The 71,916-nt window shown below is 38.3% G+C and overlaps 5 protein-coding genes and 2 long non-coding RNA genes across 7 annotated transcripts in view; 3 read left to right on the forward strand and 4 right to left on the reverse strand.

The window, feature by feature from the left end:
* LOC307013517 (cell adhesion molecule CEACAM5-like) overlaps positions 1-21,419 on the reverse strand; it is a gene marked incomplete at its 3' end in the record, with an annotated part of 122,430 nt that extends 101,011 nt beyond the window's left edge. Inside the window, exons 1-4 of the mRNA XM_079640918.1 lie at positions 21,290-21,419; positions 20,617-20,931; positions 20,050-20,328; positions 19,463-19,726 (exon numbers count right to left, since the gene is read on the reverse strand). Of these exons, the coding sequence (XP_079497044.1) occupies positions 19,463-19,726; positions 20,050-20,328; positions 20,617-20,931; positions 21,290-21,353 (922 nt within the window). The 5' untranslated portion in view covers positions 21,354-21,419. The remainder of the gene's footprint in view (positions 1-19,462; positions 19,727-20,049; positions 20,329-20,616; positions 20,932-21,289) is intronic.
* Positions 1,566-18,764, reverse strand: LOC307047147 (cell adhesion molecule CEACAM5-like). Its single transcript, XM_079693892.1, has 5 exons — positions 18,509-18,764; positions 18,136-18,408; positions 3,315-3,590; positions 2,725-2,991; positions 1,566-2,034 (listed from the first exon to the last, which is right to left on the reverse strand). The coding sequence occupies exons 1-5, from the start codon at positions 18,636-18,638 to the stop codon at positions 1,820-1,822; spliced, it is 1,161 nt and encodes a 386-aa protein (XP_079550018.1). The 5' UTR covers positions 18,639-18,764; the 3' UTR covers positions 1,566-1,819.
* LOC307047153 lies at positions 15,964-17,911 on the reverse strand. Its single transcript, XR_013810363.1, has 4 exons — positions 17,712-17,911; positions 17,545-17,612; positions 17,393-17,471; positions 15,964-17,224 (listed from the first exon to the last, which is right to left on the reverse strand). It is a non-coding gene; the product is annotated as an uncharacterized lncRNA (long non-coding RNA).
* Positions 21,420-27,964: 6,545 nt separating the features above from the next.
* On the reverse strand, positions 27,965-32,040 carry LOC307047146 (cell adhesion molecule CEACAM5-like). Its single transcript, XM_079693891.1, has 8 exons — positions 31,765-32,040; positions 31,178-31,441; positions 30,217-30,489; positions 29,852-30,124; positions 29,425-29,515; positions 29,258-29,325; positions 29,106-29,184; positions 27,965-28,929 (listed from the first exon to the last, which is right to left on the reverse strand). The coding sequence occupies exons 1-7, from the start codon at positions 32,024-32,026 to the stop codon at positions 29,135-29,137; spliced, it is 1,281 nt and encodes a 426-aa protein (XP_079550017.1). The 5' UTR covers positions 32,027-32,040; the 3' UTR covers positions 27,965-28,929; positions 29,106-29,134.
* A 3,106-nt stretch (positions 32,041-35,146) lies between these two features.
* Positions 35,147-46,103, forward strand: LOC307047143 (cell adhesion molecule CEACAM5-like). Its single transcript, XM_079693886.1, has 10 exons — positions 35,147-35,291; positions 35,863-36,177; positions 36,465-36,743; positions 37,065-37,328; positions 39,416-39,688; positions 39,784-40,062; positions 40,800-40,905; positions 41,603-41,643; positions 41,740-41,780; positions 44,161-46,103. Exons 1-10 carry the CDS (start codon positions 35,246-35,248, stop codon positions 44,383-44,385), a joined length of 1,869 nt encoding a protein of 622 aa, XP_079550012.1. The 5' UTR covers positions 35,147-35,245; the 3' UTR covers positions 44,386-46,103.
* Positions 46,104-53,134: 7,031 nt separating this feature from the next.
* On the forward strand, positions 53,135-57,619 carry LOC307047154. Its single transcript, XR_013810364.1, has 4 exons — positions 53,135-53,269; positions 54,293-54,574; positions 55,876-56,958; positions 57,469-57,619. It is a non-coding gene; the product is annotated as an uncharacterized lncRNA (long non-coding RNA).
* An 8,717-nt stretch (positions 57,620-66,336) lies between these two features.
* Positions 66,337-71,916, forward strand: part of LOC307013518 (cell adhesion molecule CEACAM6-like) — a gene marked incomplete at both ends in the record, with an annotated part of 7,390 nt that continues 1,810 nt past the window's right edge. The window contains 4 exons of the mRNA XM_079640919.1: positions 66,337-66,421; positions 67,254-67,562; positions 70,275-70,556; positions 71,239-71,505. Coding sequence (XP_079497045.1) covers positions 66,337-66,421; positions 67,254-67,562; positions 70,275-70,556; positions 71,239-71,505 — 943 coding nt within the window. The remainder of the gene's footprint in view (positions 66,422-67,253; positions 67,563-70,274; positions 70,557-71,238; positions 71,506-71,916) is intronic.

Genomic DNA, 71,916 nt, shown 5'->3' on the forward strand with positions numbered 1-71,916 from the left:
CCACAGTTTAAAGGGAAAAATGGGAGAAACCTCAGGGAGAGCAACAGAGGAGGGATCCCTCTCCCAGGACGGACAGACTTGCAATAGATGCCGTGTGTAAATTGAAAAGATAATACATTTGCAACATAGGAGGAGATACATTACATTTGCAACTCTAGGAGGAGATTCGGGTGATAATGTGGGGGGGGGGGGGGGGGGGGGTTACGTTAGTTGCTGATTGGCTAATGGTGACACAAGCCAACAAATCGTTATGACATCATAAAGTGGCCAAAATCTGATCAGCTCATTTTCAGACAGGTTTTTATAGAAATGGATCAGGACAAAAAGAGAGAGAATCTTTGTTCCTGAAACTTTCAGAGTCTCTTTCCACAGAGGGGACACATGGTGATGTCATGAACAAGTGGATTTTGCACAATAGGTGACCTTTAAAATGTGAAATCCATTGTATTACTGCACTGTAAATGAGAAGTGTTTTCTGACACATTAGAAAAAGCCTTTTAAATAATAATCTGATAACATTTCAGAGCCGCTTTGTCTTTATGTTGTGAAGCTCTTCTTCCTCTGAACGGACTGTTGGACGAGAAGTGAAAAGAGGGAAGTGTCAAAGAGCTTTGATCAAGTGTATGTTAGAATGAGTGGTCTGATAATGTGGTTCTATAGTGGTTCCTTCAGATAAACTAAGTATTTCTACAGAAACCTTTGAACATACACACATCTTAAAACGTACCTTTAGCACAAAGAGTTTATACATTCTCGTATATCGCTGAAGTGTTCTCATACACAGCCTCTTCTAGTTCTAGGAGGAAAGAAAAGTGTTGATACATCTTATTTTTAATACATATGTACAATTTGATCACATGAATACTAACCTCTAATATCAGATTGTGGTTCAGCTTTGTTGTTGCTTCTGATTGTGTTACTGCTTTGTTCTTGTTTTCTAAAAAGCAATGATAAAATACAGACATGCAAACAGATCAACTCAATTCAAACTGTTACTTTTTATTACACAGACTGCAGTTTAGATGTTTCAACTTACTTTGTGTTATAAACGTAGTACCCTCCACCAACAGCTCCAATAACGACTAACACAAACGAGTCATAACTAAAGGGCTTAGGAACATATGGAGAATATATAATAAGAGCAGGCCCTTTGTTGAACATCAACCTTTTGTAGTTTGAGTAAACAAGGTTGTTACACACAATGTCTACACCAGGGATCACCAACTACATTTGTCCAAGGGCCAAAAACACCATTCTAGCTCCACATGTTCTGTCTGATATCTTCCAATGTGCTGATCCTGAATCTTCCTCCTGCCTGGTTTTTGAGTCAAGCTTTTGGGTCTAAACTTGGAGATACTGAGCCATCACCTTTCCCATACTTGTAATTGTAAAGTGTCACTATGAAAGTAGATTTATGTTATATATTTATGATCTTTTCCACTTACTTTTTGTCATGAAAGAAGTACCACACGATAGCAGCTACCACACCGAGGACGACTAAAACACCGATTACTATTCCAGTGATGCAACCAGCCGAACAGCCTGATGGTACTAAAATAAAATAGGAGATAAAACATGACTTTTAAATCATTCTGTAAACGGGAACTGCCTCTTCATCTCATCATCCCTGTGGATAAAAGGCACAAATAAACACATACTGTAAGTGCAAACAAAAGCTCTCAGGCACAGATAATTGAAAAAGATGAAATCATAAGAACTTCTACAGATTAGAAGAGTGTTTGATTTGAGTTTTACATTTTGAGAGATGTCACGTTCCTTAATTCCTATTATAGAGGTGCCGGTTTTATAATAATGATAATCATTTGTTGTCTGTGTCGTCTTTATTCAGACTGCTAAAAGACAGCTCTCTGTTGTTGTTGGTGAGGGTCATGTTTACAGTCAGAGTCAGATCCAAGCCTCCCTTTCTCCACTTTCTGGTAAAGACAGAGCCAGCAGCGTCACAGATTAATCTGAAAGAGTTCCCCTCAATCGGCAGGTTTGATGGAGATGTGACAGAAGCGCCTGATACTTTCTCTGTGGGGCAAAAGATCAGGTGAAAGATATAAAAGCAGGAACAAAAGAAGCTGATTTAATGCCTGAGTTATAAATATAAAGGAACAGTTCCTTTTTATAAAATGCAAACATTTTTCTACTTCCCCCTGAATGTATAACATGCTGAGTGTCTGACTGCCAACAGTTTTTTTTTAAATGCACTGTTTTTGACAACCTATCGCTCATAAATATCCTCTATACTATATACATATATATATAGATCTATATTCTTAGGAATATATTTTGTCAGTTTCCACACTGACTAACAGAAGCAGAAAGCGGCTTCATTAATTGTAGGATCTATTTTTACAACTGAATCAAAACAGTGGGAGTTAAAGGAATCAAACTTTTTCAGGTACTTATCTTTCCATTTGTTCGAATGTAATTGTTTCAAAGATTAAAGAAATAAAAAATATTTAAATGTATTCAACTATTATTATTAAAAATGTAGGAAACACATCCAGAACATATCAAGCATATGATCTTGCAAAAGTATGATTTATTGTACTTGTATTCTCTATATTAGTCTCAAAATATTCACAATAGTAGGAGTTTATTGTTTTAAGTTAAACAAAGGTTCCTTTTTTTAACTGATATGTCATAAGGAAAAGAGATTTGAGTTCACCTTTCTTATCACGTCTATATGCATTAAACCTCTCAATGCAAACTTACCTAGTACAGAGATGAATTCAGGCGGAGTCATTTCATATCTCAGAGTCTTGTCGTTGAAGGCCTGACAGCTGTAGCTTCCACTTTGACTGATCTGAATGTTCATCAGTTGGAGCTCTGGTCCAGTATCAGACAACGCACTACCATCCAGAAACCACGTAAACTGAGCAGGAGGTCTGGAGTCAGCTGAGCAGGACAGGCTGATGTCTGATCCTTCCTGATGGTGCTCTTTTGGCGGAGATATTGTCAAAATAGTATTTTCTGGGCCATCTGAATTCAGGGTAAATACAACAGCAAAACGTTAGTATTCAAAACTGCATTATTATACAAATACAATGAACTTCTATTACATAGCAAGCATGCAATGAACTGTTTCTAAATATAAGTATCCAGTTTACAATGATTTAGTTCAGACTGTGCCGTAGTGTGCAGGGAGGATGTGATGGATTCAAATAGGAGTGGAACATATCTTTTAATATTTTATAAACCCATGCGTGAACAAAAAGACAACAGAAGAAACTGACAATTATCCAAAGTCTTTGCAACTAGATCTTGTTTGGTAAATAAACTGAGCATGCAGGTTAGTAACTCACAGTAGATGGTGAGGGTTAGTTGAGCACTGGTGACCAGACTGACAGGATTAGATACACGACACCTGAATGGTCCCTGGTCGTACCGGGTCACATTAATTATAGTAATATTGGATCCTCCATCAGTGATCTGAACTCTGTCACTTCCTGTAACCTCAGAGCTGCTGTTCAGCCAGAGGAAAGAGAGAGAGGATCCAGAGGAGGAGCAGGACAGACTGACGGAGCTGAACTCCACCAGCTCTGTGCTGCTGGAGGTTACCATTACATTGGAGACTGGCTCTGTGGGTGAAACACAACAAAATATCTCATAAAGCTGCAGTAGAAAATAAATACTGAAGTGGCTGGGAGTGAGTCTCATGTTTAAGATGAGATATTGATTATTAATGGCTCCACATCGAAAGTTTATACAGTATACGTTCATTCCACCACATTTTTATTTGAGGATGATAGTGCAAAGAATTAAAAGCCTTGTATCATTGTTTACTTGACCAATCGCTACGCCAAACCTTTATTGAGCATAGAAAGAGATGCAATATGTGAAACTTCTCTCACCGTATACTTCCAGTCTTGTGGTCCCTAACATTGTTGGTTCTCCAAGTATTGAAATGATAAATCTGTAATCTCCACTGTCAGCTTCAGCCAGGTTCCTGAGCTCCAGAGATCCAGTAGACATGAAGAAGGTGATCCTGCCTTCATACTCTGGTTCAGTGAAGTTTTTAACATTCCAAGTAAATATATTGTTAGAACCAAAATTCCAGCTCACTGATTGAAAAGTTGTTCCTGGAGTCAGTGTTGTGGTGAACATCACTTTCCCTCCCACAGCTGCATTCAGACCGTCTGGCAACACACCAGCTCCTTCAGTTAAACCTGGAGAGAGACAGACATGGATCTAATGTAGAAACTATTCAAAACACCAAACTGCAGATAAGATAATATCTGTTCTCTCTGAAAAATGTAAATCCAGTTCCTCTGGGTACAATAAGCCCAACGACTCTTTTCAACATCTGTTAGAGCTTTGCATTTTTTTTTAAACTGCAAACATACATACATTACTAACCAGGTTTCACAGCAGGTTTGGGTTCTAAACCTCTTATAGACATTAGATTTGAACAACAGGGAAACTTCTGTCAACTGAGAGAAACTGACTGACCAATATTTAATGGTTAAACTTTGATGACCAAATACTTTTAGCTGCTGAAGAGTATCAAACGGTAAGAGCTCACCTGAGAGGACTCCCAGGACGATGAAGTGTATCACAGCTATTTCCATTTCTTTCTGTAATATAATCAAATCATAGAAAAGAGATCACACTCCTTCATCTTGCCTTTCGGATTAAAGAATGCTGATTTCAATATATGAAGGTAAAATAAGGAAGTACTGTGTAGGCGGGGTTTTCCCATTGTAATGCCTCTGTAAGATTATTTACCGATACTGTTGATCATTCACAGAGTATGCAACAAGCATCTTTTCAAAGGTCCATTATAATTAATTAATATGATGTCCAAATAACACCATGGTGCTGTTGAATCATGACCAAATGTGTCAAACATCTAAACTGTTAGCATGTTGCCATGAAAAGGGTCAGATTGGACCATTTCTTCACTGATCTTCACCTGCAGGTCTATCTTTTCATTTATCCTGTCTAATGTTTTATGATCTACAAGAATATTTGACACAAAATTAAATTGAAATGTATTGTTTAGATTATTCTGAATTTGTTGCCACTTTTTTACTTTATAATTTCACAGACTCGATATCTTCTCCAATACAGAATTGTTAAATGCAAATAAACATAAAAAGCAAGCAGACAAATCTAACATATGTATGTATTTATTTGCGCAGATGTGTGCTTAACATCCTTTTTTTCTTTCTTTAATTTAATCAGATTTTTTTTTTATCTGGAAAAAGGGATTTATTTATTTATTTGAGTTCCGAAAAATAAAAAGTAGCTTTTTAAAATCTTACAATTCTAGAGAAAAAAAAGTTTGAAGGTAAAGCTTTTTGTGTTTTTACAGCATGAATGTTTAAAACCAAGGCTCTTATTTTGTATGGCTGGACTACTACATCAAATGGAAATACTATACATCCCTGTTGTGACTCGACAGATATGTTAGGTTTAGTTTGTTTTTACTCTAGTTTTGTGTTTTGATCTTGTCACTTCCTGTTTTTATTTTGAAAGTAATCTTTCCTCTCATTCCAGATCCCACATTTCCGGCCTCTGTGTGTTTCCCGCCCTTGAGATTGCTTGGCCCTGCCCTGATAGTTTTCACCTGTGCCCATCCCCCTCACCTATATATAGCCCTGGTGTTTCTTTGTTCCTTTGTCACTTCGTTATGTTTCATGTCGTGAGAACCTGGGCCTTTTTTGACTCCTGATACCTACCTTGAGATTTAGACCTTTTGTCAAGTGAGTTTTTGTGTTGCTGTACAACTTAGCTTTGGCTATTTAACTGCTTTCTATTTTTTGAAAGTACGATTTAGTTTATGTTATTAAAGAACATTCTATTTTTGGAAAACTGTCTTCGAGTCCTGCGTTTGGGTCCTGCGTCCTGTGTCTCGGTTCACAACAATCCCCTGTGAATTTATTATAATGATCTGTAAATGGGATCAATATTCACTGTAGTTTGCCATGACTGTCATGTGGAATTGCTGTTATATAATTTCAAGTTTTCTTTGGTCTAACAGCAAAATTGATCTATACCTATACCTATAACTAATTATTTTCTTTCATGCATATTATTATTGATAACAATTATGCCTTAAGTGGTTGTGTACAAAGTTTTGCATATATAATAGGCAAATAGGCTAATATAGGCATAGTGAAGAAAGTATGTAAATTAGCTGTTGTCTGATTATTAATGCCACAGTAGTATTCACGTCTCTTTATCAACCATCAGTATGTCATGCAAACATATTTACACCACTAGAGGGCGATGTCTTGCAGCTTTAGAGCCTGAAGCTTCAGTGGGTTGAACTCATTATGCAGAAACTTTGTACCTCAACACAAAGGTAGTTCTGCATTTACTCACTGATATATTTTCAGAACTGCCGGAGGCTCATATTTATCAGGACAGTCAGAGTTTGATGGCTGACATTTCCTCTGCATTTGATATCTCAGAGTTCCAACAATGGATATGTTCGCTTTACTATGGATAGTCTCTCTGGCTTTCACAGGTTAAATACTTACAGTAGGCCTACTGCTCTTCCTATACCTACACTTCCTATACTTATAACAATTGCTGAATTGGTAAACAAGTTGTTAGAAAGGAGTTCACTCCAGATTAATAGGTGCCTCCAAAGCATCATAGTTACAGGGCTCTCAAGTTTTGAACTGAGTTCAGAGTGAGATTTTGGCAGCGGTGTTTGGTACTCCAACTTCTGGCTCCCCTCAAAGTTCCCATGAAGCCCTCTGTACCGCGAATGTCAACGGGGGGGGAGGGTGCTAGTGGAGTATGAAGCCCTCTGTATCGCAAATGTCAACCGGGAGGGTGGGGTGCTAGTGGAGTGCACGCGTCTCACGCAATTGGGGGGTTGAAATATTGCGCTCTGATGAAGAAGAGTTTGAGTCAATCGACACGCGGAGACGAGGTTGGTTTTCAACATCCTCAAAATCTCCAACAAGTGGTGACCCCGACGTGTCTGAGTGGGGTGTTTTCGGGGAAGAGACCACCAGCGGCAAGCGGACGAATGGTCCGGAGAAGGCCTAGAATAATCTCTGACAACTAAAACGGGGATCCTACAATTGAAAGGTGAGCAGACAAGCCTGTTTCTATCGAAGGTCTGTAATTGGCTAAACTAAATTTTAGAGTTGTCAGAGACATATTCCGGTGTCATAGTTGTTGCGGTGGAATATACAAATACATATTTTAGATAGGTAGGAAAGTTATATAACATAAAAGTGAATCAACGAGGTATGTAAGACGAAGGTGAAAGGCCCCGTACTTTTTTCAGAAAGGAGACGGCTGAAGACTCGTTGGGGGACGTCCAGTGACCGTTTTCAGACGGCATCCAGGAGACGAATCTGAATAACAATTCTTAGGTTCATAGGAATCGAAGTTGAGTTATAAGTAAAATCCAAAGGAGAGTAACGCAACCTTCAAAAAGCAATTTTGAAGTGACCGGACCTCATTAATCCTTTGTTCTGTGGGGGTTGAGTCTGTGAATATTTACTGGTAACAAGGACAGTAAGTCAGATCAATAGATATGAAGTCTGTGAATATTTACTGGTAACAAGGACAGTAAGTCAGATCAATAGATATGAAGTCTGTGAATATTTACTGGTAACAGAAACAGCCTAAGTCAGATGAATGGATACGAAGTCATAATGAAAGGAACATTTTAACGAGAGGAGCGTGAGTTAAGAGCTTACGAGGACAGTGGGTTCAAGCAAAAAAAAAAATTGAATAAAAGGATAGCAGAAGTGTTAATTGTTGAAAGAAGCCCCCCCTTTTCCAAAGGAGAGGCTGAGAGCTACAGCGGGGGAGAGAGAAGGGGGTGTCAGTATTTGTCTGTGAGAGTTCCCCCCACCCTTTTTCCTCTCGAGAGCAGCAGCGGCCCGGAGGGTGTCTGCTTGCTTTTGTCTCTAGTGATCTGAAGTTGGACTGAAATACATAGAAAATTAACAGATCAAGGTGTGATTTGAAGTGGTAGATATATTGAAATTAATAAACAATGATTTGCTGTTATTTAAATATAGTCTTTGACAACTGATTGATACCGTTGCATTGCGTTGTGAATTTCATAGTATTTGTCATTAACTAAGGATTGTACTTAATTATACTTCAAGGAAAATTATGTTACATACAGTAACCTTAGGGGAAAGTAAAAAGAGATTTACTGAGAATATGAAGTACATTAAAGTTAAGGTTTTATTCAAATTAAATATGATAGGTGGATTTCTCCATCTAGAATACGACATGGAAAGAGGAACATTTGTTAGACATGAAATAACGAACTCATTGGAAGAAATATATATATTGAGAGGTTATATAGAGTTACTGCTATTCTGGAAAATGTCATATTGTTTTGTGAGTAACATGAAATAAGAATATATTTACTAGATATAAGAACAACAGGCTTATCTAGGTTAACAGAACATTGCTATTAACCAGTTTCAGCTGCAACTATCCTATCTTTGTTCTAAAGAGAACATACGTTGCATTTACAATTAATATTAAGAAATGTTCACAATTGATACCATTAAAGACCGTTTGGGATTAATAGGACGAGTTTGTCATAAACATTCGTGCTTAGATGGAATAAAAGTGTTGAGAGATGTTCTCAAAAATGGGAGTTTTCACAATGCTTTTTAGTTTTTATTGAAACAATTAAGTAATAAGGACAGAAAAATGTCCCGTGATGATTTATTTAGGTTTCAGCTTTAGTAATAATGAAGATTACATTTTGTAATAATTCCTTTAAGTGTTCCAAAATATATTCATTAACTGTAGTCAGATTACTTGTTTTAAATATATAGCGCTGGATACAGTTAGTTTTGTATTCTGTTACAAATCTAACCATGCTTGTAACACACAACTTAGATAACCAATTTGAAAAGAATAGAATAAGCAAGAAGATTAAAGATGAATCTATAGTGGTTAAGAAAAGTTTTTTGTTTTGCCTATTAACTGAGAACTGAAGTAATGAAGAATAGGAAGACTGTTACCATTAATGGGTTTAGCATTCACATGTTTCAGCATTCCTGACCATATAGACACTCAGCTGTTTTATTTTGTAACCCGCTGGGGGAGAGATCTACATTGAGTTTTTCTCAGTAGCTGATTTGCTGTGATTACAGCAGCATTGGATAGTTGTGCGCCACCTTTGGGTTGTACTCTGAATCAGGGTGTTGGTGAAAAGTTGCTCATTGCAAACAGAAGAACTGTGCAAAGAACACATCTCAGAGGAGGGTTTCAAAGTTTGCTTGTGCCTCGTTGTCAAGGCAACAGTGGTGTGAAGAGGTACTGCAGTTTTGGGGGATTTCTGCGGCACAGAGGACAACGTGTGTCTGCTGATTGTATCACATTGATCCAGAGGTCCCTTCCCCCTCAGGACATCCCAATGCCAGAGAGAGTTTCCTTGGAGCCCACTGACCAGGGCCGGTTCTAGCTTTTTGGGGGCCCTGCCACTGACTACAGCTGAAGAGGACAATGAATCATTGACTGTTCTCAATATGACAAGATCTTGAGACAGGCTGGTCTCAGTCTGTTCAGACTCTGAAGAAATCATGCAATGATTTTACAGCATAACTGTGCAAGAGTTTATCAGAAGGTGGTGTAGAACGATATGCTTAGTGTTTAGGAAGGGAGGCTGATTGTTTAATGATGGTCTGGAATGCTGAAAGGATTAAGGTTTAATATCCTTGTTTGGCAAACAAGACATCTGATTATTATGTCACACATGATAATCTTGACATAGTGACTAGCTATGGGTAAACGTGTGGACGTTATACCATTATTATCATGAACTAAAAATAAATAGGGAAATAGTATCTGGTTAAAGATGAATGGATTTCATATCCTAGAGAGGATTAGTTATATTGTGAATACTTCACAAGGTATTTACTAATGTATTTTGAAGAACACACAAGAACACAGGTCCAGTTTTGTTTTTTTCTAGATTACATTTTCCATTACCAAAACTGTTCAGCTTAGGTCTAGCTTTAGACTTTGATAGTAAAAGAGTATTTAGGCTTATTTTTGTATATCTGACATTTTTTAAATATGTTGGCTATTCACTAGATAGAAAGATGGCATTACTCTCTATTTGTTAAGAACATTTCTGAAGATTAAATATTTGTTTCATTCCTAATATTCCTATTTAGGATGTAATTTGAGAGTAACAAGGCTGATGCTGAAATTGGAAAATAAGTTAGTGGTTTACATGATGTAAACAAAACAAAAAAAAAAAGATTTTGTTTGTTCAACCTCCAGTTAGATCTGAAACAGTAATAATGATTGATTTGGCCAAAGCTTAGTTTAACATCCTGATGTAACATTATGAGGTATGTTCACTTCTAAGGGTAAACAAATTGATAAAATGGATTATTATTATTATTGATTAATTTGGAATATTAATTCAAAAGGCCGTTTTCTGCAGGTTCACTTAAGAATGCCTTGCATGAACATTTGTCAGAACATTTGTTATTGTGTTTCCTAGGGGCGGTATATTAATAAAGTGTATTGATCATTTGTTTGTTAAACATCTGAAGAAAATGGTGCTGCGAACACGAGAAAAACTGTTGCATTGGTTGACATCAACACAATGATGTCACTAGTACAACTCCAGCTAGTAGAATATTAAAGTCTCTGCAGAGCACGACACATGGCCAATGAAACTGAGACCAAATGACCTTTGACCCTGACTGACAGTGTGACTTGAGAACAGCACTATCAATGACAGACTCTGGGGCTGACCGAACTTGACTTTACAACCTGACAGTGTGGGTGTGAATGAATTTCTGCATGTGATCAGTGTAACTGCATGATTCTAAAACAATAACTAACCGAGCATGTCTTTGGACTAATACATTATTTTGGAGCTCCATGGGAAACACAGGTTTCCTACAATTTCACACATTTGGAAAAACGCACATGTGACCCGTTTCTAATTCCCACAGGAGTTGGCGGTTTGCAAATGTAAAACTCAAACTAAAATCTAAAGATTCTGTTTCTTTTAGGACTGCCAGCTGGAAATGAACACTTATTTTCCCTGGAGTGTTTACTGTGAAAGATGATGGATATACTTTTGTGAATGATGTTTGGTATTTTCTTATAACCACTGGTTACCTGAAGGTTTTCTTCCCATACAGGATTTTATTACACATGTTTACATGTGTAAAAAGGGGGAGTGTGGGATATTTTCATTTAGGGACTGGAAGAAACCTGCCGCCCCAACTCAGATGTTCAATCTGACCATTGATTGACAGTTTTAGGTTTAACCTGCTCCATATCTGGGGATAAGATACTGTTTGATGAATGTTGACATGTTTCTAATATTGATTGAGTTATAACAGGTAACACAGATGCAGAATCAGTGGCCAAGGGGCTACTGAGAGAGGTAATTCCAGAATGAGAATGAGAAGGTGAACTGTGATAATGAAAACAATTTGGTAATATTTCAACAGGTATTAAAGTAACTGAGGTTTGAAGTGTAGAAAGAACATATTACAGCTAAGTTAAAACATAGTAATGTAATGAGATAGAATTTAATTTAGACAACATCTTGTAACTAGCCTGGTAAAGAAGTAAAAGCCATAGACTGTTTAGATCATTATGGGGATGTACATTTAATTTAAAGTCATAATAGAAAGACATTTGATGACAGTATGTTGGATTTCTGTATTCATTTTTCAGCTTGATAATATCCAAGCAGTGACAGGTAGAAGCAGTCTCGCCTGGAAATTATTCACTTTGTCAGTATCATGATTTTAGTTGTTTTTAATCCATAACATTAGTTTGTTCCGTTACCAGAAACATTAGCAGTTCATATTATATTTATATTTTAAATGGGATCTCAAGGATTTCATTTATAATAACACAGATGCTTGTCAGGAATTCAGAGCTATTGAGATATGTTATTTAGTTCACCTGAAGATGTTGGGGTTTAGTTTGTTGACACAGGCCAAGTATTAGAATTCTGAAGCGGCCTACCAGTGGTGGGTCAAACACCTGAGGGCCCAGAAGCACTGAGCGTAGACTTGAGGGGTGGGTATCAGATTTCTCCACACAGGTTGCTGACGCCAAAAGGGGGACCCGAGGAGCAGGAGGCCGACACAGCGGAGTTCGTCTGGCTGAAGGTCGTCAGGCCTACGTGACTCAACCCCAGGTTCTCCGGCCTCTACAGAGTGACCCAGAGGACATCTCATGCCGTCCGCCGAGGAGCAAAGGGGGACATCTGGTACTACTGGAGCCAGTGTGCGGCGAGGAACACTCCGGCTAGGACCTTGGAGGACATCAGGATGGACCTGGCTATCGTCAACGCGGACATCCCTACAGCAGACGACTTGGAAGCAGGCATCAGCGGACTGGAGGAGAAGGACCTCGCGGACATCCCGACAGCAGACGACTTGGAAGGAGGCGTCAGCGGGCTGGGGGACTTCTCGAGGCAGCAGAGGAGTCTACTTCTCTCTGATCAGATTCATCAGTTCCACCTTTGAAGGAAAGGCCGCATCTCCCCCTCCCTATCAGCTGCCCTTGTTGGCGTATTCCGCTGAGGGGGGGGCCCTGATGATTCAACAACACGCAAGGATGCTGCCGTCTGGCACTCAGGCTCTCACTCTGATAGTTTCTTCACTGTCATTGGAGGTTGTTTTCTGTTCTCAAGGGTTTAATGAAGGGGGACAGACACAGTATCAAAGAATGACAGTAGTTTTGTTTCAAATGTCTTATGTGTGTTGGTCTCGTTAATGCGAGACCAAAAAGGGGGAATTGAAGGATTATTTGAATTATTTGAAGTATTAAAGTAACGGGGTATGACAGGAAAGTAAAATCTGGTATATTCATTTTGGTGTCACCTTATATATGTTCATGTGTGTTAAATTTGAAGGGACAAAGTATCCTTTCCTCCCCCAATATATTGAGGTGAAAGGCCAAGGCTCTGGAATGTTTCCCTCGTAAAAAAAGGGTGTGCGTGACACAATCTTGTAGCAGATGTGTATGTGTTTTCATTGAAGTAAATATAAATGCTACATGATTACTGGTCAACTATACCTCTGTTCTTATTCTTTCATGTGTGGGTACTAAATGGCTACAAACATTGTGGAGAAATTAGCTTAAACATCTTTTATTACTCTATATGAAATGGAAGCAGTTTTTATGACAGGGACGAGAGAGGTGGGGGAGGGACACATTCCGAAGAGGTTCAGCAGGTCAATTGTCAGGGGAATCGACTTGTTTTCAATAGAGGTGTGTGGTTAGTTACTTTGTGTTAATAATAGCAGTATGTGTAAAGGAAGCTGGAAATATACAATGTGAAACCTTTTATTTGAAGTAAAGATGTGAACAATAGCTCAAACAAATGGAGGGGCTATAGGTAAGCCTGTGAGAAGTTTGACTATTTGAAAAGCATCTCTAATACTGCTTAAGAGCATAGGTAATGTGTTCCTCGTTGTTATTGATATGAAAGTAATTAACATGTATTACGTATATTTAGCCAACTATAACAACTATATCTTAAAACATACTTTTAACTTGTGTGTGGTAACCTGAGGGGGGGAGATGGACTCAGGGACCAAGGGCCATAAAGGGGATGTGTGTGTGCTGGCTGCAAGATGTGAAATAAGATAAGGAAACTTGTTGTTGAGAGCAAGTTCGTACCAGACACCAAAAGGTGTCTGGTCTTCGTCAAACTGAATGAGACTTTTTGTTTCCGGGTTTCTTCTTCTGTGTCGCACTGATTGGGTACGACAGGCCATGTGTTGGTCTCTGCCAATAAGATGACCTCTGGGGGAAAGCACGTACACCTCCTCCTCCTGTGTTTTAGTATGAAAGACTGTGTTTTCCTTTGGTTCGCGCTCTTGTTTTTCACCGGCCGTTCCTGAGACCTGTCTCACACTGGGGGTAGAACCTGAGCCCGGAGTACTCTGCAGAGTGCTTCGTGATTTCTTTGTATTTGTATTTTGTATCGTTACTGTATATCATTAAAAGCAGGATTATTGTTTCACTTGCATTCTGGTGTTTCTTAATCCCTTTATTTTCCCGAATTCACCCAGCTTATAAAACGACACGCGGAGACGAGGTTGGTTTTCAACATCCTCAAAATCTCCAACACCCCTCAGTGCTAATCTACAGTATCAGGAATGGATGCCTTTACACACAGACACTCAGGCCCATTCCCAAACCGCCCCCTACACCCTACCCCTAAACCCTACCCCTCCTTTTGCGCGTTCACGCGGAGGGTCCGCCATATTGAGGGCTGTTCCAAACCAACGAGTGTGGAGCGGTGTGGGCTTTCAAACCCTCAAACAGCGAGTCTGCAGCGGTGCTGACTTCGCTGTGTGTGTCCGTCAGGAAACAAGCTGTTTACAAGTAGTTCCAGCAAACATCCACTGATAAACTGCAATGTTAACAACCTCATGATAACCTCATATGTTTTTAACTTAGGATCATACCTGTGTTTAGTCTAGAAAAAGGTAAATGTGTGCATTTTATTATAAAGTTGTATATTTACAGACTGTTGCAAAAACTAAGAAGCTTATAAACATCAGGTTGACACAATGAAAGATGTTTGGAGTTTTATTTGAGTTATTAATTTATATCTTTTGTCTAAGAGATGCTGATTTGAAACCGTTGTTACATACAGTTACGGCATTTCCTGTTTCTGCCGGAGAGAGGGGAGGCCGTCCCAAAGCTTGCTCCTGTATTTACTCCCTCCATCTGACAGGAGGGAGCCTCGTTGAGCTGCGAGTGTGGCTCCAGACGGAGTTCACTCCGTCACGGAGGGGTAGGGTCGAGGGAGTGGTTTGGGATTGGGCCTCAGTGTCAAAGGGAGGAGGAGTACGAGTCAGGAAGACTGACAGACATGTTCTTCCAGCTCTCGTACAAAGATGAACTTTGAATGTAATGACCAGATGTTTACAGATGTACAATTAATGATTGTTTTTATATTTCCAATGACCAGACATGTGTTAAATAGTGGTGATTAATATATTTTTGTCAGGTACTTCCGGTCTGAGCGGAGCCATGTGAGATCACATTTCTTGAGCTCCTTGCGGGAATCTACCACTACCAGTATCGTTGTCGGGGATGGGAACATCACAGTTTGATGCGACTAAACATTTACGGGTTTATTCATGAATGTATATACTGGAACATCAGGTAAAAATAACGAGCCATGCTTTGTGAAAAATATCCTAAATCTTTAATTGTTGCACATAGACACCTTGAGAAATTCGAAAATGTATCATGTTGTATTTTTAAATAGATTACAAGAATAATTTCAAAAGGTTTCCAATATAGATGAATTTAAGTAGTTGTGGCTGCTGTAGAGGGTCTATGGCAATGTCCGACTTTGATTGGGACTGAGATATTTAAAAAACTGTTTGATTGGTTGCTATAAACCTAAAATGTGACAATCTTCTGATTAATCTTCTGGCCCTACTGTGCGGTTGAATGGTCAAATATCTAAACGTAAATGTGACGAATGATACAATGACATCACCGATCTATTGACTTTGTCTCTAGTGCTATCAGCTACCAGTTAAAGATTGAAAAGAAAAATTGCCACAAACTTAGGTTGAAATGTTATTTTTACATATTTTCTGTTCCCACTGTTCTTTTACTGAATTCATGGACTCAAATTCCCTCTCAATACCTTTTCAAGACAACATTCTTATTACAAATAAACATAAAAAAACACAGAAGACAAAAACAAAAAAGGCCATTAGATAAGAGCTGAATCTTAAACAAGAAATTAAAGATTTGTCGAACCTTAGCTGAAACATTCATGCATTTATTTATTCATTCATACTGGTCCTTACATCCTTTAAAAACTTTAAATTAGGTTTTATACCAGCCTGTCTGACATATTTAAAATTCAGAAAAAATGGAAATGTTTCTCTGTTGTAGTCGACTGATCCACCACTCGATGTCACTGTTGTTATGTCGCATTAGTTGTAAGGTTGCATAGTTCTCAACATCAACTTACCATAATGCTTTAAGATAAGGTTAGTTTATTTATATAGCACATTTCAGACACAAAGGCAATTCAAAGTGCTTTACAAAAACTGAAATCAATTATAAAACTAAATATATTGATCAAAAAGACAATTCATAAAAGAGATAGAAATTAGTTAAACAGAGAAATTGTAAATACACATAATGCTGTAAGGAGTGCTGAAGTGATTTTAATGAACCCAGGTTTGGGGCGGACCTCAGATTCTCAGGACACTTGTCGTAGTTTACAGAAATTGTGTTGTCTGTTTTTACAATGGCGTTAGCTATTTTAGCAGTTAGCCTCTCCACTCAACTTCATCAACAAACAATGCTTATCACTGATGAGGTAAAAAAGTTAAAACGTCATTTTCTGCAACAATGTTTTTGTTAGTGTGGACTTAACGCCAGATATTAAACTAAACATAAACACACTTATCTATCTAACTAGTTTCACCGCGTCGTTTAGTTTACATTAAAGGTCCCGTATTTGACTGTTTTTCATCAATATATTACAGGTCTCAGATATATACAGAACATGTCAATCAATCAATCAATGTTTATTTATATAGCCCAATATCACAAATGTTACATTTGTCTCAGTGGACTTCACAGTTTGTACAGAATATCAGTATGACAATACGACACCCTCTGTCCTTAGACCCTCACATCGTACAAGGAAAAACTTCCAGAGAAAACCCCACAGTTTAAAGGGAAAAATGGGAGAAACCTCAGGGAGAGCAACAGAGGAGGGATCCCTCTCCCAGGACGGACAGACGTGCAATAGATGCCGTGTGTAAATTGAAAAGATAATACATTTGCAACATAGGAGGAGATACATTACATTTGCAACTCTAGGAGGAGATTCGGGTGATAATGTGGGGGGGGGGGGGGGGGTTACGTTGGTTGCTGATTGGCTAATGGTGACACAAGCCAACAAATCGTTATGACATCATAAAGTGGCCAAAATCTGATCAGCTCATTTTCAGACAGGTTTTTATAGAAATGGATCAGGACAAAAAGAGAGAGAATCTTTGTTCCTGAAACTTTCAGAGTCTCTTTACACAGAGGAGACACATGTTGATGTCATGAACAAGTGGATTTTGCACAATAGGTGACCTTTAAAATGTGAAATTCATGGTATTACTGCACTGTAAATGTAGTGTTTGCTGACACATTAGAAAAAGCATTTAAAATAATAATCTGATAACATTTCAGAGCCGCTTTGTCTTTATGTTGTGAAGCTCTTCTTCCTCTGAACGGCCTGTTGGACGAGAAGTGAAAAGAGGGAAGTGTCAAAGAGCTTTGATCAAGTGTAGGCCTATGTTAGAATGAGTGGTCTGATAATGTGGTTCTATAGTGGTTCCTTCAGATTAACTAAGTTAAATATTTCTACAGAAACCTTTGAACAAACATACATCTTAAAACGTACCTTTAGCACAAAGAAGGTGGCTGAGTCTATTAATTCTCGTATATCGCTGAAGTGTTCTCATACACAGCCTCTTCTAGTTCTAGGAGGAAAGAAAAGTGTTGATACATCTTATTTTTAATACATATGTACAATTTGATCACATGATTACTAACCTTTAATATCAGATTGTGGTTCAGCTTTGTTGTTGCTTCTGATTGTGTTACTGCTTGGTTGTTGTTTTCTAAAAAGCAATGATAAAATACAGACATGCAAACAGATCAACTCAATTCAAACTTTTACTTTTCATTACACAGACTGCAGTTTAGATGTTTCAACTTACTTTGTGTTATAAACGTAGTACCCTCCACCAACAGCTCCAATGACGACTAAAACAGCGATTACTATTCCAGCGATGCAACCACCCGAACAGCCTGGTGGTACTAAAATAAAACAGGAGATAAAACATGACTTTTAAATCATTCTGTAAACGGGAACTGCCTCTTCATCTCATCATCCCTGTGGATACAAGGCACAAATAAACACATACTGTAAGTGCAAACAAAAGCTCTCAGGCACAGATAATTTAAAAAGATAAAATCAAAAGCACTTCTACAGATTAGGACAGTATGTTTGATTTGAGTTTAAGATTTTGAGAGATGTCACGTTCCTTAATTCTGATTATAGAGGTGCCGGTTTTATAATAATGAAAATAATTATTTGGAGCTAACATAATTATGTTCTTCCTGACTTTAATGTGCTCCTACCTGGCTCTGGCTCTGGCTCTTGTGTTACGGTCAGTTCATGGACCGCTGGTGATTTTCTCCCGGTTATATCATTAATCGCTTCACAGGAGTAGTTGCCATTGTTGGATAATTCAGCGTTGTTTTTATAAATCACAGCAGAAGTGTGTATCTCTGTCCCATTCAGCATCCAGGTGTATTTGGCAGTTGGCACAGATGCAGCCGAGCAGGTTAATTTAAATGTGTCTCCAACATGTATCTGACTTGGACCTGTGATTTGAACTGTTTCTGGTCCGTCTGGAAAACAGATATTTGGAAGAATATAAAACTTGTTCAATTGTTCCTCAATAATCCGAACGTATCATTGTGAACAGTAGAGTTATAGTTTGTTACCTACAGATAACAATCATGGAGTACTTTGCTTCCTCGCTGCTGAGGGGGTTGCTGATAATACAGGAATAATCTCCGGTGTCGTCTTTATTCAGACTGCTAAAAGACAGCTCTCTGTTGTTGTTGGTGAGGGTCATGTTTACAGTCAGAGTCAGATCCAAGCCTCCCTTTCTCCACTCTCTGGTAAAGACAGAGCCAGCAGCGTCACAGATTAATCTGAAAGAGTTCCCCTCAATCGGCAGGTTTGAGCTTGGTGTGACAGAAGCGCCCTCTGTGGGGCAAAAGATCAGGTGAAAGATATAAAAGCAGGAACAAAAGAAGCTGATTTAATGCCTGAGTTATAAATATAAAGGAACAGTTCCTTTTTATAAAATGCAAACATTTTTCTACTTCCCCCTGAATGGATAACATGCTGAGTGTCTGACTGCCAACAGTTTTTTTTAAATGCACTGTTTTGGACAACCTATCGCTCATAAATATCCTCTATACTATATACATATATATATAGATCTATATTCTTAGGAATATATTTTGTCAGTTTCCACACTGACTAACAGAAGCAGAAAGCGGCTTCATTAATTGTAGGATCTATTTTTACAACTGAATCAAAACAGTGGGAGTTAAAGGAATCAAACTTTTTCAGGTACTTATCTTTCCATTTGTTCGAATGTAATTGTTTCAAAGATTAAAGAAATAAAAAATATTTAAAATGTATTCAACTATTATTATTAAAAATGTAGGAAACACATCCAGAACATATCAAGCATATGATCTTGCAAAAGTATGATTTATTGTACTTGTATTCTCTATATTAGTCTCAAAATACTCACAATAGTAGGAGTTTATTGTTTTAAGTTAAACAAAGGTTCCTTTTTTTAACTGATATGTTATAAGGAAAAGAGATTTGAGTACACCTTTCTTATCACGTCTATATGCATTAAACCTCTCAATGCAAACTTACCCAGTACAGAGATGGATGCAGGCGGAGACGTTTCATATCTCAGAGTCTTGTTATTGAAGGCCTGACAGCTGTAGCTTCCACTTTGACTGATCTGAACGTTCATCAGTTGGAGCTCTGGTCCATCAGACAGCGCACTACCATTCAGAAACCACGTGAACTGGGCAGGAGGTCTGGAGTCAGCTGAGCAGGACAGGCTGATGTCTGATCCTTCCTGATGGTGCTCTTTTGGCGGAGATATTGTCAAAATACTCTTTTCTGGGCCATCTGAATTTAGGGTTAATACAACAGCAATAAGTCAGTATTCAAAACTGCATTATTATACAAATACAATGAACTTCTATTACATAGCAAGCATGCAATGAACTGTTTCTAAATATAAGTGTCCAGTTTACAATGATTTAGTTCAGACTGTGCCGTAGTGTGCAGGGAGGATGTGATGGATTCAAATAGGAGTGGAACAAATCTTTTAATATTTTATAAACCCATGCGTGAACAAAAATACAACAGAAGAAACTGACAATTATCCAAAGTCTTTGCAACTAGATCTTGTTTGGTAAATAAACTGAGCATGCAGGTTAGTAACTCACAGTAGATGGTGAGGGCTACTGGAGCACTGGTTCCCTCACTGACAGGATTAGATACACGACACTCAAATGGTCCCTGGTCGTAGCGCGTCACATTAACTATAGTTAAAGTGGATCCTCCATCAGTGATCTGAACTCTGTCACTTCCTGTAACCTCAGAGCTGCTGTTCAGCCAGAGGAAAGAGAGAGAGGATCCAGAGGAGGAGCAGGACAGACTGACGGAGCTGTTGAACTCCACCAGCTCTGTGCTGCTGGAGGTTAACGTTACATTGGAGACTGGCTCTGTGGGTGAAACACAACAAAATATCTCATAAAGCTGCAGTAGAAAATAAATACTGAAGTGGCTGGGAGTGAGTCTCATGTTTAAGATGAGATATTTTGATTATTAATGGCTCCACATTGAAAGTTTATACATGTTCATTCCACATAAAAAGAAAATGTGTCTACATTTTTATTTGATAATGGGTGTGCAAAGAATTAAAAGCCTTGTATCATTGTTTACTTGATCAATCGCTACGCCAAACCTTTATTGAGCATAGAAAGATATGCAACATGTGAAACTTCTCTCACCGTATACTTTCAGTCTTGTTGTCCCTGACATTGCTTGTCCTTCAGGTGGGACAATGATAACTGAGTAATCTCCACTGTCAGCAATAGCCAGGTTCCTGAGCTCCAGAGATCCAGTAGACATGAAGAAGGTGATCCTGCCTTCATACTCTGATGCAGTGAAGTTTTTAGCATTCCAAGTAAATATATTGTTAGAACCAAAATTCCAGGTCACTAATTGAAAAGTTGTTCCTGGAGTCAGTGTTGTGGTGAACATCACTTTCCCTCCCACAGCTGCATTCAGACCGTCTGGCAGCAAACCAGCTCCTTCAGTTAAACCTGGAGAGAGACAGACATGGATCTAATGTAGAAACTATTCAAAACACCAAACTGCAGATAAGATAATATCTGTTCTCTCTGAAAAATTAAAATCCAGTTCCTCTGGGTACAATAAGCCCAACGACTGTTTTCAATTTCTGTTAGAGCTTTGACATTTTTTTTAAACTGCAAACATACATACATTACTAACCAGGTTTCACAGCAGGTTTGGGTTCTAAACCTCTTATTGACATTAGATTTGAACAACAGGGAAACTTCTGTCAACTGAGAGAGAAACTGACTGACCAATATTTAATGGTTAAACTTTGATGACCAAACACTTTTAGCTGCTGAAGAGTATCAAACGGTAAGAGCTCACCTGAGAGGACTCCCAGGACGATGAAATGTATCACAGCTACTTCCATTTCTTTCTGTAAGATCATCAAATCATAGAAAAGAGATCACACTCCTTCATCTTGCCTTTCGGATTAAAGAATGCTGATTTCAATACATGAAGGTAAAATAAGGAAGTACTGTGTAGGCGGGGTTTTCCCATGCCTCTGTAAGATTATCTACCGATACTGTTGATCATTCACAGGGTATGCAACAAGCATCTTTTCAAAGGTCCATTATAATTAATTAATATGATGTCCAAATAACACCATGGTGTTGTTGAATCATGACCAAATGTTTCAAACATCTAAACTGTTAGCATGTTGCCATGAAAAGGGTCAGATTGGACCATTTCTTCACTGATCTATTGCGCAACCTGCAGGTCTATCTTTTCATTTATCCTGTCTAATGTTTTATGATCTACAAGAATATTTGCCACAAAATTAAATTGAAATGTATTGTTTAGATTATTCTGAATTTGTTGCCACTTTTTTACTTTATAATTTCAAAGACTCGATATCTTCTCCAATACAGAATTGTTAAATGCAAATAAACATAAAAAGCAAGCAGACAAATCTAACATATGTATGTATATATTTGCGCAGATGTGTGCTTAACGTCCTTTTTTTCTTTCTTTAATTTAATCAGATTTTTTTTTTATCTGGAAAAAGGGATTTATTTATTTATTTGAGTTCCGAGAAATAAAAAGTAGCTTTTTAAAATCTTACAATTCTAGAGAGAAAAAACTTTGAAGGTAAAGCTTTTTGTGTTTTTACAGCATGAATGTTTAAAACCAAGGCTCTTATTTTGTATGGCTGGACTATTCCATCAAATGGAAATACTATACATCCCTGTTGTGACTCGACAGATATGTTAGGTTTAGTTTGTTTTTACTCTAGTTTTGTGTTTTGATCTTGTCACTTCCTGTTTTTATTCTGAAAGTAATCTTTCCTCTCATTCCAGATCCCACATTTCCTGCCTCTGTGTGTTTCCCGCCCTTGAGATTGCTTGGCCCTGCCCTGATAGTTTTCACCTGTGCCCATCCCCCTCACCTATATATAGCCCTGGTGTTTCTTTGTTCCTTTGTCACTTCGTTATGTTTCATGTCGTGAGAACCTGGGCCTTTTTTGACTCCTGATACCTACCTTGAGATTTAGACCTTTTGCCAAGTGAGTTTTTGTGTTGCTGTACAACTTAGCTTTGGCTATTTAACTGCTTTCTATTTTTTGAAAGTACGATTTAGTTTATGTTATTAAAGAACATTCTATTTTTGGACAACTGTCTTCGAGTCCTGCGTTTGGGTCCTGCGTCCTGTGTCTCGGTTCACAACAATCCCCTGTGAATTTATTATAATGATCTGTAAATGGGATCAATATTCACTGTAGTTTGCCATGACTGTCATGTGGAATTGCTGTTATATAATTTCAAGTTTTCTTTGGTCTAACAGCAAAATTGATCTATACCTATACCTAAAACTAATTATTTTCTTTCATGCATATTATTATTGACAACAATTATGCCATAAGTGGTTGTGTACAAAGTTTGCATATATAATAGGCAAATAGGCTAATATAGGCATAGTGAAGAAAGTATGTAAATTAGCTGTTGTCTGATTATTAATGCCACAGTAGTATTCACGTCTCTTTATCAACCATCAGTATGTCATGCAAACATATTTACACCACTAGAGGGCGATGTCTTGCAGCTTTAGAGCCTGAAGCTTCAGTGGGTTGAACTCATTATGCAGAAACTTTGTACCTCAACACGAAGGTAGTTCTGCATTTACTCACTGATATATTTTCAGAACTGCCGGAGGCTCATATTTATCAGGACAGTCAGAGTTTGATGGCTGACATTTCCTCTGCATTTGATATCTCAGAGTTCCAACAATGGATATGTTCGCTTTACTATGGATAGTCTCTCTGGCTTTCACAGGTTAAATACTTACAGTAGGCCTACTGCTCTTCCTATACCTACACTTCCTATACTTATAACAATTGCTGAATTGGTAAACAAGTTGTTAGAAAGGAGTTCACCTATTAATCTGGAGTTCTGCTCCAGATTAATAGGTGCCTCCGAAGCATCATAGTTACAGGGCTCTCAAGTTTTGAACTGAGTTCAGAGTGAGATTTTGGCAGCGGTATTTGGTACTCCAACTTCTGGCTCCCCTCAAAGTTCCCATGAAGCCCTCTGTACCGCGAATGTCAACCGGGGGGGTGGGGTGCTAGTGGAGTGCACGCGTCTCACACAAGCCTAGTTTGGTGGGCGGTACCCTGGAAAGACTTCTCTGTGTGAGAAATACAAGGTGGGCGTGTAAATGTAGTGAAATGCGTGTGTCTCACGCCAAATGCGTGAGACTTGAGAGCTCTGTAGTTAGCAGACCAAAAGCATGACTGATAAAGGTTCAGTGCTTAGACCATTTTTTTTTAACAACACCACATCTGGCGTCACAGAGATCTTCTGTTACTGTCCTTTCTTCTTAGAGGAAGTACAGAAACACGTAACTCTGGATTTGTTTTAATGTTTGAGGTGCAATAGACGACATAGGAGCTTTTTGGCATGTTGAAACTATTATTTTCTGCCTCGCTCATGAGAGTAACAGCTGGCGAAATTACAGCCTCGCCTACTGATTTCAAATGTGTGCTCTAAAATGATATTTATAAATGACTATTATCATTATTATAAGCAAGATAATAAATGGCAAAGATATGTAGAAAATAAACGTATTTGAGATACGTTGATAACGAACGTAACGTGGGAGAAAATACGTTTCTTGCTAAACGTAATTGAGAATGCATTTTAGCTCTGTGGGAACGTAATGTTTAGGAGACAGGGTTGCCTATTTTTGTAATTAAATAATAATATGCTAATCCATTGCTTTGAGTTGTCATCTCTCAGAAAACATCCCTATCAGGTGTTAACCCGATAACTAGGACAGCTCAAGGCCAAGGGTCCCAGAGAGAGGGTCACACTCTCCGGGTGCAGAGAGCACCCCGAGCCACCTGCAAGGAAGCACGAGGTCGTTCGAGATGAGAGGATCTTTCTCTTCACCTTTCTGATGAGAGGGGGTTCTTCTCTTCACCTTTCTGATGAGAGGGGGTTCTTCTCTTCACCTTTCTGATAAGAGGGGGTTCTTCTCTTCACCTTTCTGATGAGAGGGGGTTCTTCTCTTCACCTTTCTGATGAGAGGGGGTTCTTCTCTTCACCTTTCTGATGAGAGGGGGTTCTTCTCTTCACCTTTCTGATAAGAGGGGGTTCTTCTCTTCACCTTTCTGATGAGAGGGGGTTCTTCTCCACACCTTTCTGATAAGAGGGGGTTCTTCTCTTCACCTTTCTGATGAGAGATGGTTCTTCTCTTCACCTTTCTGATAAGAGGGGGTTCTTCTCTTCGCCTTTCTGATAAGAGGGGGTTCTTCTCTTCACCTTTCTGCTCGGGGGGCTCTAGCAGACAACCCTGCAGGACGACCTAGGGCTTCAGAGGCCTCTATAATACAAGTTTCCGTGTTTCTTGGAGCAGTTTGATGTCTTCCTAATCTCTCCTATCACGGTGGCGACACCTGGATGCATCACTAGGAATACGCAGTTGCACTGCTCTCAACATTGATAGCAGAAGGAATAGCCTTAAGGCAGATGAGCCTCCGTTTCACTGGGGGGATCATACAGTGCTCACTGTAAAAAAAACAGAGCAATTGGGGGGTTGAAATATGGCGCTCTGATGAAGAAGAGGAAGAGTTTGAGTCAATCAGCCCCTCAGTGCTAATCTACAGTATCCGGAATGGATGCCTTTACACCAGGGGTCGGCAACCTTTTTGATGTGAAGTGCCATTTAAAAAAAAAAATGTTATCAGCGTGCCAACGATCGAGAATTGTCAAGGTGGGGGGGGGTTTGAGGAGCTTGACGCTCGTCAACTATCAGCAGGAGGGCGGGGGAGCATCGCTGCGGGGAAGCAGTGTGTGGACCTGTCGGTGCAACTTACATGATGCCGAATTTAACAAACACATTTCAATAATTGGTTTAAACGGCATAATAATAAGGACGATCGTCCGTTCTGTGATTCTCCAGAACACACATGTTATGATATTAGGGTCATGCAGAGTGAGATGAGATCGCTGTCCCTTTAAGAGAGAGAAAGAGGGGTGTGGCTTGTACATGTGTGTTTGTTAATGTTAGAGCGACAGTGAGGGAACGTGTGTATGTTTCTGGGAGTGAAACGGGAAAGCAGAAAAACAGAGGTCTGTGATGTATTTTGTGAAACAGAAGAACAGCTAAATAAATGCAACGCCTCCCAAGAAGAGCTCGCCTTTCTCCAGTCATTTAAGCTAAAGTGGGTTATTGAACCTGAAGCTTGTTGCTTCTGCCCTCCTCGACTACGGTCTGGGAGCCGACAGGAAAGTTCAACACACAGATGGCCAGTCCGCCCCTTTGTAGCATATTATTTCGATGAGAGATGAGCAGATCGCCACTGGGCTTTCAACTAAATAAACACAGCTACGCAAAAACTGCGTCATTTGTACAGCTCCTTATGGGTACTGCAATTAGTGAAGTGCTTTCCTCCGTGGTGAAACGATCAGCACTGCACCACGGAGGAAAGCGGCAGAAAGTCACCTGGAGATAAAGAGAGCGGGGCTGCGTTGCGTGCATGGCTTCCTTCTGCAGGTAACGGGAGGACGCGCTCTGGCGGCGGTCTCGTGTTCAGGATCCGAAAATTAATTTAAATATTTTTGCACACTTATTCCACTTATTCCTAGTGTGCCAATGCTGGCACGCGTGCCAGGGGTTGCCGACCCCTGCTTTACACACAGACACTCAGGCCCATTCCCAAACCGCCCCCTAAACCCTACCCCTCCGTTTGCGTGTTCACGCGGAGGGTCCGCCATATTGAGGGCTGTTCCAAACCAACGAGTGTGGAGCGGTGTGGAGCGGTGTGGGCTATCAAGCCCTTAAACGGCGAGTCTGCAGCGGTGCTGACTTGAGACCGGTCTCTACCTGACCGGTCTCAACGCTGTGTGTGTCCGTCAGGAAACAAGCTGTTTACAAGTAGTTCCAGCAAACATCCACTGATAAACTGCAATGTTAACAACCTCATGATAACCTCATATGTTTTAACATACCTGTGTTTAGTCTAGAAAAAGGTAAATGTGTGCATTTGAGTATAAAGTTGTGTATATTTACAGACTGTTGCAAAAATTAAGAAGCTTATAAACATCAGGTTGACACAATGAAAGATGTTTGGAGTTTTATTTGAGTTATTAATTTATATCTCTTGTCTAAGAGATGCTGATTTGAAACCGTTGTTACATACAGTTACGGCATTTTCTGTTTCTGCCGGAGAGAGGGGAGGCCGTCCCAAAGTTTGCTGCTGTATTTACTCCCTCCATCTGACAGGAGGGAGCCTCGTTGAGCTGCGAGTGTGGCTCCAGACGGAGTTCACTCCGTCACGGAGGGGTAGGGTCGAGGGAGTGGTTTGGGATTGGGCCTCAGTGTCATAAAGGGAGGAGGAGTACGAGTCAGGAAGACTGACAGACATGTTCTTCCAGCTCTCGTACAAAGATGAACTTTGAATGTAATGACCAGATGTTTACAGATGTACAATTAATGATTGTTTTTATATTTCCAATGACCAGACATGTGTTAAATAGTGGTGATTAATATATTTTTGTCAGGTACTTCCGGTCTGAGCGGAGCCATGTGAGATCACATTTCTCGAGCTCCTCGCCGGAATCTACCACTACCAGTATCGCTGTCGGGGCTGGGAACATCACAGTTTGATGCGACTAAACATTTAGGGGTTTATTCATGAATGTATATACTGGAACATCAGGTAAAATAACGAGCCATGCTTTGTGAAAAATATCCTAAAACTTTAATTGTTGCACATAGACACCTTGAGAAATTCGAAAATGTATCATGTTGTATTTTTAAATAGATTACAAGAATAATGTCAAAAAGTTTCCAATATAGATGAATTTAAGTAGTTGTGGCTGCTGTAGAGGGTCTATGGCAATGTCTGACTTTGATTGGGACTGAGATATTTAAAAAAACTGTTTGATTGGTTGCTATAAACCTAAAATGTGACAATCTTCTGATTAATCTTCTGGCCCTACTGTGCGGTGGAATGGTTAAATATCTAAACGTAAATTTGACGAATGATACAATGACATCCCTGATCTATTGACTTTTTCTCTAGTGCTATCAGCTACCAGCTTAAGATTTAAATGAAAAATTGCCACAAACTTAGGTTGAAATGTTATTTTGACATATTTTCTGTTCCCACTGTTCTTTTACTGAATTAATGGACTCAAATTCCCTCTCAATTCCTTTTCAATAGAACATTCTTAGTACAAATAAACATAAAAAAACACAGAAGACAAAAACAAAAAAGGCCATTAGATAAGAGCTGAATCTTAAACAAGAAATTAAAGATTTGTCGAACCTTAGCTGAAACATTCATGCATTTATTTATTCATTCATACTGGTCCTTACATCCTTTAAAAAAAACTTGAATTAGGTTTTATACCAGCCTGTCTGACATATTTAAAATTCAGAAAAAATTGAAATGTTTCTGTGTTGTAGTCGACTGATCCACCACTCGATGTCACTGTTGTTATGTTGCATTAGTTGTAAGGTTGCATAGCTCTCAACATCAACTTACCATAATGCTTTAAGATAAGGTTAGTTTATTTATATAGCACATTTCAGACACAAAGGCAATTCAAAGTGCTTTACAAAAACTGAAATCAATTATAAAACAAAATAAATTGATCAAAAAGACAATTCATAAAAGAGATAGAAATTAGTTGAACAGAAAAATTGTAAATACACGTAATGCTGTAAGGAGTGCTGAAGTGATTTTAATGAACCCAGGTTTGGGGCGGACCTCAGATTCTCAGGAAGCTTGTCGTAGTTTACAGAAATTGTGTTGTCTGTTTTTACAATGGCGTTAGCTATTTTAGCAGTTAGCCTCTCCACTCAACTTCATCAACAAACAATGCTTATCACTGATGAGGTAAAAAAGTTAAAACGTCATTTTCTGCAACAATGTTTTTGTTAGTGTGGACTTAACACCAGATATTAAACTAAACATGAACACACTTACAGTATCTATCTAACTAGTTTCACCGCGTCGTTTAGTTTACATTAAAGGTCCCGTATTTGACTGTTTTTCATCAATATATTACAGGTCTCAGATATATACAGAACATGTCTCTGCTCTAGGAGGAGATTCAGGTGATAATGTGTGGGGGGGGGGGGGGGAGGGTTACGTTGGTTGGTGATTGGCTAATGGTGACACAAGCCAACAAATCGTTATGACATCATAAAGTGGCCAAAATCTGATCAGCTCATTTTCAGACAGGTTTTTATAGAAATGGATCAGGACAAAAAGAAAGAGAATCTTTGTTCCTGAAACTTTCAGAATCTCTTTACACAGAGGAGACACATGCTGATGTCATGAACAAGTGGATTTTGCAAAATAGGTGACCTTTAAAATGTGAATTTCATTGTTCTACTGCACTGTAAATGTAGTGTTTGCTGACACATTAGAAAAAGCCTTTAAAATAGTAATGTGATAACATTTCAGAGCCGCTTCGTCTTTATGTTTTGAAGTTCTTCTTCCTCTGAACGGCCTGTTGGACGAGAAGTGAAAAGAGGGAAGTGTTACTCATGGCAAGAGTTTGAACTTTGATCAAGTGTATGTTAGAATGAGTGGTCTGATAATGTGGTTCTATAGTGGTTCCTTCAGATTAACTAAGTTAAATATTTCTACAGAAACCTTTGAACAAACATACATCATAAAACGTACCTTTAGCACAAAGAAGGTGGCTGAGTCTATTAATTCTTGTATATCGCTGAAGTGTTCTCATACACAGCCTCTTCTAGTTCTAGGAGGAAAGAAAAGTGTTATTACATCTTATTTTTAATACATATGTACAATTTGATCACATGAATACTAACCTCTAATATCAGATTGTGGTTCAGCTTTGTTGTTGTTTCTGATTGTGTTACTGCTTGGTTGTTGTTTCCTAAAAAGCAATGATGAAATACAGACATGCAAACAGATCAACTCAATTCAAACTTTTACTTTTCATTACACAGACTGCAGTTTAGATGTTTCAACTTACTTTGTGTTATAAACGTAGTACCCTCCACCAACAGCTCCAATGACGACTAAAACAGCGATTACTATTCCAGCGATGCAACCACCCGAACAGCCTGGTGGTAGTAAAATAAAACAGGAGATAAAACATGACTTTTAAATCATTCTGTAAACGGGAACTGCCTCTTCATCTCATCATCCCTGTGGATACAAGGCACAAATAAGCACTTAAGTACATAAGTGCAAACAAAAGCTCTCAGGCACAGATAATTAAAAAAGATAAAATCATAAGCACTTCTACAGATTAGAACAGCCTGTTTGATTTGAGTTTAAGATTTTGAGAGATGTTACGTTCCTTAATTCTGATTATAGAGGTGCCGGTTTTATAATAATGAAAATAATTTTTTGGAGCTAACATAATTATGTTCTTCCTGACTTTAATGTGCTCCTACCTGGCTCTGGCTCTGGCTCTTGTGTTACGGTCAGTTCATGGACCGCTGATGATTTTCTCCCGGTTATATCATTCCTCGCTTCACAGTAGTAGTTGCCACTGTCAGATAGTTCAGTGTTGTTTTTATAAAACACAGCAGAATTAACTATCGCCCCGGTGTTCGGCATCCAGGTGTATTTGGCAGTTGGTACAGATGCAGCCGAGCAGATTAAATTAAATGTGCCTCCATCATGTATCTGACTTGGACCTGTGATATGAACTGTTTCTGGTCCATCTGGAAAACAGATATTTGGAAGAATATAAAACTTGTTCCTCAATAATCTGAACGTATCATTGTGAACAGTGGAGTTATAGTTTGTTACCTACAGTTAACAATCATGGAGTACTTTGCTTCCTCGCTGCTGAGGGGGTTGCTGATAATACAGGAATAATCTCCGGTGTCGTCTTTACTCAGACTGCTAAAAGACAGCTCTCTGTTGTTGTTGGTGAGGGTCATGTTTACAGTCAGAGTCAGATCCAAGCCTCCCTTTTTCCACTCTCTGGTAAAGACAGAGCCAGCAGCGTCACAGATTAATCTGAAAGAGTTCCCCTCAATCGGCCGGTTTGAGGTTGGTGTGACAGAAGCGCCTGATACTTTCTCTGTGGAGTAAAAGATCAGGTGAAAGATATAAAAGCAGGAACAAAAGAAGCTGATTTAATGCCTGAGTTATAAATATAAAGGAACAGTTCCTTTTTATAAAATGCAAACATTTTTCTACTTCCCCCTGAATGGATAACATGCTGAGTGTCTGACTGCCAACAGTTTTTTTTAAATGCACTGTTTTGGACAACCTATCGCTCATAAATATCCTCTATACTATATACATATATATATAGATCTATATTCTTAGGAATATATTTAGTCAGTTTCCACACTGATTAACAGAAGCAGAAAGCGGCTTCATTAATTGTAGGATCTATTTTTACAACTGAATCAAAACAGTGGGAGTTAAAGGAATAAACTTGTTCAGGTACTTATCTTTCCATTTGTTCGAATGTAATTGTTTCAAAGATTAAAGAAATAAAAAATATTTAAATGTATTCAACTATTATTATTAAAAATGTAGGAAACACATCCAGAACATATCAAGCATATGATCTTGCAAAAGTATGATTTATTGTACTTGTATTTTCTATATTAGTCTAAAAATACTCACAATAGTAGGAGTTTATTGTTTTAAGTTAAACAAAGGTTCCTTTTTTTAACTGATATGTTATAAGGAAAAGAGATTTGAGTATACCTTTCTTATCACATCTATATGCATTAAACCTCTCAATGCAAACTTACCCAGTACAGAGATGGATGCAGGCGTAGACGTTTCATATCTCAGAGTCTTGTCGTTGAAGGCCTGACAGCTGTAGCTTCCACTTTGACTGATCTGAACGTTCATCAGTTGGAGCTCTGGTCCATCAGACAACGCACTACCATTCAGAAACCACTTAAACTGAGCAGGAGGTCTGGAGTCAGCTGAGCAGGACAGGCTGATGTCTGATCCTTCCTGATGGTGCTCTTTTGGCGGAGATATTGTCAAAATAGTATTTTCTGGGCCATCTGAATTTAGGGTAAATAGAACAGCAATAAGTCAGTATTCACAACTGCATTATTATACAAATAAAATGAACTTCTATTACATAGCAAGCATGCAATGAACTGTTTCTAAATATAAGTGTCCAGTTTACAATGATTTAGTTCAGACTGTGCCGTAGTGTGCAGGGAGGATGTGATGGATTCAAATAGGAGTGGAACATATCTTTTAATATTTTATAAACCCAAGCGTGAACAAAAATACAACAGAAGAAACTGACAATTATCCAAAGTCTTTGCAACTAGATCTTGTTTGGTAAATAAACTGAGCATGCAGGTTGGTTACTCACAGTAGATGGTGAGGGCTACTGGAGCACTGGTTCCCTCACTGACAGGATTAGATACACGACACTGAAATGGTCCCTGGTCGTAGCGCGTCACATTAACTATAGTTAAAGTGGATCCTCCATCAGTGATCTGAACTCTGTCACTTCCTGTAACCTCAGAGCTGCTGTTCAGCCAGAGGAAAGAGAGAGAGGATCCAGAGGAGGAGCAGGACAGACTGACGGAGCTGTTGAACTCCACCAGCTCTGTGCTGCTGGAGGTTACCATTACATTGGAGACTGGCTCTGTGGGTGAATCACAAATAAAACATTTTATAAAGTTAGAGTAGAAAATAAATAATGAATTTGCTGCGAGTGAGTCTCATGTTTAACATGATATTTTGATTATTAATGGCTCCACATTGAAAGTTTATACATGTTCATTCCACATAAAAAGAAAATGTGTCTACATTTTTATTTGATAATGGGTGTGCAAAGAATTAAAAGCCTTGTATCATTGTTTACTTGATCAATCGCTACGCCAAACCTTTATAGAGCATAGAAAGATATTCAACATGTGAAACTTCTCTCACCATATACTTCCAGTCTTGTGGTCCCTGGCTTTGCTAGTCCTTCAGGTGGGAAAATGTTAACTGAATAATCTCCACTGTCAGTTAGAGCCAGGTTCCTGAGCTCCAGAGATGCAGTAGACATGAAGAAGGTGATCCTGCCTTCATACTCTGATGCAGTGTAGTTTTTAGCATTCCAAGTAAATATATTGTTAGAACCAAAATTCCAGTTCACTAATTGAAAAGTTGTTCCTGGAGTTAGTGTTGTGGTGAACATCCCTTTCCCTCCCACAGCTGCATTCAGACCGTCTGGCAACAAACCAGCTCCTTCAGTTGAACCTGGAGAGAGACAGACATGGATCTAATGTAGAAACTATTCAAAACACCAAACTGCAAATAAGATAATATCTGTTCTCTCTGAAAAATTAAAAACGAGTTCCTCTGGGTACAATAAGCCCAACGACTGTTTTCAATTTCTGTTAGAGCTTTGACATTTTTTTTAAACTGCAAACATACATACATTACTAACCAGGTTTCACAGCAGGTTTGGGTTCTAAACCTCTTATAGACATTAGATTTGAACAACAGGGAAACTTCTGTCAACTGAGAGAAACTGACTGACCAATATTTAATGGTTAAACTTTGATGACCAAACACTTTTAGCTGCTGAAGAGTATTAAACGGTAAGAGCTCACCTGAGAGGACTCCCAGGACGATGAAATGTATCACAGCTACTTCCATTTCTTTCTGTAATATAATCAAATCATAGAAAAGAGATCACACTCCTTCATCTTGCCTTTCGGATTAAAGAATGCTGATTTCAATATATGAAGGTAAAATAAGGAAGTACTGTGTAGGCGGGGTTTTCCCATGCCCCTGTAAGATTATCTACCGATACTGTTGATCATTCACAGGGTATGCAACAAGCATATTTTCAAAGGTCCATTATAATTAATTAATATGATGTCCAAATAACACCATGGTGCTGTTGAATCATGACCAAATGTGTCAAACATCTAAACTGTTAGCATGTTGCCATGAAAAGGGTCAGATTGGACCATTTCTTCACTGATCTATTGCGCAACATGCAGGTCTATCTTTTCATTTATCCTGTCTAATGTTTTATGATCTAGAATATTAATATTTGAAACAAAATTAAATTGAAATGTATTGTTTAGATTATTCTGAATTTGTTGCCACTTTTTTAAATTATAATTTCACAGACTCAATATCTTCTCCAATACAGAATTCTTAAATGCAAATACACATAAAAAGCAAGCAGAAAATAAAACATATTTATGTATTTATTTATGCAGATATGTGCTTAACATCCTGTTTTTCTTTCTTTAATTTAATCAAACATTTTTTTTTTATCTGAAAAAAAGGGATTTCTTTATTTCTTTAAATTGTGAGAAAAAGTCAGAATGCTGAGAAATAAAAAGTATTTTTTTAAATTTTACAATTCTGGAGAGAAAAAACTTAGAAGGTAGATTTTTTGTGTTTTTACAGCATGAATGTTTAAAACCAAGGCTCTTGTTTTTTTATGCCCGGACTACTAAATCAAATGGAAATATTATACATGCCCTGTATATTTATTATAATGATCTGTAAATGGGAACAATATTCACTGTACAGTAGTTTGCCATGACTGTCATGTTGTCACGATACTATGGCTAAGATACTAAGGTCTATCCCTATCATCTATCCCTATTGTCTATTCCTTGACCTCTGAGTGAAACGTCACAGGGTTAAGGGATAGTGGATAGGAGAATTCAAAAGGATTTAGGAGAAGAGACTGCGGTACTTTAGAGAATCCGACTGCACTTTCACTATCCAACGTGTTTATGATGCGTCAGCGGACGTCATAGCATTTTCTCCTCTCCTTTCGGTTAGGGAGGTCCAGTGGTTCCTAAGCTAAAGGAGGTTATAAAGGAAGTTTGAAACCTCCTTTCCTATCATCTAGAGAATTCGAACGGCACTTATCATGGCTGCCACTGAAGGACTTCCGGGTCATTTCACTCGGTTAGGAAGGTTCCTAAGCTAAATGGACTATTTGACTGCAGCCCTTGTTTGATTTTGTCCTGTCTAGATCTGACTTTGTTTTCCTGTTTTAGTTTGAAAAGTGTTCACCCCTCGTCTTATCTGTTGCTTCTCTCTGTGTTCCCTCCTGCCTGATTACCGATTGTGTTCACCTTGTGCCCCTGTGTTTTCTCCTCCCTCCTCACCTGTGTCTTGTTTGTTTGATTAGTCCTGTGTGCATTAAGGTTCTGCTTTTTCTGTTAGTCTTTGTGAGATTCTTGATGTTGTTGGATGGATTTTGGTTCGTGCGAGTTTGTGTTTTGCCTTGCTTTACTTTGTTTGCCTGGCCTTTCCCATAAATAAAGGAGTTTGATTCAACCAACGGGTTGCTGCATTTGGGTCCTATATATATCTCGCCGTCCAGCCGTAACACATATGGAATTGCTGTTATATCACTTCAAGTTTTCTTTGGTCTAAAAGCTAAATGTATAGATCTACAGTATACCAACTACTTGGTTTCTTTCATGCATATTATTATTGATAAAAAATATATGCCGTAATTGATTATGTACAAAGTTTTGCCTAAAGTAAATAGGCATAGGCATGGTAAAAAAAAGCATGTAAATCAGCTTTTGTCTGATTATTAATACCACAGTAGTATTCACGTCTCTTTATCAACCATCAATATGGCATGCAAACATATTTACACCACTAGAGGACGATGTCTTGCAGCTTTAGGACATGTCTGAAGCTTCAGTGGGTTGAACTCATTATGCAGAAACTTTGTACCTCAACACGAAGGTAGTTCTGCATTTACTCACTGATATGTTGAGAGCGGCAAGAGGCTCACATTTATCAGGACAGTCAAAGTTTGATGGCTGACATTTCCTCTGCATTTGATATCTGACAGAGTTCCAACAATGGATATTTTAACTTTATTATGGATAGTCTCTCTGGCTTTCACAGGTGAGAATCTTGGTCTTTAAAAGTGTTTCCATCTTCTGCTGTTACGTTTATGACTTCCTATACTTTATAATAATGCTGAATTGTTTTAAGGTTTTTGGAAAGGAGTTTAGCTAATAATTGGGAGATCTAATTTGTATTAAATTTGACTCAAAAGCAGCAGTTAGCAGACCAAAAGCAGGACTGATACAAGTTAATTGCTCAAACAAAGACCTTTGCCATGTGATTGAGGAAATATCAAGATGTCTATTTTCTGACATGTATAAATATATAGTGAAAATAATCAAAATCTTGATCTATTGTTGCTTTTACATAGCACAACGGTATCTTGCTAATTTGATCTCAGTGTAGAATTCATTCCTATATTGAATTCTACTAGGCAACAGTTTGATCTTTTTGAAATGCTTAAGATTTACAAGCATCCACATTTATTGTAAATTGTTATAAACAGCTAAATATTGATGCTACTGTACAGCATTATGGAATGAATTATTCTGTGTTTCTGTTTTGGTTTGTTATGAAGGATTTTGTCCCAGGGCTTATTTTGCAGTTACCTCTAACTGTCTCTCTCCAGGTTCAACTGAAGGAGCTGGATTGTTGCCAGACGGTCTAAATGCAGCTGTGGGAGGGAAAGTGATGTTCACCACAACACTGACTCCAGGAACAACTTTTCAAATAGTGAACTGGAATTTTGGTTCTAAAAATATATTTACTTGGAATGCTAAAAACTACACTGCACCAGAGTATGAAGGCAGGATCACCTTCTTCATGTCTACTGCATCTCTGGAGCTCAGGAACCTGGCTCTAAATGACAGTGGAGAATATTCAGTTAACATTTTCCCACCTGAAGGACTAGCAATGCCAGGGACCACAACACTGAAAGTATACGGTGAGAGAAGTTTCACATGTTGCATATCTTTCTATGCTCAATAAAGGTTTGGCGTAGCGATTGATCAAGTAAACAATGATACAAGGCTTTTAATTCTTTGCACACCCATTATCAAATAAAAATGTAGACACATTTTCTTTTTATGTGGAATGAACATGTATAAACTTTCAATGTGGAGCCATTAATAATCAATATCTCACCTTAAACATGAGACTCACTCCCAGCCACTTCAGTATTTATTTTCTACTCTAACTTTATAAAATGTTTTATTTGTGTTTCACCCACAGAGCCAGTCTCCAATGTAACGTTAACCTCCAGCAGCACAGAGCTGGTGGAGTTCAACAGCTCCGTCAGTCTGTCCTGCTCCTCCTCTGGATCCCATCTCTCTTTCCTCTGGCTGAACAGCAGCTCTGAGGTTACAGGAAGTGACAGAGTTCAGATCACTGATGGAAACTCCACTTTAACTATAGTTAATGTGACCCGTTGCGACCAGGGACCATTCAGGTGTCGTGTATCTAATCCTGTCAGTGAGGGAACCAGTGATCCACTAACCCTCACCATCTACTGTGAGCAACGAACCTGCTCAGTATATTTACCATATAAGATCTGAATGCAAACAGAGTTTAGATAATTGTCAGTTTTTTCTGTTGTCTTTTTGTTCACGCATGGGTTTATAAAATATTAAAACACATTTTCCCCTCCTATTTGAATCCAGCACATCCTCCCTGCACACTACAGCACAGTTCAAACTAAATAATTGTAAACGGGACACCTATATATAGAAACTGCTCATTGCATGCTTGCTATGTAATGGAAGATCCTTGTATATCTATAATAATGCAGTTTTGAATACTGACTTATTGCTTTTGTATTAACCCTAAATTCAGATGGCCCAGAAAATACTATTTTGACAATATCTCCGAAAAAAGAACACCATCAGGAAGGATCAGACATCGTCCTGTCCTGCTCAGCTGACTCCAGACCTCCTGCCCAGTTCACGTGGTTTCTGAATGGTAGCATGCTGTCTGATGGACCAGAACACAAACTGATGAAAGTTCAGATCAGTCAAAGTGGAAACTACAGCTGTCAGGCCTTCAACGACAAGACTCTGAGATATGAGACGTCTACGCCTGCATCCATCTCTGTACTGGGTAAGTTTGAAAATACATAAAAGGGGTGTACTTGTGACTATAGTATCAGATGCAATGCACATCCACTTTTGAGAGTGCTGCAATATTTGCTTGTACAAGGACAACTGAGGCTGAGAATAATAATGTATGAAGTCGCACAAAGATACTTCCTGGAGAGAGCAGCAGCACAGCAAAGATGTGGCTAGCAGATACAACTAATACACACAGTGCAGGACAATCATAGTGAAACACATTGATATAACAATATGGCAGAAAATATTCTGTTAACAGAAATCACCTTTCAAATCTCCAAAAAGTTTTTCAGTGATAGAAAAATTATAAAATTGCCATTCAGAGTGAGTATTATGACAAAAACTTGAATTGTTGTATAACCAAGGTAAATGTTGCTGTGGCTAATTGGACAAGATATCCTGTAAGGTCAGCCGACACTTTGCAACATCAGGATAAGATAACATATTTAAACATGCTTAATAATCTGGTGACCAGCTTTACTGATAATCTATGCATCAACGTTGTTAGACAAATGTACTGGTAAAAGACCATCAGTAAAAACTGTAAAGTATAAAATAAGAATAACTGCAGGATCAGAGGTAACTGAACATTCCCATGTTTACATGTTTATATTCAACGCCATTATTACTGACCATGGAGAATTAAACATTCAAAACACTCCACTACTCTACTTCTTATGCAAGAAAGCTGGTCAGTGTAAACCCCCTGTGTTTTCCACCCACAGCACTTGTTTCCAATGTAACGGTAACTTCAGAACCAACAGAGCTGGTGGAGTTCAGCTCCGTCAGTCTGTCCTGCTCCTCCTCTGGATCCTCTCTCTCTTTCCTCTGGCTGAACAGCAGCTCTGAGGTTACAGGAAGTGACAGAGTTCAGATCACTGATGGAAACTCCACTTTAACTATAATTAATGTGACGCGCTATGATAAGGGACCATTCAGGTGTCAGGTGTTTAATCCTGTCAGTGAGGGAACCAGTGATCCACTAAACCTCTCCATCTACTGTGAGTTACTCCAACAGTATGTGCATACATGTTATTCTGCACATTGCTTCAAAGTTGATGGTATTATGAGGCTTCACACTGAGCTAAGCTGTCCCGTAACATTGTCTTTAAGCTGCCAGCATTATTTAATGAATGTCTTTACTCCCCATATACCAAATAGATGGTCCAGAAAAAACGCATTTGACAATATCTCAGCCACAAACATATTATGAGAACGGGTTAGACATCAGCCTGATGTGCTCAGCTGACTCCAGACCTTCTGCTGTATTTAAGTGGTTTCTGAATGAATCCCTGCTGTCTGATACTGGATCAGATCTCAGTCTGATGAACGTTAAGATCAGTCAGAGTGGGAACTAAAGCTGTCAGGCCTTCAACAACAAGACTCTGAGATATGAAATGTCTCAGCCTTCAGTTGTTTCTGTACTGGGTACGTTTGCATTGAGAAGTTTAACGTATATGAGTGTGATAAGAAAGGTGTATTCAAATCAATTGTCCTTAATATAAAATATCAGTTAAAAAAAGGCAGAAAAATAAAACCTTTGTTTAACTTAACAAACCTTTAGGAACACATGCAGAACATATTGAGCATATGATGATGCATCACTATGTTTTATTGATGGATTCTCTATATTAGTCTCAAATACTCACAATAGTAGGAATTTAATGCTTTAACAACAGTTAAATCATTTCAATAAATTCTTTACCTGAAAAAGTAGAGTTCCTTAAACTCCCACTGTTTTGATTCAGTTGTCAAAGAAATCGTACAATAATCAGTTTTCTCTCTGTTATTCAGTGTGTTAATTAACACACTATCTTTCTAATAACACGTGATGATATGTTCTTCTTGTATAGATGATATTTCTGAGCTATAAGTTGACCAACACAGTGCATTAAAAAAAAAACTGAGGGCAGTCAGACACTCAGCATGTTATACAGTATAGATTATTAAGGGAGAAGTAGTAAAATGTTTGCATCTTCCAAAAATAAACTGTTCCTTTATATTTATAACTCAGGCATTAAATCAGCTTCTTTTGTTCCTGCTTTTATATCTTTCACCTGATCTTTTGCCCCACAGAGAAAGTATCAGGCGCTTCTGTCACATCTCCATCAAACCTGCCGATTGAGGGGAACCCTTTCAGATTAATCTGTGACGCTGCTGGCTCTGTCTTTACCAGAGAGTGGAGAAAGGGAGGCTTAGATCTGACTCTGACTGTAAACATGACCCTCACCAACAACAACAGAGAGCTGTCTTTTAGCAGTCTGAGTAAAGACGACACAGGAGATTATTCCTGTATTATCAGCAACCCCTTCGGCAGCGAGGAAGCAAAGTACTCCATGATTGTTAACTGTAGGTAATAAACTATAACTCTACTGTTCACAATGATGAGTTTAGATTATTGAGTCCACTTGAACAATAAATTCTTCCAAATATCTGTTTTCCAGACGGACCAGAAACAGTTCAAATCACAGGTCCAAGTCAGATACATGTTGGAGGCGCATTTAAATTAACCTGCTCGGCCGCATCTGTACCAACTGCCAAATACACCTGGATCCTGAATGGGACAGAGATACACACTTCTGCTGTGTTTTATAAAAACAACACTGAATTATCTGACAGTGGCAACTACTCCTGTGAAGCGATTAATGATATAACCAGGAGAAAATCATCAGCGGTCCATGAACTGACCGTAACACATGAGCCAGAGCCAGAGCCAGAGCCAGGTAGGAGCACATTAATGTCAGTAAGAACATATGTAAGCAGGCTCTAAAAATGTAATAAAAGTCAAATTTATGTCATTAATTTTGATTATTTTAAACAAAGAAAACATGATCAATGTGCAGATAATTTACATGTGTTTAAAAAACAAAATAAAAAAAATAAAATCTCGTTAATTTGAAGGACTAGCAGAGGGGGATTCTAAAATACCTTTCAGTAAAAGTATAACTACTATTCTAACTGGCAGCACGTACCTTAAGATCGAAGGAACATAACATCAACTCTTTTTTTAAATCTATAAATCAAATCAAACAATCAGACATGCTCTCATTATTTTAATTGTTGTTATGTGTTTTCCTTTTCTAATTGTCCTTGCAGTAAAGTGTGTCCGCGCTTGTGCAAGTGCTTTTCTTGTGATGTCTCTATTTCTTTGGTCTTTTCACTCTGCTAATGCGCTTTAACTGTGTTTATGTGCTTTTATACCTTAATGCCATCGATAGAACAGGGTCTGTAGAAGAAAATGTGCCTGGACTTGAGGGCTTATGGTAATTTAAAATGCATTTTAAACAACATATACAATTCTTAACAGAATCATTTTATAGGTTTTTATAACTCGCTATTAAATATCATATTGGGAGAAATATGATATGCTTTTTATCCACAGGCATTTTGAGATAATGAGACAGTTCCTGTTTACAGAGTGATGTTAAAATAATGTTCTTTTTCTCCTGTTTTATTCAAGGCCCATCAGGCTGCTCCGGTGGTTGCATCGCTGGAATAGTAATTGGAGTTTTAGTCGTCCTCGGTGTTGTAGCTGCTATTGTGTGGTACTTCCTTTATTACAAAAAGTAAGTGGAAAATATCTTAAGTATATAACATACATCTATTTTCATAGTAATACTCAATTACAAGTATGGGAAAGGTGATGGCTCAGTATCTCCAAGTTTAGACCCAAAAGCTTGACTCAAAAACCAAGCAGGAAGATGATTCAGGATCAGTACATTGGAAGATATCAGACAGAACATGTGGAGCCAGAATGGTGTTTTTGGCCCTTGGACAAATGTAGTTGGTGATCCCTGGTGTAGACATTGTGTGTAACAACCTTGTTTACTCAACCTACAAAAGCTTGATGTTCAACAAAGGGCCTGCTCTTATTATATATTCTCCATATGTTCCTAAGCCCTTTAGTTATGACTGGTCTGTGTCACAATGGAGCCGCACCTCAACACTGTACAACTTCAAAGTTTAACATTTAGTTTCTGCAAGGTATATATTTAACTGTGATGGAATATATGATTCACCACCGTGAGTTAAAGTATGGGGAGACTCTTATAGAGTTCTGTATTACTGTTTGAAAGTATATGCTTGTAAATCATTCGTAACAAATACTTTCAGGACTATATATGCAGATCAAATTAAAGTTGCAGCTCTTATGAAGAAATAACTACTTTTTCTATCATGTATGAAATACCAATAACTAGATATATTGCTGCTTGTATCATTATTGTGTTGTAGAGACTAATGACTAATGATCTCTCTAAACAGAAAACAAAAGAAAGAAGGTTCTGCTGGAAACACCAGAACGGGTAAGTCTATTACGTGTAACATGAGTTTGTTATTCATAGATGTATTTGTCCTTCATTGAGTTATTCTAAGCTTTGTTTATTTCTCACGCTTTAAAGGAGTTGAAGGCCAGGACAACGGGGCGTTCACAAGAAGTCAGGTAAAAGTCATCAGAGTCGTTTACATGCTCTGCTGGTTATTAAGAGATGTTGTAAACACAGTACTCAACATCAGACTTTGAACCTGGAACGAGATATCAAGCTGACACAATGAAGAAGAAGTGAATATGTGTCATTACATCAACATTATAGAGATAGCTTATCTTGTTAATGATTACCTCCTTTTTTCTTTTTTTGATGTTTAGTTTAGTTTATTTGTTTATAGTGTTGTGGACATTCCCCATTGATCAACTGTCACCAAAAACAGTAAATGGGGCAGCTTTATCCAACATTGCTAACTTCCAGCTGTTGTCCCCGGCCAGATGATAATAGACACTTTTTGAAAATCACAATACATCAACAGCAATAGTTATAAAAAAAAGGATGAGAGACAAGTAGATACAGGTCAGTTTAGCAGCAGCCTTCTGATTTGTATCGGCATGCACATATCACGGTGTCATCGGCATATAGCTGTGTTTCCACATCAGGACAGACAGATGGCAGGTCAATAATATATAAGGTAAAAAGAAGCGGACCAAGTATTGAACCTTGTGGTACTCCGGTGCTTAAAGAGCAACTTGCAGGTTAGAGACCCCAGTGAATACATGTGTAGGAAAATTATGTATACACTAGATTTTCTAAAAATATATACATAAATATACACTACAATGACATCTGGCGTCGTTTTCGTAAGACATTTTTACTTCCGCATAAAAAAAGACCACCCGCGTGTGACGTCACATGAGGGAGAGCGGCCGGTCTAACGTATTAATAAACATGGTTCACAATGCTTTGACACAGAAGAGGTTGAAAATGTATATTCGTATGCATATGACGGACCACAACCTTATAATTATGAGCCTGCTAGGCGTCCAAGAGACCAGGAGCAGCCAAGGATTAGAAGAAATAACGGCCATCGGAGAGAAATTGAGCTGTGGTGTGAGGAGAACCAGTGGAGAACTGGGCAGCTGTCTTGGTGAGTGACCGGCGTTAGCTACAGTTAATGTTAGCTAACGTCACATCACAACATTGTAAAGTTAGCTATCATATATCAGGCTATAACTAAAGTAGTATTGATAATATAGTAACGTTACTGGCAGGACTGTTGATGTTACAGTTTGGGAAAGGTAGGACCCAAAAGCAGACTACAAAAAAAAGTAAGTTGGTCTAGAAAACAAAAACAAGCTTTATTGTAAAAGCTGACGGCAAAAACATGGCAAAAACACAAAGGAAGCACAAGGAAGATATAATACAAAAAGCTGACGATGACTGACATGGAGAGTGACGGGAAAAACAAACAATGAACCAACACCGAACACAGGAAGAGACAAGACTAAATACAGGGAGGGGTAATCACGAGACGAGAAACAGCCGGGCCGGGGAGGAGAAATACAAGGGCCACAAGTGAACACAATCAGACAACTAGACACACCAGGGAAACTAACGACAGGGAGGAAAACACAGGGAGAAGGACCAGACAAGAAACAAGGAGGAAAACATGACAGGGAGAACAGAACAGCAAAATAACCCGACAACTAGACACAACAAAACTCAAACCCTGACAGTTGATACTGATCCATAACAGAAACTAATGCGCAATTATCAGCCGTATCTCGCGTTACCTAATGCAACTCCACACTACGTGTGCTGTGTACCGGAGGGGAGAGAGAGAGGAGTGAAGGGGGGGAGAGAGAGAGAGGAACGAATGGGGGAGAGAGAGAGAGCAGCGAAGGGGGGGGAGAGAGATGTAATACGGTTTCCTGATAAACATTTTGTTTGATAGGCCTCAGCTGTGGAGAGTATGTGAACGCAACCAGGAACGAAAGCTAGCTCCGGTCCTTTTCCCGTGAGGGAAACTGTGGACTCGATCTCCTGACAGGCTGGAGTTTGTGCAACCTGCACAAACTCAAGCTCACCATGATTACAAATGGTGAAATGCAATGTAAAATTACCGAAAAAATACCAGCTCACTAAATCACAACCGCTCAAACCAACTACAAACTGCTACCGCGGATTGGGCAGAGAACGAGTCCGAGAAAGTTGCTCCCCCATGTGACGTAATATGACGCGTTTGACGTATGACGTTAAAAAAAGCAGTTTTTAGTAGCAGAGCTCAAAACGGCTCCTTTCCCTCTGAATTCCTGCCCTTATGTCTCGCAAAACATATCAAATCCTGCATTAACTTTTTTTATTGCAATTTTCAGGCAAGGTTGATTATAAATCTAGTAAAAAAAAAAACTGCAAGTTGCTCTTTAAGTCTAGAGCTGGAGAGAGTTGATAATTGATGATAACATGCTGAGGCCTACCACTGAGGTATGATTCAATCCAATGTAACTGTAAATGTAATCTCACATGAATTTCCTTTCTTTTTATTTCTCCTAGGAGATGCACTACGCAGATGTCCGTTATGCCAAAAAGAATAACGGGGGGACAGTCCAGATGGGAGACCAGAATAAACCATCAGACTACGCTGAGGTCAGAGTGAACAACAATCCTCGTGCTGCTGCGTCCTCTCTCCCAACCTACGATGTTCACCTACAGCGCAACAAGAGGCCGGCTCCTCAGCCTGACACCGCCGAACTCTACGCTCAAGTTCGCAAGAATTGACCACACTAGATGAAATGGATCATGTGGGGGGGTCTCACTGGAAGCAGCTAACATGAGAAACCTTCACTTCCCTCTCAGTTTTCTTTTTTTTATGGAGGACTCATTTGCCTTGAGTTAGCTTCTCCAAAGCACTTTAGCCGGGGTTAATGATCAACCAGTTTGTGACAGTTGTTGCCGTGACTGAGGTCAGACTGCACAATGTTGGCCCACTAGCTCGCAATCATAACAATAGCTTTCTTGTGTACAGTTCATTAAAAGTGCCATAGATGAGTGGAAATGTACTATGTGCTACTCTGGTGTTAGCTTTAGCATAATGTTTGATACCGGTGTGGTGCCATGTTGGACTCCTTATGCATATTCAGTGATCATATACATTTTATGTTTATTTTACATTGATTCTCTTTAATCTGTCATTTGTGAACTATAATGACATTGTTATGGCGGAAAGATTAAGTAAATGTGTTGATCCAAAGGACTAATTGAAAGATCAATATAGAGATTAATCATTGTAGTTTAATTTCATGAAGATGAAGTTTAACTTTATAATGCCACATAGGGGAGGTGTGAAGCCACAACAATCCAAAAAGCCATCAACGAAAACAAGATACAGCTTGTTCTCCAGTTCCACTTGAACCACGCAAGAAATGTAATTTGATAGTTTAAGCTCTACCTGCAAGGTTAATGACGGATATCTTTATGTACAACAAGTGCCTTACTGTAAGTCTGCCTCCAACAGACATGCGGAAACTAGCTTTTTAAGAAATGTGCCAATAATTCCCGCAATCGATGATAAGGGCAATTCAGGAAAAGATTGAGAGTAAATGTCAATAAAAGTTGCTGTGTGATAAAATGATAAGGTGCTACTGTAAATCTGTCAGCATGTTTCCCCGAGAAGGCCTGCAGCCAAAAGGGAAGTTAAACAGGAAGTGAAACATTGCACTAGTAGAAAATAGATGCACATTTGCATTGCTGCAGACTCGGTTTCCTCAACTCAATGCAAATCATAGTATGTTCTGTTTCGCGATAGTTTCCAAAACAATAATCAGAAGACATCAAAGTAGTCTGTTTCACTGCAGTTTATCCAACTCAATGCACAAGACTTTCTATTTCACTCCAGTATTCCAGGTCCATTCTGATGAATGCAAGTGCCAAACTGTTGTTAACAAATAACCCACCTGGAAATTATGCATTTCAACATCACCTGTTCTGTATTCTTATTTCGCTTTGCTCTGTTTCATTATTTAATCTACTGTAAAATGTGATGATAAATGCTGAGTAACAGTTTTGTGTTAAATTTGCACATATTTTAAATGCAGCAACTCAATTTTCCCACATCTGCAACAATGTTATTTAAGTGTTTTGTGATAATTCAGTAATCTAAGATGATTCCCAGGAGCTTTTTCTCTTGTATTTAGTCTATAGATACATTATTTATGTAAATATGTCATTTAAAAGAAACAATTCTAAGTTTGTAACAAATCAATGTGTTTTGTTTTTTAGAAATATTCAGTATGTATGGATTTTCACATTATCTCAGGCCCTAAATACATTTCATTTACATGTGTTAATAGAAAAGAACAGACTGGTTGATATGGTGGTTCCCATTGAAGTCACCAATGTATGTTTGGTGTTGGCATAACATATGGTAATGCCATAAACAAGGACTTACTGTACTGTATGATTTATTTGACAAATAAAATGATTATTTGATCCATCAAGAGTGTTACTTTTATTTCTGAAGACACTATATCATTGATTGGACACTAATCAGTGAGCTGAAACTCACTAAAGCCCTGAGGGGAATGGTAGATTTGGGTAATAATTCTCAGTAGATCCATAAGGAGCGACCTTTTTTGCAAAGTTCTCCTATTGTCATTGAATTGTTATAAAAGTATTGATTACATCTGTTTTATTAAATACAGAAGGGTTGAAAGATTTGGAAAAATAATTATTGCAATGATTATGTCTGATAATGCAACTACGATATTCTTTTTTTATATAACCATAATATGATGTTTTTTAGGGCTGTCAATCTTAACGCTTGTGATACATCTGGAAACCTCAGCCTGTTTACAAAAAGAATTAGGGCAATTTATTCACATGACCAATTTTGACCCAAAGTTGCTCCCGAACTACCAGTTTATCATGAATCACATGGCAGTGAAAAGTCTTAAAAACAGAGGAATCGGCACAAGAGACACGCTTTGCATTGACTTCAATCAGCGAGTGAGCAGCAGGCCCGGTTCTACGGGGGCGCATGTGGGTGCATTGCACCCTCAGTTGAGTCGTTATGCACCCTCATTTGAAAAATGAAAAGTGAAAAAAAATAAAAAGAAGTGAAAAATATTACATATAATAATAATAATAATAGTAGTAATAACAATAAGAAGAAGAATATATTTGAAATAAAATAAATTGTAATTGTGGTTAAATAACATTGTCTGCTGCATTTATTTGGTCAATTTAAACGGTAAGTAACCTTAATATGTCAGGTGTGCGTGACCCATGCCGCTGCGAGTTCGTCATCTGCAAGGTGCTTACACAGCAGTCAGTGATGGACATCAGAAAATGTCTGAAACAACCAGCCCTTATCGCCAGCAGTAACACTGTCTGCATCTACTGCAGGTAATAACAGTTCAGATCATGGGGTCATACGTTACACTGTCGTGGACACTAACGCCCGACACGCCGGCTTTGCCCGCCTCGCCCACGGAGGCGGAGCAGCCGCAACCGTCTTCGTTGCCCCAAACACCGCCACCCCTCGGCGGCCCGCAAGTGCCAGAGGACCTCGGCAAAACAGAGCCTGCACAGGTATATTTAAAAAAGTACCCAACTCTCCTGTACAGTGGGGTAAGGCGCTCATTTTGCAGCTCATGGTTTCAAAACAGAGATTGAATGGAATATTCATGTAAAAAAGATGCCACCTTCTTCTAAGCATGTAGACATTTTGGTTCAAGTAAGCAGCGGCGTTTTTATATGTACAAAAGTGGTGGGGCACAAAAAACGTAGATGTTTATATAAAAGCTTCTGCAGTGACGCGCAGTGAGGTTCATGGCTGGTGAGGCACTGGCACTGACTCTTCAGGTTTACAAATATTATATTTTTACCTAAATCAAAATATAAAAATGTAATTGTATCATTTAAATATGTAATTGTTCTCTCTTAGTAAGATCCCATTTTCAATAAAATGGCGGTCTTACCTTGAATTGAAGATGAAGTGCATTTGCCTATCCTTCTGGACAAAAATCTCTATTACTTGTTTGTAAAAGTCCTCCTTACCTTCTTGTAGTTTCAAAAGTCTATCATAAATCTAATCGATAGATTTATTATTCGAAAATTATAAAAGTAGGGTAGACATGTGGATATTATCCGGCTGAACCAAACCTGCATTTATCTAACAGGTACGTTTCCCACAGATCTTATTTGGAGCTATTTTCTAAAATCCTATGGAGAAATCCCATTGCTTTTTTGTCGAGGGAAACAATGCGCAGCTTCCGGGTTTTAGGACGCGTCACTGCAACTCTCTCGTCTCCTCTTCACACACCACACTTTTCGTGGCACACGTAGGCCTACTTACAGCCAATCAGCTCTGAATTATGTGAGATGACGGATGGTGGGGATGGCAGCTCAGTGCCCCTATGGTCATATTTTTTTGGCCACACACATTAAATTGAAAAATACTCTGAGCATGCGCAGTGTAGTTTTTACAGTCACCATTGACTTAGACAGTGAGAGGGAGGGGCATGATGGGGTTTTGTCCCACATGAATCAAAACGTCTCAATAGGCACACACTGTAGACACTAATTAGAAGAATACAGACTAAAACAGTAATATACAGACGAATCAGATGATTAAACATGAACTTAAAATATATTGTATATATATATATATATTTAAAAAAAAAAAATACATTTAAAACATTTTTTTTTGGTAATCATTATTTGTAATACTTTCTGCTGATACTAGGTGGGGCTGTGTCAAGCAAAGAGCACATAGATCCATAGATCTCTTAATGTTGCTCTCAAAGTGCACCAGATTGATACTTTTAACTTCAATATTTAAAAAAAAATCTTCCCGGGGGAGCATGCCCCCAGACCCCCCTAGAGAAGGTGAGGACTCCCCTATAGGGTGTTAGGTCCATTCCCCAATCATAAAAATAGCACTTTACCACTGCACCCTCTCTAATCTCAGATGCACCCTGAGTGATTTTGTTCTGGAACCAGGCCTGTTGAGCAACCATAACTACCTCCACTGTAACTGCTGCGATGCATACGTTGGCTTTAGGTGTGGGGAAGATGGAGGAAAGGCATTTTGCCCAACTTCAAGATAGTTTAATGAAGTTGCACAGGAGTGAAGTAGCTCTTAGTGACGGCAGCTTCTCAAAGTTTTAGCTAAGTGTCGGAAAATTGTGGGATTTAATAATTCAGAAATCATGCAATACTAAAGGTTCAAAACCCTATAATTTCTCTTTCAGTTTTTCATGCTTTTCTGAACCACCACACATGTTTTGTTTACTGTATACTGGTAATTAATAATGATTAATTACAGATTATTATTGCGATAATGCGAATACATTTTTGAATCGATTGACAGCATTCCTTTTCATTTTTATTTTAAGTCTTTAGAAAAGTTCGTAATCCAGGACTTCCTTGCAGCACCACGATACTTCATTTAGAATATTTTCACATATTTGGCTTTTACCAAACAATGCAATCGCTTCGATTAGGATATTGCCCTTGTCCATTTTTGTTAAAATTGCAACACATTCTGCAGCCCTTTGCATCTGATCACAACAAAGTTGGTGTCTTGAAAGAGCGAACCCTCAGTTAAAGACAGAAAGTCTTGAGTCTTCAGCCGACTCCACGTTAACCCAGATCAATGCAACAAGACCATATAGCCTACACAAGTTATATTTGGGTTACTCCCTTTTTTTAAACTAAGGGTAATGAATGAATGTTTGGCTAGTGTCCCCTCCCCCATTAGTTACTCATTAAAGTGGACCAGACTACCCGTCAGTTATGCACACGGTTCACTTCACCTGCATTGTAAGCAAGTATTGTACCACACCTTAATCTTATCAAAGCGAATCCCTGTCATTGTTCAACCTTAAATGAAGTTGAGGTATTTGATTGCTTCAAATACCATTTCAAATAGATTTGAAAATAAATTGGAATATAATATATCATGGCATTATGAATGGATTGTATGCACACTTTAAAGGGTATAACCTTCCATTAGGACTGACGAAAACCAAAAACCACCCCTTCATTTACAATCTTAAGAGGTAGTAGCTTGTCCTTTGGTAAAGCCATAAATCAAAGTGTTGTTTTGAAGGTTTTTGGTCAGTTTTTAAGGCTTCAAATATCATTAAAAATACCGGAATTACATTTAACGTTGAAAGATTTGAACATATATTGGAATTTAATATATCATGGCATTATGAGTGGATTGTATGCACACTTTAAAGGGTATACTATTCCATTAGATCTGGCCAAAACGAAAAAACCACCCCTGCATTTACAATCTTACGAGGCCATAGCTTTTCATTCAGTAAAGCCATAAATTAAGGTGTTGTTTTGGAGGTTTTTGGTCAGTTTAGGTTTCTTTTTTTACCACATAATTGTATAAACTCTGCATCTAACTCATAATTAATGACATGCTCTTTTTAAATGGCAATGTTTTAGGGATGAGACTCCAATTTTTGAAATTGATGGATAAGTTATACTATCTCTGGCTACCATAATGAAATCGTTAATGTACTATTAAGGAGTGTTTTCAGAAGTAAATTAAGGTTGAATTCATAATTTATCTTGAATTAGCTACTGTTTGTTTCACCGTTCAACCTGAGCTATTTCTTTACATGTCTCACAAAGTGACATTTGACTAATGTTCGACTAAAGAATGAATGTATTGTATGTAACTCTCATGTCACATTTGTATTAAATTGAGTGTTCATTCATATTAAAAACGATATTGTACTGTACGCTGTGTACTGTATGTGGATATCCACCCACATAAACAGTGTTTCTTTTTCTCACGTACGTAAAAAGCAAAGAGGGCTTTGTTTTTCCTATTTGCAAAGTTTATGGTATATTCCCTGAATAGAAAGAACATGGAAATAATCCGATGGCACAGCAGCGTGTGGGTGTCTGTTTGTATTGTGGGTGAATATGCAATGCCTAAAGTCAATAGTGGATCATAAATGAAGGGGGAATTTTGGAGGTTGATTCAGTTCAGTGGAAATATGAGACAGTCTTATTGTGAAGAGTCACCTCTGTTACTCATAGTCATTGTATAATCTGTTATTGAGAATTATTGTGTGTCATAAGTTTAAAAAAGTGATAATTGAAAAGTAAGTTGGACGAATATTTGTAATCCCCCTGTAGCTTATGATGATGTCCTGACTTTCTTTCATGTTACCTGTTTACTGTAAGTGTGAAATGAATATGACAAGAACATGCAAATATAAACTACTGAAACATATCTAAAAAACAAAGATCATGACGAGAAGAAAGGGGGAGAAAAGAGCTGTCGGCAAATACTATGCAAACATCACATCCATTTCTGGGAATGACACTGAATTTCAATTACTGCAATAAAGTCAAAGTTCAACCTGAATGAATAAACGTTACGTCAACCAGCCGTAATTAGAAACACAATCTTCTCTTATGGCGGTGCACTAAAACTCCACCAAGGGTTTGCATGAGTGAAAGAAATGCATTGTTTAGGGATGTTTCCTTCGTCTTTCTATTTTCATTCTCACATAAACAGACTTTTCATAAACAAACATTTGACTGTTTTGCCTTTCGAAGCATTTCACCAGAGAAGTCCCGCCTGTTCTCCAGTGATAATGATCTTTTAATGTAATAAAAAGCAATCATTACTGTAATACATGTTGTTATAGTAGGACATGTTTCCGTAAGTGTACCTCCTCTAGTTCAAAGTACATCGCACATGTATACCAGTACTCAAATGCCACATCCCGAAGGCTAAAAAATGACTTTTAGTTTAGTGATCTGTGTCAGAAAAAGGCAAGAAGAGTCAAACATTATATTGTAGATTTAGGCGGTTAACAGATCGTACACCTTAAAGCTTTTTTACATAATTTGAGTTGGCTTGCTGAGAAGCCGTTCTGTAACTCAGGCCATTGACTCATTTCCCGTATTTTATGTGTCGGCTTTATTTTAAAGAGTATAGGGAACTTGTATTTTGTTTTATTTAGTATAGACCAGAAATAAACAATAGACACAAGTCTATGATGCAGGGGTGGGAGAAGTATTCAGTTCCTAACTTAAGTGAAAGTACCAATACATGAATGTCAAAGAACTCCATTAAAAGTAAAAGTCCTGTGTTTAAAACCTCACTCAAGCATAAATACAGAGGGCTTAACAGCAACATTTACTGTTACTGTTAAAGTACTCATTCTGCCTCAGTCTTTCATATCTTATATCTCATAATATAAATGACATTATTGGAGTTAATAGTGTTGTTTACAGCTGTTTACCTTTTGTAGATTAAACAGTTATTCCACTGGGTTAATCTTGAAGGATTCATCTTTAAGGTTTATTACATGTTTTTTAATGCACAATCTGAAAAAGTACCTAAAGTGAGGCTGTGGTGCAGTGGGATATAATAGTTTTCCACAGTATTGAATGTGTGTAAGTTGCTTTGGAAAAAAGTGTACTGTATGACAAGTGACATGTACAGCATGTCAGATATATCAAGTGGAGTAAAAGTTCTATATTCACCTTTGAGATATAATGGAGTAGAAGCATAAAGTACTATTTAATAATGGAAATACTTAAGTACAATTTTGAGTTACTTGTACAACACTTGAGTGAATGTACGTGGTCGCTCTCCTCCACCGGTATGATGAGACAACATAACATGCTCTCAACAAAACAGAAACAATTGGACTAACAAAAAAATACATTTAAAGGAAGTACGTTGACACACACACACACACACACACACACACACACACACACGCACGCACGCACACACACACACACACACACACACACACACACACACACACACACACACACACACACACACACACACACACACACACACACACACACACACACACACACACACACACACACATCTTATATATTGGCTCATAGTCCTATACTCTTCACCAGAGTGTGTTTCTTCCCTTTCTTCATGATGAGTTGGGCCACCCTGCAGTGGTCTGTGTCAAACTGGCTTTGCAATAGGTTAGGGGTTTGCATTTTCTAAGAATCCTTGAATTCAAATAAATTCTCCAATGAGTTTTAAATATTTATATATTACCCAGCAGAATAATTGTATGTATTGTCTGTAGAATATTTTCATCCAGAACTGCAAACAATATTTCCAAAGATGTTGATTTAGAAAACACATTGTGGACAGCTCTGAATATTGGTCCACAAAGTTGCAAGATTTGGACGTTAGAAACCCGAATGCAACCGGTGATAAGGAGCCATCTGGTGTCTGTTGCAAGGCTAAAAACAATTGTGCAAATTCAACAGGGATGTTTCTACCTGCCATGTCACTGTTTCTTTTTAATTGAAGCTAACCTATATTTAAAGAATATTAAAAACAAAAGTCCTACCGCCTTAGCACTTGCAAAACCTACGTACTTAAATCCAGATTTCCCTTGTTTCCTAAAGATTGCTTCATCATGTAAATTCTGATGTGAAGCAAGATGATGGGTGTAACTGACATATGTATATATTTTTGATCAGTTCAGAGTATAACTACCAGCCTCTAACTCATAGTTTGTATAAAAAAAGCTGTTTATTTAGTTCTTGTTTAAACACACAGAGGAGTCAGCCATTACAGAAATTACCCCCTCCTGGAAGACCCTTTGCTGTGTTTTGCGGGTGGCACTGATGGGTAAGAACACTTTATTTACTTACCTATTCACGTACTATTGTATTGTGCCCATTTGTATGTTTTTGTTGTCTGTTTTGGGCACTAGATGGCGCAATAGGGCACAGGTTATTTGGGTGATTGAGGCTGTGAGCAAACAGTTTTCGACCATGTTGGAAACATACACTGTTTTGGGGTGAATAGATGGTAATAATTGCAATAATTTCGTACGTCGTAAATGGAGAGCCCACACGTGTAATGAAAAATCACAGTGTCAATCCACGGTGATATTGAGTGGCAATAGTCACCACACTTACATACTTACTTAGTTACATAAACATCTTTTGAAGAGTAGGATGGTTTGGTGTGATAATAAGCTTATGATATGATGCTGACTAAATATTAAATTAAGCATTTGTTTGTGTTTTATTCCGTATTGCACTGCTGAGGTTATTTCAGGGCCTGATATTAAAAATATGTATTTGTATTAGGAGTTAAATATTTCAGTGTGTTATATTAAAGCTGTTGATGTTTAATAGAATAGAGAAAAAACATGCTTTCATAATTATTTTAGATTCTGCAGTGCAATTCTAATTTGTACATATATTTTCAAAATAAATTATTTCAGGGCTCTGATTTCAGTCGTTAGGTTGTTCTGTGTGATATCAACCTGAAGGTGTTTATGAGGCGGAAAAATATGATTGGGCCCACTGGGCTTATTCGAAGCCTCCACCTAAATAATGTTGAAATTGACAATGTTACACAGAACACAAGTTTAATATACAACAAATAATAATCCTTAAATAGTGATGGCAAACATTGAATAATAAAAAAAAGAAAGTGTAATCTCTATTTCTGCAGTTAATGCATTCTTAAAGATTCCTATTAATGTAATGTCTACGCCTGCTCAACGCTGTGATTTAAAGTATGATTATCCTATATCTTGTGGACTTAACAGGAGTATAACCTAATTTGTGAGAGAGGCCTGTGAGAAAGCTTTTTCCTCAATAAGAATACCAATATCCTCCTCCTCCTCCTCTTCTTCAGGTGCTCCAGGTGTGCAGGCCTGGGATCAGATCTCCTGGACCGGGCAGGTGACGGCTGGTCTCAGTAAGGCGTTCACCTGCTCCTCTTCCTGCAGCCCGGACTGCGTCTTCAGCTGTTCCTTAAAGGGCCGCACGTTCAACGGGAGCTCGCTGACGTGGACTCTTGATGGACGGGACAACAATATAAAAACCTGTCTGGAAATGAGCTGATCAGATTTTGGCCACTTTATGATGTCATAACGATTTGTTGGCTTCTGTAACCATTAGCCAATCACCAACCAAGGTACCCCCCCCCCCCCCCCCCCCACCTTATCACCTGAATCTCCTCCTAGAGCACCATTGAATTATTTTTAACCAAATCTCTCTCAGAGGGACGTAGGGAGGGGCTCCTTATTTTCATCTAAAGTAACAGACAGAGAATCAGCACTTTGGAAACAGGGCTGAAACAGAGGGGATTATGGGTAATGCTGCAATGATCTGTTTGGTATTTCGAGCCAAAAACTTCAGAGACATGTTTTGTATATATCTGAGACCTATAATATGTTGATGAAAACATTATAATAGGGGACCTTTAAGTACTGTACTTTTTCTACTGTACAATTCTATAGTAGGCCTACTTTATGTTTATATAATTTCAAGCAACTACCACATTCAATCCCAGATGAATTCCTTCTGCAGAACGAGTACTTTTACTTTGATATGTCACCTCAACTGACACTAATCTAGTTCATTACTGCGATTAGCATTACAACACACTGCCTGTGGAAAGATTTTGATGCAGCAATAGTGTCGCTACCATGCATTAATGTAACTTTTCTTGGTGTAGGTGAGAACAAATGAATGTTGAGTTGGAATATGGGTGTAGTCCAAGCAAGGTAGCCAGAAGTAAGGGGTTGGAAAGTGGGGAAAGGCCATTTACCCTCCCCTCAGTTGCAACTTCTGTGATCTCTTTGCAAGATGGTCTGTAATCATATGGGAACATTGTGTCAGATGCAGTTAGGAGAACTCCACTGCATTTCAAATATGCACACAGTACTTTTTGGCACACTAACAGGATTTTTTTTTTTGAATATAGATTTTATTCAAAGTGCACCAGAAGTCAAGATTATGTTGTGCCGCTCTAATCCTACTGTTTGCTCCACACACTTTCAACAAGCTGCAGAGGCTTGTTATCACACACGCTGATCTTGTTCAATCCTTTTAAATCTATTTGAATACAAAAAAGTGTGAATGCATGAGGTTTCTTTGAATTGAGGCTGTTCCTCATGTTGGTGTGCTTGTCATTGTTGTAAAATGTGTTCATGCATACTGGATTTTCTTTTGGCTTTTATTATTTTATGTTTATTTTAGTCTGGTTATCCTTTTAAAAAAAGAGCTTGCTGTCAAAAGTAAAACACACTTTGAGTTCATTTTACCATCATTCTTCTGTATTGTTGCTTAAGTAAAGGATCTTGCAACACTGCAACTGACTCTGTTGAAGCAAAAGTTGCAGAATTTAAGTTACAAATCATTTCACAATATTATCTCTGATGCGTGTACTTCTTCTTTCCTTCATGATTTGGAAATCCTCTCTTTCTGTTGCAGATCCAGTGTCTGTGCAAATCAGTCCTCCAAACAATGTCCCAACTCTAAACCTGACCCTGGATCTGCTGTGCCATGGTGCTCCACCTGGAGGCTTCTCGGGCCCATCGCAGCTGTCGGACCCGGTGGTCTGGTACAAAGATGGACAGAAAATGACTCCACGATGTGAACATAGGAAACAACGTCACGCTTCACTTTGACTCACTGCTGCTGGATTATACATGTGTGAGATTACGGTTTATCAGACAAGAGTTTTCAGTCGGGGTTATCTGCTCAGCTGTAAGTATTACTGAAGGGAAGAGTAGATATAAGGCAAGGCAATGTTATTGATGAAGCACATTTCAACACAAGGCAATTCAACATTTTAAATTAATTAAAATCATTAATATATGGCGCAAAAGGAACACATTACAAATTACAGCCAAGATGATTTTTAGAAAACATGCAAAATACAAAAAGACCAGTTTAAAATACAACAATAAAGTAAAGTCCAGTAAAAGATATGAATTAGATTTTTATTTAAAGCAGTGGAAAAAAATAAAGTCTTCAGCCTGGATTTAAAACAAGTGTGAGTTTTAGCTTACTTGCAGATATTTTTGGGTAATTTGATCCGGATATATGGAACGTACATTTTTTTTGTTTTGACTCAGTGCTTTATAAACCAGCAGAAGTCCTTTAACGTATATTATTTTGAGACAGGAAGCCAGTGTGAAGACCTCAGAACTTGATTAATGTGATGTAATTTATTTCTGTTAATGAGGACTCGAGCGGTCCTGGATCAACTGCAGCTATCAAAATTAACTTTCTTATCTTTTCTAGTTGATGCGTTAGCATCAACCCAATCTACCGTGTTTCCCGGCAGATTGGGTGAATTCACCTGCTTCACAAGCTGCACCCTAAACGTGGACTGTACGGTCAGATGGACGTTCAGGCAGGGTTTCCCCATCGGTACCTACTTCTCAGTAAACCAGAATAAGCTCAAGTGGACTCCCTCAAACCCCGGTACCTTCCAGAACTTCACCTGCGTTGCAGAAAATGCAGCTGCTGGACGCTCCGCTGAGGCCACAAAGATGGTAGAAGTTAAAGGTGCTGACCAGTGTTTTATCTTGTGTCACATGAGTGTCAAATGACTCTTCCAATATCAGAGTAGCGCATGATAGCAAAGGCCCCACGTAGCTGTGTACGTAACCGGATGTATGATTACCTAGAAGAGCGTCAGCACTGTTTTAGGTATATGATAGCTATGTGACAACGATCAACATGATGATTCAGCCTCTATGGAGATAGACATATGACTGTCATGTTTATTGATTACGTGAGTTTTAGCTAATCTGAACTAAACATCGTATACTGCTTTGAACCGGTATTCCTCCATCTTGTGACTATGTAACTCCCTCTCTTGGATATCAGCATGTGAAGGACACTGTTCAGGAACTAGCTGATGCTCTGTATGTGTCTGTTTGTACTTCCTGTCTTGAAAGGATAATAAATACATGGATCCTGATATTGAAGCTAAAGCCGGTGACGAGTGATATTTTTCCTAACACTTGTTAACTTCCAAATTATTACTGATTTGTCCTCTTTCCTCTAACACAGGTGTTCCTGTCTCTGGATCAGAGGCAGCTCAGTGGACCTTCCACATTGATGCTGAGCTTGGGGCTGCTGCTGCTTTCTGGTTCATAAAGCTATTAAATTGTATTACCTTTAAAGTTTAAATTAGTCTATTTGTCCTATCAAAATTCACTTCTTTGCCTATATCTTTAATTTGTTCTTCTTTTATAAATACAGTGGTTCAGCAATTCCAAAACATTTCATTCATTCATCAATCATGTTGTGTTATAAAATGCTGTGAAAATGATTACAATGAAATCAAAGTGTACAAAAGAGAATGACCAAAGTAAATGTGTTTAAAATAAAGTCCATATCAACCTTAAAACTGCAGGATGGCAAACAAAATACTATTAAAATACAAATTGATATAAGATAATAATACAATTTATTTATATAGCACCTTTCAGAACAAAGTTACAAAGTGCTTTCATATAAAACCGAACACATTTAAAACTACATAAAGAAAGAATGAACTAGAAATAATAGATCAATTAAAAAGAAATGATTTTAAAAGTGAATTTAAAGTAGAAAGACTTTGCAGACCTGACAGTATATGCATGACAATATATTCCCTTATACAAAAGAGTGTAATTTATGTACAGAGAATGTGATTTTATATGTTACCTGTTTATTTTTTACCTGGTTACATTTGACAATAAAGGGTATCTGTGCATGCTTTCTCAGTTTATCTGAATTCATTTTAAAGTAACGGTATAGTAATCTTACCACAATCTAACAAATAATCATTCAAGTTCTGGTTTCAGAGAATATATAGTTAGAGTTGCTTCCGGTTGTCATGTTTCCTGTTACTGAGAGACGGTCCAATGTTTCACAATCAGCTGTCTTCACATCCTGTTGAAGTTATTTCGTCACAAAATGTAATTATTGTCTCTTGATAGTGACTCTTGGTGTTTGCCATTAGCATCTCGAGACATCGCCTCTTTAGTTAACCTCTGATCTGGAGGTGTTACTGATTGACTCGCAGGCTGAAAAAGGTTTTTCTCTTCAGTCAACGTCTATATAGAAAATACATGAATCATTTATACTGATGACTAGTTAGTGACTCATCAAAGTCCCGCCTTTTCCTCTGAACCTGAACAAATAGGAGGGGTAAGACATTACGCAGAGCAACAGATGAGGGAGACAGAGGCCTCGTTGTGATTCACTCTAACAGTTAATACTGAAGCTGAGGTTGCAGTCAAAATTAAATTATATATATTATAACATTTTGTGCAGCTATGTTTACTTTATGTACAACTCTAATACATGTTCTGTGTACTTCAGCACCCTTGATAATCTGTGAAACTTTATTTATCTTGTAAGCCCCTACACACATAGAAGAAGGCTAAATACATTTTAGTAAAGGCTAATTATGTAGATAGATTATTGGAATAAAAAACAAACAATTGTGCTTGAACAACTTGTCCTTTTTTTTCTTTCTTTGCTTTTATTTGTCCGGTCTTTTCCTGCTTGTATTTACTCTACTTGTCTTTTGGGCTTGGCCTGCTGTTTGCTTTCCAAAGGAAGATAATGGGGCTATCAGTTTCAAAAGAAATGAGCTTGATATTGAGCTATTTTTATAACTGCGCAATATTTGTTATATTGTTTATACCTCTGAAGAATGTTGACTATAGTTTAGATAAGTTCAGTTTGGTTTGGTTAATACAATACAATACAACAGTACAATGAAGATTAAGTCCAAAGTCCTACTTCACGGTGTTCCTTAATGTAAATAGCAAAAGGCGATTAGGCAATATCAATGCAACACTGGAAAAAATGCTGCTCCAAAAACGAGTTCAACAAATTGTGAAAACAAGGTGTTTTCACTTGAAATAAGTGCAAACATCTTCCAATAGAACAAGTGAAAATTAGCTTGGTGAGATTGCTTGAAATAAGAAGGGGGATTTAGATAAATCAGATCTTGTAATCAGCTGGGAAAACTTATTTTGAACTATATGTGACCAGAATCAGGAAATGCCGTGTTTCAATATAAGCCGCAGTTAGTTGGTGATTTTCCAGTGAATATGTGAAAATGTATTAATTGGATCTGAGATACAACTCAAAATAAGATTTTTTGACTTAACAAGATGATGCATTGTCTAAAAACAAGACCTCGATATCTCACTGCATTGTTACTTCTGAAGTTATAATGTCTTATAGCAAGTGTCAAGACATATTCTGACTAGATATTAGACAAATATACTTGGCAAGATTTCAAGTTTTTGTCGTGAACAGCAAGCCAACACAATAAAAATACTCTTATTATTTTTCCTAAAATCATTTCAGGGCAATGAAATGCATACAAATGCTAACTATGGGGTTAAGCTTGCACTTCCAAGTTTCCCATAATCCATTATTTGACCTGAAAGCATTAATCACACATTTGGATTGTGATGAGTCATTCCACCGAAACATCAATAAACCCACACGCACATTTACAGTTGAATAAAAGCAAGGCGTTGTGAGAAAGAAAAACTCAGGCCCCTATAAAACAGGTGCACATAATCCTGATCCCGGTCACCACAAAGCACGGCAGCACGATCCTCCTTTCTTTCAGGGAAATGTGGTTCTTCTGGTCCGGGTGTTGGATTACACGACCAGGACATGAGGGCTTCAGGCATTCATGGCAGAAATTATTAACCATTTGCATTCACATTTGCAACATTATTTTGCATACCACACTATTATGAGTTATGAACACACAGACAGAGAGAGAGACTTGTATCATGTTTTATACCTGGAATGCTGGTTATTGTCTTTGACCAGCTGCATGTGACTTGTGCTACCTTTTTCTTTTCTTTTTTTGGACAATGTTTTTATTAACATTTTATACAAAGGAGGCAAGGTGCTTTATAAACATGAAAGACATAAAGAAAATGGCATTTAAAAACAGTCATTAAAAAGCAAAGATAATAAAAGAAACATTAAAAGAAAAAATACATGAATAAAAGTTACAGTGCAGTTTAAGATATACATAGCTCAATTAAAAGCAGCGTGAAAAAGAAAAGTTTTCAGCCTGGATTTAAAAGTAGTCAGAGTTGCAGCGAACCTCCAGGTTTCTGGGAGTTTGATCCAGATATTTGGAGCATAATAACTGAACTTCTCCATGTTTAGTTCTGACTCTGGGGACAGAAAGCAGACCAGTCCCAGAAGACCTGAGAGATCTGGATGGTTCATAATTTAGCAGTAGATCAGAAATATATTTTGGGCCTAAACCATTCAATGTTTTATAAACCAGCAGCAGTACAAAAAAACACATGTATACAGTGTACAGTTCCAAACATACAGAAGTGCACTTCTCAAGGTCAAATTACACAGAGGTACAGGTGCAAAAAAAACCACACACATAAAAAAAAAAAAAAAACTGCCCTTCATACAAAGACACATCTTACATACATTTCTAATTTAATGACATTTCCAGCCCCTTTGGTTCAATTCAAGGCAGTTTCATGGTACCTAGCCTGAACTCAAAAATAATCCTATTATGAGGTTTACACTCGTCAGTATTCAATTATCCTTATTACTGGTTTAGTTGAATACTCGATTCTGATTGGTCAATTCAGAACATGTGACACGTTGTCAATCCAGTAGTGAAGACCGCTTTCAAGCACTTATTGACCGTTGTTAAGGACGCTCAAATCTGCACAAAGAAGTCCGGTCGATTGAACTGTATACAGTTTGGCCGAAATGTCGGGTGTTCTTTTCCCCATAATGACCCCCTCACTGCACATTATCCCTTACTCGTCGACTTGTGCTACTTTGCCGCTGCTTTTAATTGAGATATTCATATCTTAAACTTACGGTGGCACTGAAGTGCAAGACACCACAGCATTTCAGAAAACACAACAGCATTTCACATTGGACGGAAAGGGTATTCCTTTAAGCTGTCTTTACTGTCCCGAAATTGACACCCGATGGACACACGAATATGGAATTGTGAATTTCGCACGAAGATGGCCCCGAACCACACACAAAGGCAACATTTACATTTCATTTAAGACATACAACTGCAACGAAAGTAACACAAACAATTATGTTAAAGTACTATGATACTGTACTGATATTTTCAGACTTTGTTCTTTACTTTATCCGTCTTTATATGTAGAAGATATTAAGTTTTCTCCGTAATGTTGTTTCCATAGCAACAACAACTTCCTGTCAACTCGCCTTCAAAATAATATATGATATCCTATTCAGTTTCACAGAACAAAAATTGGGTTATTTACATAATATGTTTACGTAATATGATTTTGTTGTGCAATAAAACAACCAGATCGACACACGATAAAGGAAATGTTCAAATTCGGCTCTGATCGTAGCAACATCGGGACATTCGTGAGGGCATCTTAAGCCATCGTATGACCGCTGGTGGAGTTTCTCAGGCTCCGGCAGCAACTTTGTGAGCGGTGGCAAAATCTTTGGCATGCCAACAAATTGCCGAAGGACCTTGCGAAGGTTCATTTTCGTGTTGAATTCGTGTGTCAATTTTGCCCTTCGTAAGGCCATCGTGAGAGCATCTTGTTATCACCGATGATAACACGAAGATGACACGAAGATGACACGATGCCCTCACGAGTGCCTTACGAAGTTGCCACTCACGAAGTTGCTGCCGGAGCCTGAGAAACTCCACCGGCGGTCATACGATGGCTTAAGATTCCCTCACGAATGGCCCGATGTTGTTACGATCAGAGCCGAATTTGAACATTTCCTTTATCGTGTGTCCATCGGGTGTCAATTTCTCCCTCCTCCAGCTGCGGATTTTGACCAAATCTTGATGTTTAGCTCGGATGACGGCGCGTATCGAACTGTTCTGATAAAAACGACTCTGTAGCTCGTTGTCTACCTTGCTATGATTGTAAAGTCATGTTGTTTGTATTTTTACTACGTTATGTTCATGAGTTATTGATCCGCGAAATTTAAATCTGTCAATAACTCAGCTCAGAGGGACGTGCATGTCCCCTCGCTCTGAGTGTTCTCTTGAGGTGTCTTCACTTATGTGAAACCCTTTATATATACAGTCTATGTGTGAAACCCGTGCCTATTGACAAGCACTGATGTTATATCTTTATATTTAAGGCCAAGCTCAAAGTAAAATAGATGAACCACTCCATTGTTGTGGTTTCTGTGTTGCCGTAGCAGCCGAACTGACCAGGAGGTACATTGAGCTAAATTAAAGGTTTCGCGAGATTTCGCAAAGGTTTTGCGAAATCTCGCAAAACATTATTATTATTTTTTTTTTCAATACATTTTTTTTTTCTTCTCCATGTCCCCTAGGGGGCTCCGTACTATATAAATAAACTTACCTTGCCTTGCCACAGTTTTTCTGTACAGACTCTTGCCTTCAAGAAATTCCTCTCAAAGTCATTTTTTTTATTCCTGGAAGTTTTATTATATGTTTATTTTCCTGTTCCTGAAACTTTCATCACATGGAGGAAAAAACAGAAGCTCTACTTCGAGATACTCTGTCACTTTATGCTACTCTACATATTATACTTTTTACTCCACTTCATTTATTTCACAGCTATAGTTACTTTCAAAATCGTATTTAATGCAATCATTTTGCACTTAACATATTATCAACAAACAAATGAGATACCTAGCACTGCAAACATATTTAAAATAATGTCCGCTTTAACTGTCAACATTAAAGTATACGTATAGATGCATCAAGTGTAACTATATAATTGATATATGATCTGAAATAGACCATTCTGCATAATTACTTTTTAATTCTAGTACTTTGAGTATAGTCTGATGATTATACTTAGGTCATTTCACTTAAGTACAATAACATGTCAATGGATGTACAGACTGAAATCGGTAGACAAGGATACAAAAAAAACTGGATATCTATTGTTTTAAAATAAATTAAATGCACTCAACACATATTTTACATCTCAGAGTTACACATCATGCTTTTCTGGGAGAGACACTGAATATGCATACCATTTTTGTTTGTTTACAAGACAGTAGACAAACAAAACAGACAAACTGAGCTCCTTTAACTAAAATATACTGTAATAATACTTATTACACAACTTTTAATAAAACTGCCAAGCAAACAAAACCAAGTATTGAAAATGAAACAGTCTATTTCTCTTTAAGAAATACAAATAAAAAGCAACAAAAAATAAAATAAAATAATGAGCCTGATGACAAACCATTCAACTCTTGCTGCTGCCCCTACTCACATGCATGCTGTTCAAATACTGCAGCCCAGTCATCAATCTCATCTGTGTGTGTGTGTGTGTGTGTGTGTGTGTGTGTGTGTGTGAGTGTGTGTGTGTGTGTGTGTGTGTGTGTGTGTGTGTGTGTGTGTGTGTGTGTGTGTGTGTGTCAGGTATAACACAGGAGTGCTTCGATACTCAGATACTGACCTTTGCACGACCGCAGCACAAATAAAGCCACAGGTGTTTACTGAGTGCTATTGAGAAAGGTAAAATGGTTTGCCCACTCAACGTCCATTTCTAGAAGAGACTGCATCTAAAAAAAAATGAACGCTGATTGCATTGTAAATATTTAATATGCTGGTCATGTCAAACAGCATACAGAATTCTATTCTGTTTGTATCAGGAGTTAAGACTACATGTAGACGTCTGTCATTGGTTGTTGTGTCACTAATTGCTCGATGCAGTTCACTGAGTACACAGAACTGATTCTCATTCACCGGAAACATGTACTGCACAGATCTGCTGCGGGCGCTTTAATTGTTAGTGTACCTTTCATGAGTAGAGGTTGAATCTATACAGAGCAGAAAGCCCTGGATAACACCAACCATATTGTATAAAAAGTATGCGCTATGATAAATAATCAATCATTCAAACACATGATTTTGTATAGCACTTTTTATACTGCTTCCCAAATATATTTTTTGCCGAAAATAGCAACGGTCATGTTATTCTCAGCAGCGGTGTGTTATCGAGTATTAACTACCTCTAACATTTCCAAACTGACCAATCAGAATGGAGTGTTCGACTAAGCCAGTGGTTCTCAAACTTTTTCTGTCAGGCCCCCCTTTGGAGAAAAAAAAAAGTCGGGCCCCCCCAAAACGAATAATCAGGCTCAGTGGCGGCGCCAGAGATTTATTTTGGGGGTGCTGTGGGGTAGCTTGACGTTTCATAGAGGGTGCTCAAACATTTAGGGTTTCCCATTAATGTACCGGTCGCTACGGTGGAATTTTCTACTGCAACAATCCCCACGCAAATACACAACGTACCCGCGACTGTTACAATGAAGGCTCGATATTCAGCTCACGGCATATAGGTGTAAGCAGGGATAAAGTGCTATTTTTATAGGTGATGTGTGGACGTCACATAGGGGGGTCCGGGGGCAAGCTTCCCCGGGAAGATTTATTTTTAAATATTGAAGTTAAAAGCATCAATCTGGTGCACTTTGAGAGCGAAAGGAAGAGATCTATGGATACATCTCTCAACACCCATATGAAACAGAAATGTAAACAGATTTACTTTTTCTTGATGGATATTTTACAAATCACCCTTTTAAACTTTATTCTTGTTTTACTGTCATATAGTATTTCATACCTGTTTTTCATTTATTCTCTTATTCTTTTATAACTATAATGATCATATAAACGTGTGCCTCGGAAATAATTATTTACATTAATGGTGACCAAAACATTTGAGACCCACTGAGATAACACTGAGAGAGTCCTTTAGCTCTCAGTCTGACAGGAGAGGACTCTCCTCCACTTTGTTGTTGAAAAAACTCCTTATATCCGTTAGCGTAGCTCGCTAGCACCAGAAGCTAACAACAACGATCTCCAGTACCGGTGCGCTCTCTCTCTCTCTCACGCGCACACAAAATGGCTCGTTCCACACACACACACAGAGCCGAGCTTTAATGAAACAGAGACCCAGACGTAATAGTACTGTACTGCATCATATTATTTTCGAATCAATAATTTTTCAAATTATGATTTTTTTTTTAATCTTTTTTTTTTTTTTTTTATAACCATTTTTCCTCCTGGTCTCTCGCGCCCCCCCTGGCATGCCTCTGCGCCCACCAGGGGGGGCGCGCCCCCCACTTTGAGAACCACTGGACTAAGCCATGAAAAAAGCTTTCATGACAACCGTAAAAATAATTCAAATGACTTCAAACAAAAAAAGTGTAGATTATACAAATATGAAATACAACTTTGTAACTTAAATACAGTAATATAAGTGGTTTATTAAATAACAACACAATAATATTGACTAGCCAAAGTCCTGGCTGAATCTGTAGAATATAAGTTTAGGATGAAAACACTTCAGCGTAAAGGCCTTTTTTAAAAGTGATTTAATCTTCACATGGGGGATTTGCTCTGGTGTCTGGAGGGTAACATAATATAAAGACCTTGTAAACGTTCTCAAATCCCATCGTGAATACACAAATGTTTTCCTCTTCTAAGGTGGAGTGATTATACTGTCCGTATGACATGAGATATACTGCAAAAAACTGATTGAATTCCATGTTACTTTTGTATGGCCATGCTTACAAGGTGTAACAGGATCGTCTCTGATACTGGATTTGTGTTGTTATAAACGTATGTTCGGCTCATCTAGTTATTCTTCTCAAAGTGGAAACTGACCTAATGTTTTCCACATCATCCTACAACCCCCACCCCGAAATCCTCGCTCACATACCATGTGTCACAATTTGTCATATTGCTCGTTGGCCATTTACAGAACTTCACCCAAGATGTAAACAAAAAAGTGCATTCACCTTTTGTTTGTTTGACAAGAGTGAATGCCAATTAACAAGAAACACCTGCAGATAAGAAGAGGGGTTGCTTCTGCAGGTATTTATGAGTAGGGGGCTTGACGCTTGTTCTCTTAGTATAATAGAGGAGGAATAATGAGGATGTCCTCAGAACATCAACAGAAAATGGAGAAGAGAGGTGAAGGAACCCTGGCGATTATAATGCTGGCTTTAATACAAGGTAGGGTATTTTATAGAAGAGTATACTTTATTATTCTAAATGTCGCTTCATTTGTTCCCATCAAGCCACTTAGACCTTCTTTTTTACAGACATTTCTAATGTGTTATCATTTCATATATTAGTTTTACTGACAGTTTTGATCACTTTAGATGATGTGTTATGGTTGTGTGACTTGCGGTGAATCAAAATACAATTATTTCCACACATTTAACAAAGAAAATAGGCCATGCAGTAGTCAAATGAATCAAAACAAAAGACGCAAAACTCAAATAAAATGATTAACTTAGATTGTCTCTCTCTATATAATATTATTTATCAGTAATAACAGTTTCTATGGTGTCTTCCACAAATACCTCATATGTGTCTTAAAGGGCTGGCAAGTATAGTCTTTTAGAGTCCCTTGACGACACTAAATAATCAGAAATGTAAGTGTGTGTCATTTATATTGAAGTTATTAACGAACACTGTTCTCTAAAACATCTGTTGTCTTGTGTCGTGAAGAACAAAGCATCTATCATCTGGTACAATCATTTGTTTTCTATGCTTTAATTTCCACTGTCTTTTTCCTGTTGAGGCATTGCCTGCTGTTTGCTTTCCAATGGAAGGCTCTGGTGCCAACATAAACACAAACTAAATGAAGTCTTCAATGAGCTAATTTTAATAATAATAATAATAATCAATTTTATTTATAAGCACACTTTTCATTTGAGTAAACAAAACTGCTACAGAGTAAAATGGTCGCTGCCGTCTGACATCAAGGATATGGAATAAATACTCAAACATCTTGCCATATCAATGAGCTATTTAAAAACACTTCACTTCTCTTCTCCAGGTGTTCTGTCCACTGGGGCTGTGGAGGTGCGGCCCTCCATGAACCCTGCAGTGGTCGGGGCCTCCGTGACGCTGTCTCTGTTTCCGTCCAAGGCTCTGAACAGTGGCAGCTGGGCCGTGGGGGGGTCCCTCATCCTCACCTGGACCGGGGCCCAGCAGGCCGTCTTCCCCAACCACACGGGCCGGGCCACGGTGGACGTCCAGACCGGAGCGCTCACCCTGACATCCGTCACCGTGGCCGACTCGGGACTCTATGTTGTGCAGAGCGCGAACCCCCAGCTGCAGGCCAGTGCTTCCCTCTCTGTTTATGGTGAGGACAAACACATGGTGGATGTTGGGGAAATATTTGTTCTAGGCCCATAACTTTGACCCAGTTCATCAGTTTGTCCTGCCCTCACTGAGCTCAGGCACCTGTAACCTTGAGCTGCTGTGTTCCCAGTGTTTAGTCTTCCTATTCCTGCCTGTTGGCGTCAGCTGATAGAGGTGCTATAGTGATTCAAGATTCAAGGCTGTTATGGTCATTCGTACATAGCTACAGTGTAGTTATTATGTCGATGAAAATCTTAGGTCCCAGGCTCCTCCAACAGTGCAACACAATAAAACAGATAAAATGGTGCAAGTAATACAATAAAATAGAATAGAAGTAGTGCCATAAGAGTCTATAAACAAGATAAGAGTCTATATCTATATTTATCTTGTGATGCACAATGTTGATTCTTCTCTCAGAACCAGCTAAATACATGGGTCTTGGGTAGAGATCTTCAGAATTGGTTTGGCAGCAGCTGTGTTACCTCGTGGCTCAGCACATGTCTTGTGAATTCTCCGGCCGAAGCTCCAAATAAACCATCAGTGTTTGCCATCAAAGTTCCTGCTCTCCCTGTGTCTCTATGAGTCTCCATTGCTTCAGAAGTGTCCATCACAGTGGATACACAGTGACTGACTCAATACTTCATCCATTAGAAACTCTTCCACTAGCCTCTTCTAGAAATTGCATCAGAAACCAGCCCATATTAAACTGCCCACATGTCATTAAACTCTTGGTAGCTTAACCAGACACATAGGGGGGAGACGAAAAAGTGCTGATGAATTGTTTACACTACAAGAACAGGTTCCTATTGTAATGAGAAATGAGAACCTCTTCAATATTCTGAAAATCCTTAAGAATTCACGTTTCAATGTCGTAATATTTGGACTGACAACAAGCAAACTGCTCGCTACTCGCTTTAGGAGTAACGTGTTTTGGTTTCGCTGACCTTTACTCTCCCACCACATCGTCCTGTGGACAGTTTATTTCTGTTTCCGTCAACACTCACCTTTACCTTCTGTGTACTTGTTCCTTCAGTTCCTTTTATTCCTGCTGGGTAAATATCTCCAAACATGTCTCTGCATCCCCATGCTAAACCTAATCTATAACAATCTGTATCACTATGGGTTTTTGTATAAGCACATTGAACTCGCCTGATAAGGGCCACTTAAATATGGATTCCAGACAATATTACAGTAAATGTTGTGAAAAGCTATCAAACCACTATCTGTAAAAAATATCTTCATTAATCTTGAATGTATTTTCTTATTTTATAGATCAGTAATAACCCTAAAAGACTATAATTGAATTTGCCAAACTGTGATAAAACATTTGGCACTTGCCTTTATAAGTGTACGGCAGACACAAATAATGTTCATCTAATTTAAGACAAAAAGGATTTAACACATCTCTATATACTGTATACTGTAGTTTAGTTCAGACATAGTCACCTTTAACAATCTCTAAGGCTTCAAAACATATGTATAGATGGTCCAGCTGTTCAATCGGACGGATGCATTTAGATGGTGAAGAGACGGTATTAGAGTACGCTAAAGGGTCTTTGAGCATGTTTCTCTTCAGTGATTGCAACCTGATGTTAAATGTTGGGTTTTCTTATATCCTGTCTTAATATCTGTCCTTGTTTGATGTTACAAATGGAGCTGCTGTGATGCAAGTAACATTTCAGACTTGATCTGACAATAAATTATCATATCGTATACATTAACGACACACACCTTGTGTAGTCAAAGATGGAAGTTGTTCGTCACGTTTTTCTCACAACTTCTACAATATGTCACTATGCGTTTATCCTAAGCAACCTAACCTACATATACTTAATCCTTTAGACATGTCCAAGACGTTAAGTATCTCGCCCAAGAATACTTCGACACTTGTTGACTGGGGATCAAGCTGTTGACCCTCTAACTGTTAGCTTTTTCCTCTCATTAAACATTAACATCCACAGACCAGATGGGAGACATGAATCTCTGGGTTAGCCTTTGATTTGGGAGGGCGGGCCCAAGGTATAAATAATGGGTGGCAATGACACATCAGTTTATTGATCTTTGTGATTACGGTAATTACAAGCATATCACTCTTTACGTAATATATGTGTTAGGGTGAGTGAAGCAGGCGGGACCCAAATGCAGAATAAACTGGCAAAAAGACCTTTATTTCAAGGTCTTAAGGAACAAAACAGAACACTACCTCGTGAACAGAGTCAACGACAAACAATGAAACAACAATGACAGACAGAAAAACCAGAACTTAAATACACACAAGACTAATCACACAAACAAGACAGGTGAGGAGGGAGGAGAAAACATAGGGGCACCAGGTGAACACAATCGGGTAATCAGGTAGGAGGGAAAACAGAGAGACAGCAACAGGCAAGATAGGGGGTGAACACTGTTCAAAATAAAACATGAAACTAAAGACAGATAAAGACAAGACAAAACACAACACAGACAGATCGTGACAATATGTGCGTCTTGAATTTGACTAATCTGAAAACAACATAGTTAAAGACATATATTCACATGTATTGCCATTGCCAATAAATATGTTGAGCATATTTCTGCTTCCCCCTTGTCACGGGGTCTGAACCTCCATTTCTTTTGTGGATGCTATTCTTCAATTGCTTCTTACTATAAAGCCTCTTAGTGTTAAGTGTGTTGAAATATCTTGACCCTTGTCTCCTCCACCTGTCTTACACAGAGCTCATCTCCAATGTGACACTGAAAGCCAATCCGACCGACCTGATAGAGTTCAAAAGTTCGGCCGTCGTTACCTGCTCCGTCTCCTCTGGATCCTCTCTCTCTTTCCTCTGGCTGAACAGCAGCTCTGAGGTTACAGGAAGTGACAGAGTTCAGATCACTGATGGAGGATCCACTTTAACTATAGTTAATGTGACGCGCTACGACCAGGGACCATTCAGGTGCCGTGCGATCAATCCTCTCAGTAAGGGCACCAGTGCTCCAGTAAACTTCACCATCAACTGTGAGTAAGACAGTGATATTTCAGCCATCGGCACTATAGCTCGTACATTCAGTGGTTAGGGATGTATGCAGATCCTTCAAATCAAATATACAGATCCTTAAAATCAAGTAAAAGTACTTACTATATTAAAATACTCTAATACAAGTAAAAGTCCTGCATTGAAAATGTTGCTTACATTTTGTTTGCACATATTACTTTAAGCATTTCATTTTAATACTGAATTTAAAATACAAAATGAAATAAAATTACTTACATTTGTTTGAGATGCCAAATCATTATCCTTTAAAATAGCTGTTATTTTTTTATATTGAGTAAATGAAATGCTGTTTCCCTCGCACATTCCTCTGTTTAATTTTGCACATTTCTGTTCAATGCTACCTCTCCAAAAACAGCACTTAATACTCTGATTTCCTGCACACATTGATTGAGTGATTTGTCATATTCTTATTGTTTTTAGTATATTTATATTTCAAGTATGTATCACCTTTATGAATTTATTTATAGTTTTAAAAAAGAAAAAAATCCTATATATACTTCTTAGCTTACTAGTACAATCCCTGTTATTTTATGTACTGTATGCACCATTAAATACCAAATCAGATCCCTTATATGTATAAACCTACTTGGCAAACAACTTGATTCTGATTATTGACTGTGTTTTTTCCTTCTGTCTCTTTCTCAGATGGTCCGGATAACATGGCGCTGACAGTCAATGGACAGAACACGACTTCCTTTTCCGTGGGATCCAATCTGACCCTGCTCTGTTCAGCCCAGTCCGGCCCTGAGGCCCGGCTGCAGTGGGCGTTCAGAGGAGAGACTCTGAACACCACGGGTTCTCTGTTGGAGCTGCTCAGTGTCAGCGAGAAGCAAAGCGGGTCGTACTCCTGTCTGGCCTCGAACCATCGCACCAACGTGAACAGAAATATCACCACAAACATCATGATAGCAAGTGAGTCTCTTAGTAGAGAGCCGTCAACCTCCATATTCAGAGATGGCAAAAGTACACACATCCTTTACTCAAGTAGAAGTACAGATACCCATGTTTAAAATCGCGTTGGTCAAAGTAGAAGGACTGACTAAACTTCTTTACTCAAGTAAAATTAAAGAAGTGTAGGAGCCAATTAACACTGTGGGTATAAAGGTAGGAACCTTAGTTTGTGGTTACAGGCACGTCGGAAGGCCAAACTGTTTTTCACCACACACGGAGAACGCACACGGAGAACACACACACATACACTGACACACACACACACACACACACACACACACGGAGAACACACACAAACATTTGCTTAAGGTATTGTGTGAACCGTAATATCGTGTATGGTGAATGAGAAAATTAGACAAGTTAAATGGACAC

This window comes from Notothenia rossii (assembly GCF_949606895.1).
Source record: "Notothenia rossii genome assembly, chromosome: 7".
In the NCBI taxonomy this organism is placed as follows: Eukaryota; Metazoa; Chordata; class Actinopteri; order Perciformes; family Nototheniidae; genus Notothenia; species Notothenia rossii.

Coding starts and splice junctions, on each gene's coding strand:
- LOC307047143 (XM_079693886.1), top strand. CDS start 35,246: ATGGATATTTTAACTTTATTATGGATAGTCTCTCTGGCTTTCACAG. Junction 37,329..39,415: donor TGCATCCATCTCTGTACTGG/GTAAGTTTGAAA, acceptor TTTGCCCCACAG/AGAAAGTATCAGGCGCTTCT. Junction 39,689..39,783: donor GTACTCCATGATTGTTAACT/GTAGGTAATAAA, acceptor TCTGTTTTCCAG/ACGGACCAGAAACAGTTCAA.
- LOC307047146 (XM_079693891.1), bottom strand. CDS start 32,026: ATGGTAACCTCCAGCAGCACAGAGCTGGTGGAGTTCAACAGCTCCGTC. Junction 30,490..31,177: donor TGCATCCATCTCTGTACTGG/GTAAGTTTGCAT, acceptor TTTACTCCACAG/AGAAAGTATCAGGCGCTTCT. Junction 29,326..29,424: donor TACTACGTTTATAACACAAA/GTAAGTTGAAAC, acceptor ATTGCTTTTTAG/GAAACAACAACCAAGCAGTA.
- LOC307047147 (XM_079693892.1), bottom strand. CDS start 18,638: ATGACCCTCACCAACAACAACAGAGAGCTGTCTTTTAGCAGTCTGAAT. Junction 3,591..18,135: donor AGAGCCAGAGCCAGAGCCAG/GTAGGAGCACAT, acceptor TTTCACCCACAG/AGCCAGTCTCCAATGTAATG. Junction 2,035..2,724: donor TGAATTCATCTCTGTACTAG/GTAAGTTTGCAT, acceptor TTTGCCCCACAG/AGAAAGTATCAGGCGCTTCT.